The sequence below is a fragment of the Ostrinia nubilalis genome, chromosome 9 (genome assembly GCF_963855985.1).
Source record: "Ostrinia nubilalis chromosome 9, ilOstNubi1.1, whole genome shotgun sequence".
NCBI lineage: Eukaryota > Metazoa > Arthropoda > Insecta > Lepidoptera > Crambidae > Ostrinia > Ostrinia nubilalis.
The window spans coordinates 2,993,860-3,065,948 of NC_087096.1; the positions used below are offsets into that span (position 1 = coordinate 2,993,860).

A 72,089-nucleotide genomic window follows, 5' to 3' on the forward strand; every position below is an offset into this window, starting at 1 on the left:
GATTTGTTAACACATGCTCCTTGTATTAAACTGTCAGATGCGACATATAATTAAACGTTTTTGTAATGACTAAGTAATTCACGAATAAAATTTAATGTATTGTTCTACTCTAAAAGGTAAATTAATACGTGGTAGCCATTACTTGCAAAATAAAGAAACCAGCGATGAATGCAATGCCGTAAGAACAACAAGAAAATCGATTAAACGTATGGATAAGGCAATTCTTTCGCTTAAAGTTCTTACCTAAAAGCTGGTTGAATAATGTGTTTCATCAGAACAAATATTTATGTTTTTTACATTTAAAACGCATCAGTTGAATTGCCGGTGCCTGTCAAGATGTGAAATTTGAAATATTTCTTTCGTTTTTCTTGATGCCCTTATCATAAAACGACACCCAAGTACCTACATCTACTATAAAATTAAATCTCTATATGCCTACTCAAGGATATGAAGTCTATGATTGATCAATTTATCACATTAATAAACTACCCGGAGAACTGAACACGATGAAGCTCGGTGACTGCAATGGTGATTATGATAAGCTGGAAAAAATGCTACTTGAAGCCATTACCAAATGCAAGATAACAAAAACTAAGGTACTCAACCCTCTTAATAAAGACTGGATAAATAAAGATGTCATAAAAGCAATAATCACAAGAGACAAACTAGGATACAATCACATTAGAAGACCGAATGATGAAATAGCTAAAGAAGAATACTTTGCAGAGAAGAGAAGAGTGCGAAGATACATACAGAAGACAAAATCTAACTATTACCTGAAACTATTTGAACACTGTGTAAACAAACCGCTTAAAATGTGGCAACTTATTAACAACCTAAACAATAGGAAAGTTAAAACCCACGCTGCCCCTGCTAAACTTGTAACCTGTTCAGGTGAGATTACCGAAGTTGCAGATATATGTAACCATTTTAATTCGTTTTTTGCTAGCATAGGTTCTACATTGGCTAATCAGATACCTACTTTAAATAATATACCAGTGTATCATAGGCAGAATTCCCAATGTGAGTTTTCCATTTTTGACCCCGTTGCATCTGACGAAATCGGAAAAATAATTGATAATTTAAATCCAAATACCAGCAGCGGTTTAGACGGCATAACATGTAAAGTTGTTAAGAGTATTAAGCCATGTATCTTGGTTGAATTAACTAAATGTATTAACCAGTGCCTAGTGAGAGGTTGTTTCCCTGATTCACTGAAAATAGCCAAGGTTAGTCCAATTTTTAAGTCGGGTAATAGAACTGATGCAGGCAACTACAGGCCCATATCTGTATTGCCTGTTATATCTAAAGTGTTTGAGAAGGTTATTTATACACAACTGGAACGATACCTAAATTCCATTAATTTTCTCTTTAGTAAGCAATACGGTTTTCGTCCAAAATCCAATACCCTGTCCGCATGTATAGATCTTACAACTAGAATTAAAACGGAAATCGACCACAAAAAGATTGCCCTTGGTATATTCATCGATCTTAAGAAGGCGTTCGATACGATAAGTCACAAATTACTATTACAAAAATTGGAATCGATCGGCGTTAAGGGAATGGTACATAAAATGCTCCAGTCCTATCTCACAAATAGATACCAGATTGTTAGGATCGATAATATGCAGAGTTCAGCAGAATCAATCATATATGGTGTTCCGCAGGGATCTATTCTGGGGCCACTATTGTTCCTTATTTATGTAAACGGTATTGGCGATCTGGGTCTATGCGGTGATGTTTCTCTGTATGCCGATGACACTTGTTTGTTTTACTTTGGAGATGATATTGTTTCTACGGCGCAAGTAGCACAAAAAGACTTAGACGCTTTGTTTGGTTGGTTTCAGTGTAACTTATTAACTCTAAATATAGCCAAGACCAATTACATAATATTTAGCGCCAAAAATAAGCAAATCTCCCATTTTGATCCGTTAACCATCAATAACGAACCATTAAACCAAGTAAAATCTGAGAAATATCTGGGTCTTACGCTTGACAACCGCCTCACCTGGAAACCTCACATCGAAAAGACTCGTTCTAAATTAACATCCCTTATGTCTATTCTCCGTGGCAACGTTCGCTGCTTCCCCATGTCTGTTCGGTACACTATATACAACTCCTTAGTGAAACCCCACCTGGATTATTTGATCGAAGTTTACGGTAGCGCTCCCAAAACGAACTTGAAAAAACTACAAACATCGCAAAACAAAATTATAAAACTACTGTTCCAATTTCCCTACTTAACACCAACAACAGAAGTCTATAGGAAAACCGGCTTAATGTCAATAGCTCAAATGTATAAATTTAATACATGTTTACTTGTACATAAAATATTAAGAAAAACTATTCACACACAACTATCATTTATAACAAAATCACAATCACAAAAGCGTTCCTTAAGAAGACCTTACGATATTCAATTACCGTCACCTAGAACCAATTATGGCAAGAAAAATATAATGTACGAGGGGGCACAACTATTTAACGGGCTGCCAAATGATATAAAAAATACGCAATCTTTTTTCTCGTTTAAAAAGAAATTAAAGCACTACATTACAAAACACTTTTTAGAATTCTCGTGAAAAAAAAAAAAAAAATCAATCTGGTTCATTGTACGAGCACATTCATTCATTCACATTCTCGCGTTTTTATTAAAAACTAGCTGACCCAGCGAACTTCGTACCGCCTTAGCGTAGAGATTTTCTTTATATTTTTTTCCGTAAAAACCTTGTACAGAGTATTAGAAAACTACAAAAAAAAATCAGCCAAATCGGTCAGGCCGTTTTCATGTTATGTCGTGACAACGGAAAACGGGTTTCATTTTTATATATATATAGATTCTACTACTCGTAATGTAAGAAAAAAAAAAACCGGTCACATAGCAACTGTGATAGCAACTGTTGAGCGTTACGTAATGGAAGCCAAGCAGGTTGCTGGTTTTGTAGTTGCAGTGTGGGTAGGTTAAGAATAAAACTACACTTGAATTTGAAAAAATATAGCATTTGAGCGGTTTGTTATTATTTTATTTTATTTTAACTTCATTATTTTCTGTACCTAGTTTCATTTAATACATAAATGAAACGAGCTTGTCTGTTGCGTGCACTTGCTGCTTATTTATTATAAAGTGTATTCTGTATTTTTCTTATAAGTGAATATAATTGTATTCTTTTAGAAAAATAAATATCTAAAACCATAAAACCATTAACCGTAACATAAATATTAAATTCCGACTTATACCAACTTGCATCTTTTCTTGTAGGAGTATTCCATACTTTTCGCCAGTTGCAGCAAGAACGCATTAACCTACCACGTTTTTAACTAAGTCAAGATATTCATAATATGCAGCCAAATAAATTAATTTACTACTTAAGTGTTTCTTGCAAGTATCCATCACAATTGAAAGGCAGTATTTCAAAACACCATCACCGGTTAAAGCGTAACCATGACGAATGGAATGGCCATCTAGTGTTATTTTTTAACCCTCTCAACGCCAAGGAAATGAGCGGTCAAAGTGATCAAATTAAGCAGCAAACTTCAGAAACTGGACACATTAAATACGCACATTGCATTCTCGAAGAGCAGATAAATATTCTTCACACTCAAAAGGTTAAGTTGTCCACAATTTATGCGTCTTATCACAATACAAATTAGACTGGTTTTCGGACGGCAATGGTTTGAAGTACAGGTGTCATGTGACAGGTGGCTATTTGCAAATACGCGTGCACTTAACTTTTAATTATAAGGCTAAAGTATATGCTCTTTTGTTAGTTTTTGGAGAGCTGGCATTGAAATGGGCAGTTGATGTCTGTACGTACTCGTAAAATAAGAATTATCATTGAAAAGTGACACCATAGAATTCTAGATGTTACTTTACATAGACTATTTACATAGGCTATTTTGAATTGAAATGATCAACAACTCATTTAGTCGATTGAGGATGACCTCTCGTTTTTCGTTTATGACTTGGATGTTATGTAGCAATTTACGTACCTACGTTTGCTTTATTTACGTGATTTGTCATTATTTTACGTTTCTTCCTCTTTCCTTACTGGTTCTCCTTAGAGATGAACTATGTATGTATATCCCTGGATAAACTTACAGTTTTCCATTGCCCTTAATCTTAACTGACCCCAAAAGTTTCTTGTCTAGTAGTAGGTATACTAAGGCTGAGTTGCACCACCTAACTTTAACGGTAACTTTTGCGATAACCGGTGTTTTTTGTATGGAATTTGACAGATTTTTGAAGTTTGTCACAGTTACAATAAGATGGTGCAACCCAGCTTAACACGTTGAGTGCGAAACCAGGTCTATAGACCTTGTGTACGTCTGGCTTACCGTGCGGCTAAGAAAATTATAGTCTTCCTTGTCGTGCGAAAGGCATAACTTCAATTGGGTCCGTTGTAGGAAAGTGATGAATATACAGTGTGAGTCACGTTAAAGTGTACATATGAAAATAGATTAAAATAGACCTATTTTTATCGACAAAAAAGAGGTCAAAAATTTTTTGTGACTTTTTTATTTTTTATAGATTTTTTTTTCTTCCAATTACTTATTGTAAAAAAAACGTAATAACTTTTAAACTAAGCGGTATATCCTGATAAAATAAAAACAGTAATAATGCTAAATAACAGACGATACTGAAAAAATACATAAAATACCCAGAAAATGCCAACAAATAATAAAAAATGATACTTTTTGAAAAAAATCTGCTTAAAAATTCGTATTTTTTGGTTATTTGATAAATTTCTCAAAAAAATGCCCCTATAACAGGTGGTTTTTATTACTTTGTATTATTTTCTATCGTATTATCTTTGTAAAACCAAAAATCGCATGTCTCTATCCCTATCACAACATTTGCTATGATCGTTTGAACAAAGGCCTGCCACAACATTATTTTCCGCTACAGGTAGAGATAATTTTAATTTTAACTAAAATGCTTATTTTACTTCGAAATCTTTTGTTTTTATTTGAAATCTAACTTGTCTTTATCAAAATTACAAATCTAGAGCCATTTTCAGTTTCGTTGTTAACGAAGCGTTGAATGGCGCGCCCGGAGAGGCTTAGTTCAAACGATCATTGCAAACGTTGTGATAGGGATAGAGACATGCAATTTTTGGTTTTACGAAGGTAATACGATAGAGAATAATACAAAGTAATAAAAACCACCTGTTATAGGGGCATTTTTTGGAGAAATTTATCAAATAACCAAAAAAAACACGAATTTTTAAGCATATTTTTTTCAAAAAGTATAATTTTTTATTATTTGTTGGCCTTTTTTGTGTATTTTATGTATTTTTTTAGTATCGCCTGTTATTTAGTATTATTACTGTTTTTATTTTATCAGGATATACCGCTTATTTTAAAAGTTATTACGTTTTCTTTACAATAGGTAATTGGAAGAAAAAAAAATCTATAAAAAATTAAAAAAAAATCTCAAAAAAAATTTGACCTCTTTTTTGTCGATAAAAATAGGTCTAGTTTCATCTATTTTCATATGTACACTTTAACGTGACTCACACTGTATATCTATGATGTATTCTTAAAATAGAATCCAATGATGTACCTACCTTAATACCAGGTTTTTAGACCTGGTACCGCACGGAAGTAATAAAATGTCTTCACAATGCGAAACCAGGTCGAAGCACCTTGTACCCTGCGCACCTGGTACCGCACCCCACGCTAGCTTCGTGCAACCAGTGTTGCCTCGCATTCGTAAGAAACGCACATGTCGACATGGCGTCAAGAGAAACAAACAAAATCAAAACTGCAAATTGATTGTAATTTAATTTGCTACACGATTTATTGCTAATTTAAATAATGTTTTTCGTGACAAACATTTGAAGTTGTAACTAAATGTTATTAAATAATATGTTTTCTTTAAATATAGCTTATTTAACTATTTATGCACGTATGTCTTATTTGTAAAATATTTAGACTAAATTATTAAAACATCTTTGTTTGTTACTTTTTTAAATTTTTATTAAAACTTAATTTAAACTATCGATATTTGTATTTCACATCCCTAGAATACTCACCAGACTTCCCTACTTCAGTGCGGCACAGGGTGCATAAGCCTTGTATTTTGAATATAGCTATAATTTTTATACTAAACAAGTTATTCACGAACGCCTTCAGGTGTATGTCAATAAATGCATTATTATTAATATTCAAAGAAAAAAAACACAATATCTATTAACATGAAGTCAAAAATAAAATTATTATATCTTAAATATTACAAGGTCTTTAAGCCTTGTGCCGCCACAATGTAAGTTTTAATACCAGGTTTACTGACCTTGTACCGAAGGAATGGAAAGTATTAGAAAGTTACTGCCGCAGCAAAGGTGTTAAGAAGTCATTGGGTGACACGTTCGGGATGGATGTACCACGAGTCGATTACCATATAATGTTTATATGGGTGTCAACACACAGCCGGCGGGCACGCATCGTCATGTGCCGGGTCCGCAAAGAGCTGTATTTGCAAGATATTAGGTATATGAAATTTTTTGAAAATGGAACTTTTTATTATTTTTTTCACGTTAAGCCGCCGGGCTAGTCAGTGGGCTTGGTGTGTAGACTCCTTATACCGGGTGAAATTGAGTTGTAGACCTATTAACAAATGACTGCGCAAAACGTAATTAAGACTTTAATAACTAGGTGTATCAGAACTGACGTTGACGCATTAACCTATTCCAAAGCTAAGTACTTTTATTTGTTTAACCATTTATTTACTTACCGTCATAGCATATGTCGGACTGATGTTGTCACGACAATTGGTGAGGTGTGAAGTAATTGGTTAGTCTTAATCATCAATTATGATAGCATAGACGACACATCATACAATTTTGTTGCAAAATAACCCCTCTGACAACTACATAAGATGCCACAGTGTTTAAGTTGATATGCTGTCCGTACACTGAGGCAGTTATTAATTTTAAAATGTGAAGAGAGTAATTAAGTTTATAATCGATTGTGAGTGATATATAGTGATAATACAAAGTGTAAATGCCTGAACTGCTTACATTGGGTTTGGTAGATTTTAAAGTCTATCAAAATAGATAGGTAGTTTGATAATGTACAACAAATGGCACTATGTAGAGCTTGCGTTTTATTAACTGACATGATAATCAGATTGGTGGTTCGACTGCAATGCTAGTTATCATATAGGAACGTTGGCTGATGAAAAAATATAGAGCTAAGTTTGATGTTCATGAGAGTAAATAAATATTTTTCGTCTTATTTTTCACATGGAATGGAAAACATGGAATCACATTATATGGAAATTAAACAAGCTTTGAAGATAGAAAAACATAGGGGTTATTTTCAATTTACCATAAACTTACACCATCTTAGCCAGTTACAAAATTGCATGCTCAGGTTCGAAATATATCATACTTACTGTGTGTGGGTTTTCATTATTGCGTGTAGGTATATCTACTTTCTTTTTTAAGTATGTATGACATATTGTTGTAATTGAATTGGCGAATTAACACCTCGTTCCTTTAAAACCGTTGAAAGAAATTTGATACTTACTGTTACTTTACAGTCGACTAACTAATAGCTTTGGCACAACTCTATTAATTCTTTGGGGAAAGTTTGCAAAAAACAATGGCATAAAACCTTTTAGGAAAAATATATCTAGAATAAGCAGATTTTTTCGAGAACTTGATGTTATTAATTCCTTGTGAGTGTATCTATTCGTTCTCATAATTGTTAAGGTATCTTGAGATACCAATATTTCTGGACCTCTAATATTAATTTCTAGATAAATGTCACAAGTTAAAAGGACTAATCAAGCGGCTTATTTTTAATTACAACTACATTATAATCATCAAATGTATCTAAAATGTGCATCATAATAACTGCTATCCTCTTCATCTACTTTTCATTAAATTGTGACGATCGATAAATAATTATTTTTATATCTGAGCAGGAATCGAACCCGCGACCTCAAGTATGATGAGCAGTGGCAAAAAAAGTGCGCTATCTTAAATCCCCTCAATTATAAGATGACTTTTGACTTGTTTAATGAATTTATATATCAAAAGGGCATCATTTCAGAAAACAATTAAATTCGCGTAGTTTAAATTTCAATTTTAGGTGTAATTACAATCTTTAATCTTTCCTTAACGTAAGATATTTTAATAATTTCCTATTTTAATGAAAAATTAAACGAATAAATTGAAATAATGAAATTTTGACACGTTTTAAATAACATTATAGTTTATTGTTAACTATCATAATTCATTTAATACGTTCGCAACTATCAACAATGTAACAAACTTGAAATGCGAGATTTCTCGCACTGTCACACGGGTTTCTCAGATCCAGTTGACCGATAAAAATACGTCATATTTTGACAAGTTGCTTAATTAGTTAACCAGTCTATTTATTTTAATTTAAAGTTGTAAGCAAATAATTTACCCAATAAACAAAAAACGGCCTCATTTCATAATAGTCCATCCTAGTAGTAATTTAACAATAGGTACGTATTATAATAATCATTCACTGAAAAGAGGTTTTCTTAATCATCATCATCATCTCAGCCATAGGACGTCCAGACGTCCACTGCTGAACATAGGCCTCCCCCAATGCTTTCCATGTTCAGGTTTTCTTAATATTGTATGGTTTTTAATAATCATATTATGCAAACTAATCTCAAAACTAGATTGGAACTCAAGCTTTGATTCAAGACTGTTGGTTGAATTGCGATACTTTTGGTTAATTCGTACACCTTCAGTCAAGCTAATAATACAAATAAACGGTGCAATTAAAAAATTACCGATAACCCACGACACGTTTTAATTAGAAGCTTAACTTTCTGATACATTTTAATTAATAATTAGCATTTGTACGGTCCGATACGTCAGGAGATAGCACCCTAGCCACCCATCATAGAAAAAATATCGGCTAAGTAAGATGTAGTAATTGGCACCTAGATATGAGCTAAGATAGTGGGATCTTCACTTATTTAGTCAATTTATTACAGCGCCCTAGTGCTATTAATACGCTGTAGAAGCTATTAAGAAGAAGCTGTTATAAACATTAATACATTTTAGTGCAAATGGTGCCGGTGTTGTAGTAACTTCGAGAAACAATGTTTTTGATTTTTTTTTTGCGTATAACGTAGGTGACAGAGAGACGGGATATAATTTCTTTTAAGTGAAATTGACATTTTAATAACATGTCTCGATCTTCTTAAAGTCAACCCTTTTTGGGATTAAAGTCATTTTGGTCAACAATTGATATTTCAATTTGTACCCATTTGTGATTTTTGCTCTTACAACTGTGCCGAAACAAGCGGATGTTTAATAGTAACGATACTCAATAAAATAATATATTTTTTGTATATTACTGTGTTTTATGATAATGTTTCGTTGAAGTCTATCTAATATCTAAACAAGCATTATTTATTATCGCATTCATAATGAAACTACTAGTGCTCTGAGACATAAAGACTATTCTTAGTAAGAATAATGACTTTCAAGAAGAATAATTTAATAATAGAATTTGACTTCTGCAAAGGAAAGATACTTAATTAAATTAAAATTGAAAGAAAACGACTTACTCGTAAGATGCGGTATAAGCATTTCAAAGAAAATAATTATAACTGAATTCCACGAATTTTAAGGCATAAATGTATGAAGTTGATAGTCCTTTGTCTGTAATAATGATTGACTGTGTGTTTGGGTCCTTTTATATTTAACACATTAAATTGCAATAAAATTTTATTAGCTGTACACGGTATTTACTTATACAGGCTGTCTTTGTAATCAAGATGTTCGCTCATACTGTGGCCTGTGACTTTTACAAATAACGTATAGACACGACCGCACATGCTATGTGATAACATGTTATAATTAATGTACAAATCAATGATTTCATAAAAAAATACACTTAAAACCCAAAACTATGCAGCATTGATACCTACTTACTAATTTAATTCAGGGCAAACTGACCTTTCACATTGTGAAAATTTTCATGAATTTATAATAATTTAGATGTGTTAATTTTGCTAAGATCGGTCATTATTCAGAATTAAGAAAAATAATATTTTGCTTTAATATTGTGTTTATTACATCAAAGTTTAACAGGGCAAAAGCTCGTAATAATAAAATGCTACCCTGTATTGTTTTAAAAAGGTATGGGATTACTGAATTATGGACTGATGACAGAGTAACATGAAACCTTTTTAATTTAATCGATTGTCGTGCAAATATTTTGTTAAGTAATTTAACGCTTTTGTTTACTAAATATCTTGGAAACCATATACAGAAAGTAATGATACGTGAAGTATGTTTCGCTGACATGTTTTGTAACATGAGATATATAAATTAAAATATTTTTTGTGTCCGTTTGTAATTCTTAATTATTCGATGCTTAATACTGCGTTTAAATTCAAGCTTAAATTCAAAAGTATTCAATAAATATTAGATTGATTTGTTTTGATATTTAATAAGTATGTCAAATCATTATGAAATTAGTCGCCAATTAATAAAAATGTAATTACCTCAATGTTAAATAAGAATTTGTTGCGATTTTTTTTCAATTACAAATAACTACTGTTTTTCTTTCGAAGCAAAATTAAAAATTTAATTAAACAGCCAATACTGTCATTTTAAAGAATTAAAACTTACATTGTAGCCATTATTAGTTTACATTTAGACGATTATTTTCGCATTATAACGCATTTAGTAACGTTCAGTCTGCCTACTCAGTATTAATGTCAATAGTTGATATTTTATGTCCCATAATGACATGCTTCTGTAATTAATTGTGTAGTTTTATGACAACTCCATCGATTAATAGGTGGTAAGCTTTAATTTGCTTGCGGAGAACGCATTATGAGTCTTAGGATGTACTAGGGATGTTATGGATATCAGTAACCGTAACCGATACTATCGGATATCCGAAATAAAAAAATCCGTAACCGTAACCGAAACCGATTCAAAAGTTTCGGATAGTTTCGAATAAAGGCGGAGGATACAATCTGATATCCCTGCCTCTTTTACCATTATCATAGATGCCGTCATAGTACATACTAAAAGTGGCTATATGGGTCGCGCAGCGACTTGATATGTGAGTTTTACATTTTTAAAATTCTAATATCCGTAACCAAAATTATCCGAAACTTTCGGATATTCCGAAATGATTTCATATCCGTAACCGTAACCGGTATAATATTTTTCTTATATCCGTAACCGTATCCATAACCGAAACTTCATATCCATACATCCCTGGGATGTACTTAACTTAGCATAAAGGTCATCACCTGATAAGTAATAATGTAGAGTTATAATTTAAAGCCATTATACCATTAGCTCTGACTGTAATCGTGTGGCTACAAATCGCGTAGTGTTAATTAGTAAATTGAGGCCCTGGTGATTGGTTGTTCGTGACAGCAATCGAAATTTGGTTGGCTGGTGAACGTTACGTGGAAGGGTTACTAAGTACTTAACTTTTTAGTTTGTTAACGTAAGTGACGATCAGGCCGAAGGTGGAAGCGAGCTTCACCCGGAATCCTCAACCACAGAGGAACTGGCTATCTTACCTCTAACTGCCGGAACTCAATAATGCTGTTAACATTGTTGTTATGGCGACAGACTTAGGTAAGATGGTGGTAGCTAGCCAGGCGGACTTAGCACAAGCCCTACCATCAACCAAACCGAACAGAAAAATCTGCCCCCACTGGGAATCGAACCCGGGACCTCTGCGTCTGAAGCAGAAGCCAGAAGAAGCCGGTGGTCTTACCACTAGACCACAGAGGCGGTTAATTAACTTAATTGTTTGTACCCGTGTTCACGGATTAAGTCCTGCAACAAGACATCACCCTACTGGTCAATAGCTTAAAAGTCCCCTGAAATAGAGTCCTAACTTTATCTACACTAATAATAATATTATAAAGAGGAAAACTTTGTTTGTTTGTTTGGTTGTAATGAATAGGCTCAAAAACCACTGGACCGTTTTTAAAAATTCTTTCACTATTCGAAAGCTACGTTATCCATAAGTACATAACATAGGCTAAATTTTATTTTGGAAAAAAATAGGGTTCAGTTGTCTACGCGCGCGAAGCCGCGGGCGGAAAGCTAGTTATATTCTATAGTTATAACTGCTATGGTTAAAATCCAGCAAGACAGTGGTCTTTGCTCTATGTGGACAGGGACAGGACAGGGCAGTGGAAGGGCTCATTTTAAAAGGTACTAAAAGAATATTAGAAAGTGTCCTAACGCCTTTTAGAACCTTTTAAAACGAGTTACAAAGGAAATTCAGTCATACTTTTTATTTTATTAATCCTTCCTACTCGTGTATCGGGACAGATAGTCCTGAAAGAAAGCAAATAATAATTAAAATTATTTTAAACTTCAAAGTTGTCTTGTAAATGTTAAAAAATATTTTGTTTTTAGCGGCGTCTTATAAATAATGAACATCTTAACGTGTATGTAGGTACAAGTATTGTATACAGAATTCATGCATTTTTTCTCACATCGGCGACAAAGTAAACGAATAAGGCATTTTCAAAACTTCTGATAAAAACAATACTATATACGGCACCTAAAAGCAATTAATATTTTAATTATCGTCCAATTCATTTGCGTCGCATAATGTTTGCAATTAACGACTAATTATACTAATTAAATGTTACGTTTTCCATTGAAAAGTGCCGCCGTCTTAGTATGATAGCTTTTTCTTAAGCCATTGTTTCACAAAAATGTCACCTTAGCCTTTCTATAGTGACCAGACCTCTCGTTGTATATCTTTAAAATTTTAGCTAAATGAGTAGGTAAAATTAAAGATAAGATAAACTTTATTTCCAAATGATATAGGTACCTACATACAACAAACAAAGAATTTTAACTTATAGTTAAAATTGTACTAACCATCGTCCGATTTTTAATGTTATTTAACCACTTGTCATTATTATTATTTTATTTATTGTTTTACTAGCTTTTGCCCGCAGCTTCACCCGCGTGAAATTTAGTGTCACTGATCGGCATAAATTATAGCCTATATGTTAATCTGGGTCAAACAATAATACTCTAAAGTTTTAACAAAATCCGTTCAGTCGTTTTTGCGTGAAAGAGTTAACAAACATCCAGACATCCAAACTTTCGCATTTATAATATGAATTTGGATTGTGTGGCATTAAAGAATACATAAATGAATTCCGACAGATCTGGGGATAGGGATACTTTTTTAATTTAACTTTTATTTTCCTTTTTTGTAAATAATGTATTTTTTTTTTATATAGTATAGTTTTTAAGTTTGTAAATTACCTGTACAAAAGTTTGTCATTGTTTAATAAAGTTGTAAAAAAAAGGGTAAAAAAAAAATGCAAGATAATCAAAGTTTAGTAGGTAGTTACTATGGTAGTTAGCTCAATTACAATCTATACAAAATAAAATGTGAAACAGTTTATATTATTCTTTATAAAGTTTTGCAACCATGAAGAATATAAACTAATTCCGGTACCGGGAATCGAACCCGAGCCTCCTGGGTGAGAGCCAGGTATCCTAGCCACTAGACCATACCGGAGTTGGGGAAACTGGTGAAATTTTGTATGCTATTCTAAACAATATCATTTGTTCATTGCCATAGTGCCAATAAAAAAGTTTATAAAACTGTAACACTACTACGAGTTGAGACTACATTTTATTTATGAGGCCGTTTAAAATGTAGCCTAGGTAATATTAGCCGGGCCATAATATTCATTCATAAAATCGGATGTATGTTTAGTCGCTACGACGGAACATACATAAATACAACCTACGTACACACGGCCACACTGTTAACTATCCATTTCCGTTTTTGCTCTCGCTCTCATCAAATGGTGATTCTTTGCGATAGAACGAGACGACATGACAGGCAATGGATAGTTAACACTGTTGTCGATGGTACATGCATTTTCTTATTTTGTATTTTTTTTTGTATACAGGGTGACTGGTAATTAGTGGCGGAGCCGTTAAGGGGAGGTAGTCTTGGGTTATTCTGATAGATATCACTATGACACCTACCGTCCTTGTTTAACCCTTTCCAAGATAATTCCTACTTAAAGAGTGTAAGAATTTTTTTCTAATAGTAATAAGTCCTAAAAAAAGATTACTTACTTAGTTTTGTTTTGCAATAAAGGTAATTCTAAATAAGTAATATTAATTGTTAATTAATTTTCGTAACTGTCATTGTTTTATGCAAAAACTGCTAAACAAAAACATAAATAAGGAAATAAATAATGACGGTATGTCTCATAGTGATATCTATCAGAATAACCTAGACTACCCCCCCTTAAAACGGCTCCACCACTAATTACCAGTCACCCTGTATAGCATTTACTTTACCCATTTTAGCAAATCCAAATAGTTTGAGAACCACTGCTCTACATAGCATCATTGTTTGTCGTATGTAGTGTAAATATCAAACGATCATTGTTTTTTCCCATTGGCATTGATGTACAAAAATGTTTACATCGTATAATTATGTTGTTCATTACAATAACGCATGAGAGACATTGAGTAATTTATGTACTCAAGTCTCAAGTATTTGAATTTCAAAGTGTAATGTGAATTTTATACGGTTCCAACAGCTGCGAGTGTATTTCAATTGCTAAAGACACCATTGTGGGTACAGGTGCCTTGATCTCCAGTTTTTTGTATGTAATCAATCGTGTAGCAATTTGAGAGTTGGATGGTCGTACGTTTAACGGGAAAGCTGGACGGTTAATGGTTTGGTTAAGGGGAAAATATAGCTCAGTATTGAAAGCAGTAATGTTTCTAAGGAAATAAAGCTAATTTATTGAAGTTAAAAACGCCCAGGAAGAAGTTGTAGCTTAACCCTTTCCAAAATTCTACAACGTGCTCTTTTTGATTTCCTGGAACTCTAGGGTATTATAAGACCACTTCAAAGAATGGAATGGCATTACATGTTTTGTTAAATTCAACAATTTTTTTCGACTTATTTTTTCATTAGAAATTATTTAAAAACTTAATTTTTCACTGAAATAATTCATAATTTACATACACTTATCAATAAAAAGTCTGCATAAAAAGACTAAGTGACAATTTTGAAAAAAAAAAAAACTAAATCTACATAGAATCCACAATATCTTCAAAAATATGCTTTTAGAAACACATATTCTTAAGACTCTTTAACTAGTTTTTATTTATAGAATATACCTACCCCTAAAATTTCCGGAAAACAAAAGGAGCACGTTCTACATATGGATTTGTTTACAAACATGTTCCTGCTACGATATTAAGCCCTAATCAGAGCTGGCAGTCTGGCAGGATAGGCTAATGGCTTTATAGGGATTATATAAATTTATCAGAGGATTAAACAAATCCGTCCTCTAATCCACATTGACACTGGCTGGGCTAACTAAGCTTACTAGCATAGCTAGAAACTCGAGTGAATCTTGTGGTTTCTCGTCATTCATTAATGAAACACTCACGGATGATGCTTGGTCCTGTGATCCAAAGCTCTGAGCTTTTAGCTCGCGGTCTGATTGTTCCATGTCAGACTAGGTACCTACCTACTTATCTGCGGTGTCTTATAAATACCCATTAAAATATCATTATCATTATCATTTCAGCCACAGGACGTCCATTGCTGAACATAGGCCTCCCCCAATGATTTGCAGATTGACCAGTTGGAGGCAGCCTTCATCCAGCGCCTTCCTGCTACCTTTATAAAATCTGACCTCAGGTTTTACAAACTCAAGTGACTCGACAGAGAAGAAAAACATTTCTAGGCGATAAAGCAAAAGGTTATTAAGTTACGGAAAGTAGCTTTTATTATCTACTTCGTAAGCCTTTAATTGTCTCATCACAAATGACAATATTTCCCAGCACTTTCGAAGGCGATCCTAAAACAAAGCCGTCCATCCCAGTCGACATAACGACGCAGCGGCGGTCCTACCCCATCCATTAGTTGAACTATAAATATCCCCGTTCGCTCCCATAATTCTCGCGAAAGATATGTATGACTCTATCCTCACGATCCTTAGAGATTGACGTACACTCCGCCGCGATACAATGCAGTTATTTTAGTCGCCTCGTCTGGTCATCGAGGTTCACTATGATTTCGTTTTTAACCGACTTCAAAAAAGGAGGAGGCTAATATGTTCGGCTGTATGTATTTTTAAGGTTCCATATTCTCAATTGGTAACCTCAAGTATGAATCTATACTCAAGAATAGATTCATACTTGAGAGACCTTGATTGACTGTATTTCAATATTTACAAAATTAAAAGTAAGTAGGTACTGAAAATTGTTTCAGAAAAATATCAAATAAGAGCTACGAAAATGGAAGTTACTCGTATATGTTTTAATTATTCTCAAAAGAAAACTAGGTAGTAATTAATGAAAGTAGTTATAAAAGCTTGAAATGTTATTTTTTTTCCATAAAACAAAATCAGATGATTAACACGACCACTGGACTGAACGAGGACGACCTTGACCTGGAAAGGCATGAAGTTAAAATAAACAACTTGAAAAAATCGAACTGCCTAAGGCGGGACTCGAACCCACGACGAGTGTCTAAGTAGCTCAGTTGGAAGAGCAGTCGCCCGGGAAGCGGAAGGTCGTGGGTTCGAGTCACGCCTTAGGCAGTTAGATTTTTTCATGTTGTTTATTTAAAATTTAGTTGACGCATGATGAAATGAGAAGCGACTCTATTCGATAAGTTTTAATAATGAAGTTAAAAGTTGACAACCACCGAAATAATGGAAAATCTATACTTATTATAAGTAAGAGTTAGGATACACATTACCCTGACTGTACATCTCCGTGTTTTTTCAGAGCAGCATCTCCGTAACGAGATGGGATGTAAATCAAAGTTGTGATCTGCATACCGCGCGCGTTCGTTACTCGCGGCCGCTGTAAAATACCTAAATGTACTGCCGCTCTGTACTATACTGTGTTCGTTTCAAAGTATGCGGGATGGGTTGAGGCCTTTGAACTAGAATTTTGCGTAACGTTACTGTAGGATGTGATGTTCAACCACAATAAGGAAGCTAAGGTGTTAGTGCTTTCTTCCGAGCGGGTATTGTCCTCGGGGACCAAGGTCCAATTGTCACCATCTTGGTTTTCGTATATACACGTTTTTGTAGTGGCGTATCGTAGATGTCGCCACAGTTACTATTACCATGATGCAGCCTATGGGTACATATGTCAGTGAAAAAAATGGTCTAACTTAATTAGTACTTTTTCGTGGATTAGACATACTTAGTTTAGACAGGCCTCCCACTAGGTGAACCGACGATCTGGTGAAGGTCGTGGAGCATTTGGATGCGAGCACCGGTCGTTGTAGAAATCCTTTTGTCCAGCAGTGTATGTCATTTGACTGAAACGAGTGAAATGGTACTTTTTAGTACCTTTTCAGTGCGTTCGCGTGACTAAACTAGAATGTACTTTTAAGCTCATACACACTTACAGCGTTTTCTATTTCTAAGACTGAATTAATGACTCAATAGAAGGTTATACAATAAAATGGACTTAAGCGACAGTAGAGAAACTCACTTGCCCTTTTATCAAGTTCGCACCTTCATTCTTATGAGTGGGTGTTACATATAATCAAACATTATTATAAACTACTGCGATACGTCAAAACAAAGAAATTAGCTAAAGTGGGTGATATTTTTCAACCTGTAACGACCGACATACCGACAATTTGCTATGACATGTTTATTATCTATGACAAACCGATATGATTATCAAGGTGTTAAAATGACAACTGCAATAGGTGTGTATTTTTTATAGCATCACCACTTCACCTCGTAGATTGAGCCATTTGTTATGTTGTACAATAATTTGCTTGAGAAAAACGGCAAACGACTGAGTCCCATTTATGTAATCACTTATGAGTGGAAATGACAAAATCCATCGTTGAATAAACATATTAACCTTTAGACAGTCGCGTTTTCGCATCTGCACACGTTTGAGAAAAAATAAAAGGAGAGTCTCGTGATCAGTGTTCCGTAGATTTTTATATTTTGACGTGGCAAAAACGAGTAGTTTTATTTGAATACACTTAGGCTGGGTTGCACCATCTTGGGGTGCGATGGTGAGCGACCTCCTCGTGGTGCACCCTGGGCAACGTCCGCGTGGTCTGTTCACGCGGGCGGCTAACTTCTCACCTGCGCGGCAGGTCTCGTCAACTCGGCGGGTCTGTCGGGCAACCCGTAACCCACAATTGAGTGGGCCGGGGGCCGTCGAGGCATTTGCCCGGGCCACGATGCAGGGGACATCTTTAAAAACCCCCACAGGTGGGGGCTGGCGGGGCGTTTGCCCGGGCCCATTCTTTGGAGGGCCGCTCTCGGTACTTCTCTGATCAGCAGAGCTGACCGAGCAGCGGCATAGAGCAGACCGTAACCCGCTACGGCGGGCCGGGGGTCCTGTTATACCAGGGCCGCGAGGAGAAAACCTCTATAAAAAACAACTGGAGGAGGGGACTGGGGGTTCCCTCGAAGCCAGAGAGGCTTGCTCGTGAGCGAGCCTCTAGCCTGAGGCGGAGCTGCGGACGAATGTCCAACCAGGACAATAACTCGCGGCTCCGTTTCTTTGGGCTCTGGTGGAAACCGTCGCGTTTTAGTGGGTAGGCCCCGCCTTTAGTGGGTAGGTGGGGAGAGTCCCACATAACCCACTGGCCGTCCCCATAGACCAGTGGGTATGCGCAAAGCATTTCCCGACGAAAAAAAAAAAAAAAAAAAAAAAAAAAAAGGGTTGCACCATCTTACTTTAACTTTGACAAACGTCAAAAATCTGTCAAACGCACCGGTTATCGTTATAGTTACCGTTAAAGTTAGGTGGTGCAATTCAGCATTAATATCCTAAAATAAATTTGTTTAAAACATAGATGTGGCTATACTGCACATATAAGTAGTCGACAGTTACTTTTAAATTCTAATGTTTTATTTCAAATCAAGCTGAAAGACGTCTATAAAGTATCATTAAGTATTCCAATATTTGTGGTCAATAAGTAGTCACTAGCTTATGACATTCTTTCTTACACATATCAATGAAACAATTCGTGCATAAAAATGCCTAAGTAATTTACAAGTATCTCTACTTCACGGATAATGCGATTTTTACATTATTTTCTACGACAGAACCCTAACTGGTTCGAGCTCTTTTTGAGTGTCGCCTTACAGAGTCATCGTCGCCATTTCATAAAGAGGCTATTTAAGGGTTAACAATACACCTTACGATCCAAAAACTTTAAATTGTTTGAAGTAAAACTTAAATGCACTTTCAATAAAATTTTATTAATTCATTGAATAACAATTAATGAAAATGTTTGCTTATAATTTTATATTAAGTGTAATTGATATAATTATGTTTTAGTGGCAGTATGTAAAATGGTATGTTTACTAACAGTTTTATTAGTATACATAATCGAGAAGCGGTAAAACGTACGGACGACAGCATTTCAAGCTTAACACTGTGGGAACTTATTCAGTTGTAATACGGGTGATTTTGCAACAAAAATGTATATTTTGACGTGCTGTCGACGGTACTTAGGGGGAGTGTTTACATCTAAGGTTGATGTATACGATAGTTAATTTTTTTTAATGCTTAAAAGATAAAAAAGAACCATCTCTGGTTTTAAAAGTTCATGATAGTTTCAAATAGGGTATTCCCCTTAGCATTCCACCCCTAAAAGTTACACAAAAAGCAGCTAAAAATACACTGTTCTGTAAAAGCTTTTGTATTATAATTTTATGTTACTTTTTAACATCAAATTGGTACTAAAAAACCTTAGTTTTCTTATTCTCTTTCGAATCTCTATCGGTTAAAGTTCAAACTCTACCTAGAATTGACTAATTACGTTTTTAATTATAACAATTATTTGCAGCAGACGTGAGACTACTTGCGGGTCATAAATTTAGAGGGAGATGGAAGAATTTCGCCTGTTTAAAATGAAAAATGTAGGTTTAGTAAGTGCAAGTTCACAAACAAGAGGAAATAAAATATACTTAATTAATACTCAAAATTTTATTGCATCTATTACGTACAAAATTAGAACATTTTGAGCCCTGTGGGAAATAAAACGGAGCGAGAAGCCGATAGAGCGATTTTTTTACATACTCATAAATACAAAACAGGCATAAATATGCGAGGTAAAATGTGTCTTGTTTTGTTACTTTTTTTGCTCATTATGGAATATGTATCATAAAGTAGATGTACGTACAGCAACATTGTTTTATACTAATTTTTATTTATAATTCACTCATTTTCATAGCTGCACTACTCATCCGCTCCGCTTATGAACGTCGATACAAACGCCCCGCTCTTATTGTAACCGCAGCCTTAGATAAGTCTGCAGGTGGATTAACAGTTTTAGCTTACCGAGAATTGGAGTAGTTAACGCAACTCGCTGTCAAATTGAGCAACTATATGTCGATAGAAATATGTGACATTTGAATTTAGTTTTTACTTATTAATGCACTTAATTGATTGCCTGTATAAGTATTCCATACCGGTAATCCATTGGAATTATATGAAAGACAACTTTTTAGATGACCTACATACCTAATAACAATAGTTACTCGTATGCTTGTATGAGCCAGTAAGTGTAAGCATCTGCTACTGGCGATTATTACATTGTAATAAAATAACAATACCAGCATAAAAAGGTTAAGCCATTTTAAATGACATTCGACTAAATGGCGTACCTGCCTAATTGTAACGAGCGTCATACTAAGTACTTACAGCAAATACATGATTGTAATGAATTGGTTTTGCAGGAATACTAAAAACAGTAAAACTAGCAATTTTTCAAAAATGTTATATCAAAAATATTAAAATGAATTCATTGACATTTATTAGTATTTTTATGACTATTAGGAGCACTAATAAACTTTTTTTATTTTGCGGGAGTGCATCTTTCCCCTGCATAAACAGTGACCAGCTAAAAAAAACACATAAATATCATGTTTTATTACATTATGTACTCGTATTTTATCAAATTCAACTATTTAAAAAACAATTAAGCTCCACCCATTATGCCACGCTTCAGAGAGTAACGTTTTTGCGCACTTCAAACAAAAGCGCGCGCGCAGGCGCCATCATGATTTAGCCACAAAATGGTTACGCGCCCGTTACGCCCAGGGGCCATTCTCGTAATTATCTCAAACCGAGTTGCCTCTATTGAAACTAAATTAAATTGTTCATTGAATAAATTGATGGGTAATTAAAATTTTACTATGATTTTTAGTTTTTCGAAGATTGGTATCTCGATTTTGAAAATTCGAAATTAATTTGTGGATGGATTTCTTTATTAAATTACTATGTTCAAATTAAATAACGAGCTAAAATTAGTTCTAATTCATCAATCATCATCATCAACAGCCCTTTACAGTCCACTGCTGGACTATGAGCCTCCTCCACTATAGTGGAGGGTTTTGCCATAATCTCCACGCTTGGCAGGCGGGTTGGAGATCGCAGTTTAAAAGATTGATGTTTTTCAGAGAGCGCTGCTGCCCATTCTCTGTTTGATGTGTAGTCCCTAAGTCGCCTCTTACGACACCCGCGGGAAGAGTAGGGGTTGGTGACAAATGTATTCTACTCTGCCGTCACCACACGGCTTCTTCTAATTATTAAGCATAATACATATATATTAGTTTTCAGGAATACTTTTTGTGAGTTTTCCTGAAATGTTTATAATTTTGTATGTCTTTGATTGAGCTAATTTATTATGAGTACGTTTTGTACATTAAAATGTAACAAAGTCCACCTAGGCGTTGCGAATTACTTAGAACCGTAAACATTATGATAAAGTCATTTCACATAGCTCATTTACAGCAAAACCCCAAAGTCACTGTATTAGCACCCCTCCAAAATTCTAGTGAACAACTTGTTAAAATATCATCCTACATTTATAACCTTAAAAAATCGCACGGTGTAACTTTACAAACTGATAATTGCCTTATCGTTCGCTAAAAATATTTCAGAAACGCAACTGTCGGCACTTTTTACAAATTTCTTGGAGTTAAAGTGTGTAGTTAATTTACGATCGTTGTACCTTTCAAGGCTTGTCATGGCGCGCGCATTAAAGAATTTATTAAACTACCCAACTGGATGTTGACGGACAAAAACTGTTTGAACATGGTGTTGTGGCCATTGAGTGTTTCTTTTGCTTGATTACCATTAATTTAAATACGTTCTTCATAAGTATGCTCTAAAATAATTGTCCAGTTTTTGCCTGAAACTTAGTAGCGTGTTTTTTTGTCACAGAACTGTTTTGAAAACATTAATTCTTAATGACGTCAAGGTTACATTATTGTCTCCTTTTCAAATTATTAGATGTCGAATCATCTGCAAAATATTTATCTTCGGATGAAACGTCGCATCACATTATAGAGTTTTTCTTACAAACTTTGATCCTCTTTTCCGAATTTCAAGTCTTTCAACATATTTTCTTCAAGTTTGAATTTAAAAATGAAAACTGTTTCCTCAGTTAAGGCGTAAAACATAATGAAAGCTTCGCTTTTCAGAAAGTAGGTAGGTATTTATATTTATCTATTTTGCTACACTCGATATTTTTAAGAAAAATGGGCCCAAGATTTAATACAAAAACCTAAAGCTACATTCATCAAGGATGTTAACCGATCAGAAGAGTTCTTTCGAAATATGTCACCGCTTACAAACAAAACTAAACCTTCTATTACCTTTCAAACTGTAATGACATAATGCCATCGAGGAGATGTTTCAATTAAATTGCCAGTGTGCAGTTATTACCCCTGGTTCTATTATGGTAAGTATAGACTAGAGTATTTACTTGTAACAGAACAACGAGCCGCTCTATTAATGTGCTAGTGTATCATCCTTTCACAACCCAAACGTCAAGCACGCTCGCGATTTTGTTATTACCTAATTGTACAACCAATGAGTGTATGTAATGTGACATTTGGTCGAGCCTTTGCTCGAGGGCGGGCGATACAAATTTCATCAAAGAGAGAATGCAAGGTACTACAACGACGTATTATGGCTAAATGCACACTCGCTGTGAGCATTTTAAGCTGATCTGAGCGCCGATCATTCGAAGGAAATTTACATTACATGAAAATTCTTTGTCAACTGAGCTTTTACCTGTATTGTTCGATTAGTAAGTACGTACCTTTCATAGAAATGACAGAATTACTGGGAACAGGGGCCACACAGGCAGATAATGAGCTCAAAGCAAATTAATAAAGATTGTTATAATTTCGCTATTTGTAATAGGTCGCTGGTAGGTCGCACGTATGTACCTACAGGGGCGGGCTGCGGTTTGTACATCCTTGCTCTAGTCTGTACTCACCTTTAGAAATACAGCGCGGTACAGCGGTTGCAGTAGACGTAATAACAGCGTGCGCTGCGCCTGCTCAATCAGGATAAACGTTATTGAACATTAATTGAGGATGTATCAATATGGATACGGCGGTTTTTATCTCTTCATAATATTTTAGGGATCATTCAATGGGCGGCCATTTGATTAAACGGTTATAAGCTACTATGCACCAGCCAATAATAACCGTTGGTATATAGACAATTTTTGTTTAAGTATTTAAAAGTCCCAACCAACTTCACGGGTACTATTAACAGATTTTTGTAAGTCGTGTTCTTCATCCCTTTACTCGTATAACATAAGTATACCTATCGTCGAAGATATCAGATAGGTGTTGAAGAAAGTTCGACGTAACCGCCGTATTCTTGGCATCTTTAGATATTTTTCAAATTACATATTTTATTAGGTACTACTGTTCACGTAAGACAGAGTGCACTGTTTTAAATAGTACATATTTGGTATGCGTAAATATTTTTCTGGTAAAGATTCTCAACTGGACCATCTTATAATACCTACTTTGAGAATTTGTCAGTAGTTTCTTCAAGTCAATAAATGGATTATCTACGGAACCTCACAGCCTTTTGCAACACCCACTTGTATTGTCTCTAAACATTGTTGCGAGGGAAGTGTCTGGTTGCGGAGACCCTCCTTTTTTGTGATCAGCTTGAAAATAAATCTAGTACATACCTACATTGTATTAATTCATGAACACTAAGACTCGAAATACAATATCGTGTTACTGGGAATATTATTTCAGGATTCTTTTTACATAACTTAACTTTTAAATCAAAATGTATATCACGCCCGTATTATTTTCTTTATTATTATTTAATTCAGGATGTGTTTTTCTTAAATGTCAACTAAATGCGTCCAATGTCCATCATATTCAACTATCTCTGTATCTTTGGACATGTGTATACACTTTGATTGTATCAGATACAATATTGTGACCATGATATATTACTACTTACTTTCTGATGGCAGGTCTAGATATAGTAGTTATAATTAATTAAATAATTGCATTGAACTAAGCACAGCTATTTGTAAAATAATATTTTTTTGTTTATAACTCAGAAGGCGATCACGATGAATCATCTCGATTGACTTTAAGTTAATATTTTAGCATGTGATGAAGATAAATTATACCAATATTTTATTATTTCGAGACGTTATTTTGCTTAAGTAATTTCATTACCTAGTGTATTTGATAATTATAAAAGTTTGTTTTGAAATGTATGGTTTAACGTAATAGTAAACGACATTTTTAAAACACAAGACCGTTTGTAATCACTTAAAACAATAATAATTATTTCTTGTGTACTTTCGTGGTGTAAAGGCTTTAACAAAATAGATTCCCATCTTATGGCGCCTTCAAATTAGACCCTTACGCTTCATTTTCTTGTTTGTTTTGGAAGTTTGTTGTGCATGCGACGAGTGCACAACATATTTGTACTGTAGCCCAAGGTGTCCGATGTAATTCGATTGATACACAATAATGAAGCGCGTAGTGCGGCGCCATTAAGTCTTATGATGTCTATTTTCTTAGCATGTTTTTAAAGTTTATTGTGCTTTGGTAGTTTGAAATGGGACCACAACATCTTTGTACTGTAGCCCAAGGTGTCCGATGTAATTCGACGATACGCAATTATGAAGCGCGTGCGGCGCTGTGATTTACGCGCGCGCGCACAATGGCGATCGCAATCTGGCGACTGATGCTGCCGGACTGCTTTTGTCTAACGTATCAATAGAACTTTGAACTTTGCTGTGATTTCTGGAAAAGATAGGCTTTATGTCTGTACCTTGTGGCGTGGGTAGCTTAGACGTTGAAGATACTTAAAGTTCGCGGTCTCTGTAAAAATCGCATCAAATTAAAAAAGTTGACCAGCGCCTTCTACCTTTGTGAGGTCGTCTGTCCTATGGGGTGGACGTCCTACGCTGCGATTTTCGGTACGTGGCCTCCACTTCAGAATCCCAAGCCCCATCGGCCGTCAGTTCTGCGTACTATATGCCCTGCCCATTGCCACTACAGCCTGCTAATCCGTCGGGCTATGTCAGCGGTTTTAGTTCGTTTACGAATCTCCTCATTTCTGATTCGATCTACAGAAACACCGAGCATGACTCAAAAGCGAAACAAGTCTTATTTCACTTATAATTTACTGAATGCATTACAAAAGGTTTGCTAAATGATTATCTGTTTATTATAGAACAGCGAGTAACAAAGTGTAGTAACTAGTAGGTATGCCGCGGTCGATACGATCGCCATTGTTCGATGCGGGCATAACTCATCTGCTGTGTTTACGGCATTATCGTGCTGAGATAAATTAGTAGCCACTTGGTATACAGGGCTACTAACCAATGTAGTGTTCGGTAATTTAATCGATGAGTAGAAAAAATTAACACCCTTCAATATTTCTTAGTAATCATAGTAGAGAGCCTCTACCTCCTTTTAAATTAATTTTAATAATAATCTGAGACCTTTTTATCACCCCGTATGTTTATGCGCTGAAACTGACTGCTGCTGTACCTACCTATTGTTTGAAAAAACTAAACCAAAACAACTTAAGCGACTTAATAGGAGATGAGGGTGGAGCCTCTTTCTTTTTCGGAGTTTGATGAAGAATACCAAATCAACTGTTGGTTACTTTTCTAAGAATTCAGGAAACATAGTGTGTGAGATTTCTGGCGCCTATTTCTAGTGAAAATATTTGTTGATAGCGTCACTAGCGGTATTCTGCTACCATACATTAATTATTCCAATAGTGATTAAAAAGTATTTCATGATTATTGATTAGTCCGCCTTTGTATGTAATGGTTTTGTTTCTACCGATCAATGAAATTGATATACATAGATATCAATTTCAAAAGTAGGTAGACCTACAAGTAATAGTTTTATTTTTGCAGTTTACGAATGCATTCATGCCAATTGCTCTGCATTTATACGACTGCAATGAACAATCGTACTCGCCAATTATGACGAGCAATCGATTTTATTCGATTTTAATTTGCACACAGAGATAGTCATAAAATGGCAAGTGGAATTATATTGTACGATTGTGAGAAACAGTCAAAACAATTAGTTTGACGTTTTAGTACATCTAAGATGATACAACCAGAACACTCTATGCTACACAATTTCATGAGACCCAAACTACCTATTTAACTAATCGGTTTACTTTTTAAATGGAACTCAGTTATCAATTATGTCAATTAACGTAAGTAAAAACATTGTTCAATAAGTAATAATGACATTAAATGTATAACAAATTGTACAGCGCTCCAATCGGCTAGTTCCAAAAACTAAAATCTTTATTGACTTTGTTTAGCGAGCACAACTAACCTAAACTCATGGTAAGCACACAGGTAAAATGCATGTTGCGATGTCTTCAGGCTTGTCTTAATCACTGTCTGTTTTATTTTAGGCTGTGACTACCTGTGTATCTGGACATTTAATGGTTTTATAATGGCGGAAAATTGATCATAATATCATGGAAGAGACTATGTAAGTGTTAACCTTTATCCTAATTAATATTCATGTATTTAATTGATTTATGATTGACGCTCGCGTAGGACGGGCTAGAAACATTTATCACATCGTAAATTGTGAACCTTTTTGTAGACTTAACATCGTATTCCGCTCAGCCAATCGCGGCTTATTAAAGCTTATTAAAAAGCCATTTCATCGCTATATAAAATGTCTATAAATTAGACCGGCAACTCTAGAATAGACACAAATTGCGGACTATCATGCGATCGAGACCAATTCCTTTATTGGAGTACCTATAGGTATAATTTCACCATAGCATAGTGTACTATATCATTCACTTTCAATATGTGCCTTAAAACTATTCAAATTAAGGTGCAGTTTGTACGGCTTCTAAAAAAAAGATTTTGAGAATATGGTGAGTTTGGGGTTGGTTCATATTACTACTCACTTACAAACATGTATGTCAAGTGAAAAAGGACCCAGATCAAGAACATATCGTTTGAGTAAATAAAACGAGTTATTTCATAGCCATTTCTTTCTGTTGTCTGTGTTCTGTTGCTGCCTTAAAATAAGCGAAGGATCGTTAAATGTACAGTTAAAATATTGTTCCAAAAGACAGAGAAAAACTGCAGATCTTGTAATCCTGTTATTCTAACTGCATCGATTTCCTACCAATACTTCAGGCGGTTTATAAAGACTTACCGATTTGCAAAGATACATTTTCACCTTTCATCGGCCACTGTTGCCCCACTATTTCGACCGAATTCGTGATCCGTGGTCTTCGCAACTGCCATGGAGCGATAGTAATCGCCATTGTACCGAGAGGCATAAAGTAATAAGGGACAGTAAGTTAATACGTATTTGTAGACGTATTATGTACCTATAAGAATCTCCTCAGATCGTATGCATCTCACCTGACCTCACATCTCATTTCTACCATGCATCGATAAGGTAAAGGCGAGTTCCACGGGGAATCCACAGAGGAACTTGTGCCTCTAACATAATAGCATTATAAGCTCGTATATCGAGTCTTCATAAGCTTTGAAACACTAATTAATTTAATTCCAAGAAATAGGCAAATATTTGCAGAAAGTTGCTAACTTTTTGTAAGTCCTCCTCAACCCATCTTGGCAGCATGGGAGTAATCCTTCATTTTTTGCCTGTGTTAGAATTGGAGAGAGTGATTCCTCGTGCTCCTGCAGTGGAGACTAAATGACCTGATTGATGTGGATAAAATACATGATGTAAAAATCAGAACCAAAAGAAATTCTCAACTTCACATAATTCTTAAAGCATGAGTAAGGACCAGACTTACTGCTTCACCTTGTACAATGGCGATAGTAAGCGCTATTGTACAGAAAGCCGTTATAACTCATCTCGCAGCTTATTTATAGCTACATTATCACGTCCAGTTGCTATAAATTTACGGCCAAATGTTTACTTCGATGTATGAGGTTATAGTGGAATCAATTTATTTGTATCTGATAAGAGAGGGACGGTATTAACGTTGTCTTACTTTAAAGCAAATGTTTTGAGGTAAAATGAGGCAGTTATAACACAATATGGGCACTTGTGCCAAGGGTAGAAAGACACTAATATAAGATATTGCCCATTATGCTTTTCTTTGCCTGAAATAGTGTCTGTTTTGCCTAATAGTATCTACCTCTTCCTATCTTTAACATATGTATGTACTATGTACGATATGTAACATACAAATTTCAATATGTTTTTGGTCAAAATATCTGCGGTTTTTTATTTTATTTTTACATTTTCATATTGTTTAAAGGACTATTTAAACAATATTTAAGTGTAAACGCATCGTAAATTATTGTAGATGTCTAAACCTAAATTAAATTTGACAGTTGAAATCCGGATTTGTACAAGGATTGAATATGGGAAATGGGCGTTAGTCAATAATTTATAATATTACTCAGCATGCATGAGTATTATTAATGAATGACCAATTTAAATACCAATATATCTGTTTTCTGACATCGACAAGATTCATCCAAGCTTAAACAAGTTCTATAATTTATTAATTACAAAACTAGTTATATGTTATTAACACTCTATATTAACACTTTAGCGGTATTTACAAGTTACAAGCATAACCAATGTGTTATAAATATTATTAACCTGTTGCAAAGCTACGCTGGACATGGTGATTAATAGATTGGTTGACTTAAATCGACATAAAATAAAATTATCCAATAATTTAAACCGAACAATGGAAATAGCAACGTTTGTAACTTGCCATGTGGTTACAAAAGTATTTATAAAAACGAATGAATTGTCGCCTTTATTAGAACCAAATATCTCCGATTCTCTTGCATACCGTTAAGAAGCATTAAAATCAACTTAGTAATTAATACATAATGATTCAAAATTCAAGTAGAATCGACACCACCATTTTCAGGGTATGGTAGTAGAATGGAAGGTTTTTGTTGAAACTAGTTATTTCAGAATGGCACTCAGATAACTTACCCAAATAAATAAAGTTAAATCAAGATTTTTCCTAAAAAAGTTTAGTGTTGCGTACTTATCACAGCTATCGAATATCGTAAACTATCGACTATTGTGCGGCGTCATCATAACTCATCGCGGGATATTATCGACTATTACAGTTCAGAAACTGAGACGAAACGGTAGCTCCGGGCTCTCGAACGGGTTTCCGAACGATTGACGCGAAAATTGCAAGGAAAAATGCGTGGAAACTTACAATTTATGTCACCTTTGCAGCGCGGCTTTGAAGCTAAATTAGAGTGATTTTAGCTTTAACTTTTTACGACAGATAGTTACGGGCAATTTCTTTTATTTCTTGTTAATATAAAGAGGAAAAATTGTGAACGTTTTATAAAATAGGACCTGTAAAAAAAGACTCTCATGTGTCTTTCAGTGTCTTTGAGAGATGAGAGAGTGTTAAACGAAATATTAATTTGACGTCATAGATATTAATTAATACATACGAGTATAATATGATTTCTTGATGTTTAAAAATAAACCACGCACAGAACTATACATTCTAAGATCATTTTGAATCTGCCTAATCATTCGCTAAACTCTCAACGTTAGAAACTATCTACTTACTGCATCATTAACTTCCTCCAAACAATTAATAAACGATACAACTTAGGGCCCTCTGTCATCAGTAAATTAATAAAGTATCGGCGACTATCAAAGTGGTCATAAACACACAAAGACACGTCAATATTATTCCATTAAAGTCATCGGCGTACATTAATGACTGTACTAGAGTTGTAACTGTCGTCCGACTCAACATTGATGAGTTATAGCCTCGTAAACGCTGGCACGCGTCATCGATACGTTAGTGATGGGCGCATCACTAGTATCGATAGATGTATATCGGAGTTATTGCTTGTTACAGATCTACGAGCAAGTGATGGCTTGTTACAGACGTCATAGTTTTATTGAACGTTCTATGGTGGTCTGGAGTTTGATGGTTTTATGTTCTCTTCGTACATCTAAGAGCCATATTACCAGCACGTGTCATTGAGACTTTAGAAATATAAATAACTAGCTGACCCGGCGAACTTTGTTCCGCCTTAATGGCAATAAATAAGCAGACTTTTTTTTAAATTTCGAACGGGATAAAAAGTATCCTATGTCCTTCTTCTGGCTCTAAACTACCTTCCTGACAATTTTCAGCTAAATCGGTTCAGCCGTTCTTGAGTTATAAGTGGAGTAACTAACACGACTTTCTTTTATATATATAGATAATAAAATATGGGCTCTATAAGTTGACATGTTTGTAAAATACTTGGAACACATGTTCTTTTTTACTAATGCGAACATTATGTTTTTTTTAACTAATGCTCATTTATGTAAATGCTGTTGAAACATTGTTAAACAAATAAAACAAAATAAAATAATACGAACATAATGCATAGCTCCGTTTTCACTTTGTTATATTAAAGCATACACTACTTCTACATTTACATCTCTACACCATGAAAATATGTATAATATGGGAAAATTCCTGGGTATTTACTAAGTTATTTAACTAACCTACCTAAACCTAATCAATTTCAAAATATGTAAATGTGTATTTGTCATAAAGTTGGATCGACAATTAGTAATTGCAGGTAGTAGCAGCGCTACATGATAAATCACGGTATTTAAATAAACAAATTGCAGTAATTTTCGTGTAACGTGAATAAATTTAAATGTTTACCAGCGAAATTTTCATAACCTTACTTGAACAACTCGGTAATTGAGATTTATTTATTGTATTCCACGATGATACTTAAATATTCAAACACGATATGTATTCGTTATCTTCCTTGACTGGCTACATGTTCCGGAATTGCATAATTCATTTACTTAATCCCTTCTAAATATAAACACACAGCCTTTACATAAATGGAAAATTTTAAGCCTACGGCCTAAGTTAAGGTACCTACTTTTCTTGCTTTAAAACGTAATGGCACATCTTTATAAAAATTAAAAACATTCCTATAGTTCTATCATCAGAGACCGTACAAAGTCAATCGAATGTTATTTGTGTATAGCTAACTTCAGTTTTATTTAAATTTTTACCTGCACTTAAATAACATTAGATAGTCTTTGTTCATTTGTCTTATTTTATGGAATTTTCCAGTAAAAGTTTTACAGTGGTGGTAGCGCTGTCGCCATATTTAAGCACTTGATTACTCGAAGCGACGAATCTTTAGTGCCTGATATATCGATCTCGATAAATCTAGATAGCATCGTCCCACCACTATCGGATCTCTCAAATGGCAGCATTGTCCCCGCATATTATCACTTCATTTGGCATACAACTGTAATTTATTTAGGACAATAAATAGATTTAAAGGCGTCTAACAATGGAATGGCATTTCGCCATAGATTTATAGGGAATCCGAGAGATAGTGAGCCAGTTCTATTTGTACAGTCGAGTCAAACATATTTACTTACATTTCAAGAATTTATGATACCTAGTACTTCTTCCAACAAGTTGATTTGACATGTCTGTTTGGTTATTATACTTCTCTAAAGGTATTATTATTTTATCAAAGCTCAAATTTCTGAATTTCTTTTAATTAACAATTGTACATAAATTAACCTTTAGTACAATTTTTTTGAATTAGTATTAGACGATTTACATCACTATTCAAACCTTATCGACACTGTGAAATTCAATAAACTATTGAGTATTTCTCTTATGTAAAAAAATCCTTGTCAACTCATATCAAAATTGCTTCCCAGAAAATTTTTGTATTTTATTATGTTAGAAAATCAGTAAATGTATGATTAATTCACATGAATTTATTTCAATTATTACTATTTCTTAATATTTTTTCTAATTTGTTTTTAAATTATAAGTAATTATACTGACTAACGCACGTGCTTCCGACTATGCGATTGGTGGGGAACACCCACTCCACTCGCCCCACTCTAACGGACATGATAAAAGGGCCGGGTAGCACGAGCGTTCGTCAGTGTGCGACGAGAAGTCAAAGTGTAAAGAACTTTGTAAAAGTGTAATAAAGTGTGTGAAACTACAAGGAGTCTCATTCCAGCAAGATCCCTTTCAGTTCAGAAAGCGGGATAACATTGAGATCGTGTTATTATCACACTCAATGTAAGAACATAACGCCCAAAAAGGTACGTAAGTGCAGACTTTTATTGTTTTAATTATTTTATTACGGTCTTTATTTTCTCTTTTTTTTTATTTTACTTATAATATACATTATTACGATTAAACATAATTTATAACTTATTGTAATGAAAAATAATGCATGTTTAATGACATTCTAACGACTAAATTGTCCTAATTTTATGAAATATAAATATTTAACACATTATTTTATACCTACATAATAACTTTTTTTTACTGACCAATAAAATTAAAACTGTTATTTTTTTATATAAATCTTGAAAATAATGATTCCGTACTGTGTTGTATGTACTATTATAATAATTCGTACTTTTTTAAACTCTTCCTTCAATATTTAATTAATATTTATGCATGCATTCTTCATTCATTACACAATATTTATGAAAAGTCGACAGCACATCTTTACTATTTTTATTGCAAAATAGTTCATATTACAATGAGTTGAGACGCCACTGTGTTTTGTTCGATGTGTTGTCATCCGCATCTACTACAAATAAATTTATTTCTTTTAATTTAACAAAGTTGCTTAAATACCTACATGACGTTAATTAAATACATAGCTTGTCGTATATTCGTTAAATATGTGCAATTAAGATACCTAGATCAAGAACACATACTTGTTTTTATTTTTATGTCTTCCAGGGAATCATGGACAAACGAAGACGCAAAAGAAAATCGGGCAGCCCTTTGACGAATGAACCTGAATCTTCTGTACGGGATTCACGGTCACAGCAGCGTCACCGCAGCCCAGTAAGCAGCAATGACTCGCCTGATAGCGAGTTCGAGTCTCCTGTGCGCAAATCACGTCGCGTTCATCGGCGTGATGACTCCAGAGGGCGTCATCATAGAAAACGACACCGACGCAGACATCGCTCGAAAGGTTCTTCACGGAGAAGTCGCCGCGACAGCACCAGCGAGGTGGACCAGCCGGGCGCCCCGGAGCCGAAGGACAATCGCGAACAAGAACCAGGCGCAGCTGCTCCACAGCCTACCACAGTGAGTGCACCTTGTCCTAGTACTTCTGATTCTAACGTTTTAGTTAATGCATTCAAAGACCTGATACAAACTATGAAAACAGATAGCGGTAGTGAAAGATATCCATCACTAAATGTAATTCCAGAATTCGATCCTTCAAAACGAAACCAAACAGTTGATATGTGGATCAGTAAGGTTAACGAATGTGCCCAAATGTATAATTGGACAGAAAGACAAACCATTCATTACGCGTTACCTAAATTAACTGGTTTAGCGCAGAAATGGTATCAAGGCTTGCCTAGTTTATTGTTTTCCTGGTCTGAATGGCAAAATAAATTAAAATTGGCCTTTCCAAGTGACGAGAATTATGCTCAATTGTTGACAGAGATGCTTGCTTGTAAAGCCAGGTTTGGCGAATCATTAGAAGAATATTTTTATGAAAAGATGGTTCTATTAAATCGCTGTAAAATCTCTGGAAAGAATGCAACTGATTGTATACTGTTCGGTATAGATGACAGATCCGTGAGAACTAGCGCTGAAGCAGCTCAATTCACGGAACCAGATAAATTACTTGTTTATCTTAGAAATGTTAGAGTACCTAAAAGAACAGATAAGTCAATCACACCTTTACAACCAAGCAACTCTGAACCAAAACGTCAGAAATTTGTTAAAAATGTTAGTAACTCTAAGCCTACCAAATGCTATAATTGTGGTGTAGATGGACACCCTTACTATAGATGTGAGCAGCCAATCAAGCGGTGTGACACATGTCACAGAGTTGGTCATTTAACTAACGACTGCCCAAATAAAAGTGGAACACAAAAAAGTAACACGGTTTTACGCATATCTAAAGAGCAAGATAATGATTCTAAATATTTTAAATTAGCCTCGGTAAATGGTCAGAATCTAAACTCTTTTATAGATTTTGGAAGTCAATATACCATGATACAGGAGTCCATTGCTAAAACCTTAGTTGATTCTTGGTCAGTATCTGATTTGCCCATTTTAAGAGGGTTTGGTGATAGTGTTGTAAATTGTTTGGGGAGATGTGAGGTTGAGATTGAAGTCGATTCAGCTAAAGCCACAGTGGAAGCACTTATCGTACCCGATAAGTTGCTGCGCGTACCAATTCTTCTCGGACAAACGTTTACAGAGCAAGATCATGTAGTAGTTTACAAAACTAAAAACAAACTTAAAATTACGTCAGATTCATTAAAAACGATTGAACTGTACGTATCAAATCCTGTTTATATTAATAAATATACAGAAGTTGATGTTTACTCTAAACCTGAATACACTGGAGATTTATTTATTGAACCTGGCTTATGTCAACATCATCAAAGGCAATATCAATCAATTCAAAGTGTAATAAGACTGAACAAAGGACAAGGCAAAATCATAATTAAAGGCCTTGCACCTTCAGAGTTTGAATTAGTTAAAGATACTTTGATAGTTCGAGCATTGCCTTTAAATGAGCTAGAGATATTAGATGTAAACAGAGTCGAACATAATATTCAAAATAAACCTGAGATTTCGCGTATTGATTCTACTATGATGCATATTGATGATAGTATTGAGCCAGAGTACAAGGAACAACTTATAAATATGCTTAATGAATACAGAGACTGTTTTGCATTTTCGGTTAGGGAATTAGGATGCGTCAGTGGTGCTGAAATGGAAATCAATCTCAACGACACCTCTCCCGTTGTCTATAGGCCCTATCGTTTATCTAATACCGAACGCGAAGTGGTGCGAAATATGGTCCAAGAGATGGAAGATTCCGGTATTATACAACAATCTTCATCGAACTATGCGTCACCAATTATTCTTATTCGTAAGAAAACTGGTGACTATCGGCTTTGCGTGGATTTTAGAGCATTGAATAAAAAAACTATTAAGGAACATTACCCCCTTCCACGAATAGACGATCAACTAGACAATCTATCTGGTCATAGATACTACACATCCTTGGATCTTGCGTCTGGTTATTATCAGATCCCCATGGAAAATGCATCTAAGCATTTAACAGCTTTCATAACTCCGGACGGTCATTACGAGTTCAATCGGATGCCGTTTGGACTCGTTAATGCGCCGTCTGTTTTTCAAAAAACCATCAATAATATACTGGGAAACGCAAGATTCAAGGATGCGTTTGCGTATATGGATGACGTCATCATACCGTCAAAAACCGTGGAAGAGGGTCTCCAAATTCTTAAAAACATCTTGGACCTATTTCGAACCTCTGGTTTAACTTTAAATTTATCCAAATGCAATTTCCTTAAACAATCCATTGATTATCTAGGGTTTGAGGTTAATGAAAATGGGATAAAGCCCGGGAAAAAGAAGATAGAAGCGGTAGATAATTTTCCTAGACCTACAGACCAACATAAGGTCCGTCAATTTATTGGCTTAGCTAGTTTCTTCCGTCGTTTTATAAAAGACTTTTCCATCATTGCAAGGCCCTTAACACAGCTTCTAAAGAAGGACACAAAATGGAAATGGGACAAAGTGGAGGAAAATGCTTTTAATACTCTAAAGAGTAAGCTTGTTGAACGCCCTATATTATCGTTTTACAATCCAGATTATGAGACGCAATTACATACTGATGCTTCAAAAGTAGGTATAGCTGGAATTTTAATGCAGAGACGTGATAAAGATTCACCTTTTAATGCGGTAGCATACTATAGTCGTCAAACATCTCCCGAGGAGGCTAAATTTACATCTTACGATTTAGAGACCTTAGCTGTTGTAGACTCCCTGAAAAGATTTAGGGTATACTTATTAGGTATTCCCTTCACCGTGGTTACTGACTGTAACTCATTACGGTCCACCTTTGCAAAAAGAGATACATTGCCTAGGGTCGCGAGGTGGTGGAACATAATACAGGAGTTTGATATAAATATCGTTTATAAGCCGGGGACATCTATGACCCACGTAGATGCACTCAGCCGGAATCCAATTTCAAACACGATTGATGAATTCCAAGTTCGACAAATTGATACAGATTGGGTAGCTACAGTACAACAAAGCGATCCCGAACTGCAAAGAATAGTTCATATTTTAAATGATAAAGAAAGCGACAACATAACTGAAATTAAAAATGGGTTTATCGTTAAAAGGGGCTTATTATACCGAAAAACTGAAAATGGAGATCGCTGGGTTGTACCAAAAGGAGTAAGGTGGCAAGTAATGAAATCTAATCATGATGAAATAGGGCATTTTGGGTTTGACAAGACATATGAAAAGATAAAGAGTAATTATTGGTTTCCTAAAATGAGACGTTTTATAAAAAAATATGTTCAATCGTGTTTGGAATGCGCACATGCTAAGATTCCGGCTGGTAAAAAGGCAGGATTATTACACCCAATTGAAAAGGTCGACCAACCATTTCACACCTTACATATAGACCACTTAGGGCCATTTGTCCGCAGCAAAAAGAATAATTCGTATCTTTTATTAATTATCGATGCATTCACCAAATTCATTGTTCTTGTCCCAGTTAAGAGTACCAAGTCCAGTCATTCCATTAAAGCCATAAAACACTCTTTTCATACATTTAGTGTACCCAAGCGCCTGATTTCCGATAGAGGAACCTCTTTCACGTCTAAAACTTTTCAAAATTATGTTAGCTCCCTTGGCATCAAACACATTATGAATGCGGTGGCTACTCCACGTGCCAATGGCCAAGTGGAGCGCTATAATAGAACCGTTTTATCCGCATTAACGGCAATGAACCACAGTAAGCCCGATAACACTTGGGATGAGTGTGTCTCTGAAATCCAATGGGGTCTTAATAATACATTAAACAAAGGGACAGGGAAGAGTCCAGCTCAGGCTCTTTTTGGCATAAATTTGGTTGGCACTCCAGATTCACTGCTTCAACTTAATGTCGTAGATGAATCTGTCAATTTTACACCACCCTTAGAAGAAACTAGAAAAGAAATAACAGATACAATAATAGTTAATCAAGAAAAACAAAAGGAACGATTCGATAAGTCCAGGAAAAACGTTACTTTCAAATTAGGAGAACTCGTTAGGGTAGAGAGAGAAGTCCCATCGGTAGGAAAAAGTAGGAAGCTACTTCCAAAATCAGAGGGCCGTATCGTATCACTAAAATTTTAGACAACGACAGGTATGTCGTAGAAGACACACCATTGTCCCGTAAAGGAAATAGAAAATTTAGTGGCATATTCTCTGTTGACAAAATTCATCCATGGATGGTATTTAATAGGGCAGATTCACAATCTGAATCGTCTAATAATGATGACAGTGAATAAGTCTCACCGTTTGATCTGCTGCAAAACATGTAACAAATATTTTAGCATATTATTAATAGTGATCTATTATTTACGACTTTATGAAAATGATTAAAGCTTAGATACATTATTTTGTTTTATATATTATCATATTGAATATCTACATACAATACACGAATGATGATATCCTTATATAAGTATTCTAATAAGTGATCTTTATCTTTATCATAAAAGTGATGAGGGTTTGACTGAAAACATGAAGGGGTTTCAGTAAACCTATGATTATGTGTTGTTTGACTGAGAACATGAAGGGGTCTCAGTTAAATAGTATTGAAGACATGAAGGGGCTTCAATAAAGAATAGTTAATAGCAAATTGTAATTATCTTATTGTTGTGGATATGTAGAGGCCTCAACAATAAAAGCTATAATATTACTATGATGCAGATGATTTAATATTGTTTATATTTTGTTGTGGATATGTAGAGACCTCAACAAAATTAATCTATAATATTATTATGACGCAGATGATTTAAAATTGTATATATTTTGTTGTGGATATGTAGAGGCCTCAACAATAAAATCAATAATATTAAAATAATATTATTATGTACCTAGATGATTTCATACTGTTTATATTGTGTAGAGGTTTCAACAAATTTATTTATAAGTGTAGTTATACGATGAAGATTATTTAATACTGTACAATGTATGTACGTATAATTTCCCGAGACGGGAAATATGTCAGGAAAGGCCGACTGTTAGAAAATCAGTAAATGTATGATTAATTCACATGAATTTATTTCAATTATTACTATTTCTTAATATTTTTTCTAATTTGTTTTTAAATTATAAGTAATTATACTGACTAACGCACGTGCTTCCGACTATGCGATTGGTGGGGAACACCCACTCCACTCGCCCCACTCTAACGGACATGATAAAAGGGCCGGGTAGCACGAGCGTTCGTCAGTGTGCGACGAGAAGTCAAAGTGTAAAGAACTTTGTAAAAGTGTAATAAAGTGTGTGAAACTACAAGGAGTCTCATTCCAGCAAGATCCCTTTCAATTATCTACAGTTCAGCTCAAAATAAAAAGCAGGTGAATAGGTTGTTATCATAGGCGACATGAATAGGCTAGTTTCCTAAAAAAAATTTTTTATATTATATGTGTCAAAAATATTGGACACATATATTTTTATTTGTCAATCTAACAAATAATTACATAGTTATGGTGTGTTGAAGTTCCGCACGACGTCACAACGTGCGGCACTTTTATGCACGCATTGACGTCACGGGCCTCTTCTTATGAACTTTGGCGCGCTTTATCTCTTTAAATTTTCATTAGTTTGAAAAAGTGAAAAATACGTGTAGAGTATTTTTTGATAAGTTAACTGACGGACTAATTAAAACTCTTGCTTTTTGACCCAGGAAACATCCCTATTATCTACATCGTTTCCCAGTCGACTGTACCTGTTGATAAATTGTCTAAAAGCCGTCCTTTATCCAGAGGTGTTACATTGACACTCGCTCTAGATCTTGTCTCATGTGGGACAGATTAGAATACGCTCTCAATCATTCCTTTCGAAATAACTGAAATATTATAATACTCTACATTGTTGCGTTCAGTAAATGCACTTTCCTGTACTAAGCCTGGAATTTATTCCAGTGTATTTTACAAATGTGGCAGCAATGTGTCAAGATTATAAATTGTTGGTTTATGTCAATATTTTGTATATTACACGCAGTTGAATAATGACACTCGTTTTGTTGTTGATAAGTGTCTGAAACGTAATGAGCACTGAGAATCATCTCGGTTAAGCAATGGTTATCTGGCAGTACGAGTATAATAGTTCTTGAGTGGCGACCAAGAGCCGGAAGACGTAGCGTGGGCAGGCCTCCCACTAGGTGGACCGACGATATGGTGAAGGTCGCGAGAGGTGCCTGGATGCGAGCGCCGTAGGACCAGTCTTCGTGGAAATCCTTGGGGGAGGCCTTTGTCCAGCAGTGGACGTCTTTCGGCTGAAACAAACAAACGAACGAACGAGTACAAGAGTTTTTGGAAGTATCATACAACTGTCAATTAAATAAAAATGATCATGATGATGATGTAAATAAATAGCCCGAAAAGAAAGCCTTGCTCTCGGAGTAACCCATCAGCTCCAATATTAAGTGCAAACCGATGGAATTAAAAAAAATGCCACTGTGTCTGTCATGTCTGAATATACCTTAAAGCTCGCTTCGTTTACCCCAGCTTTAGTCTCATTTCGTGGACCTCTACCTTCGCTTTCCTAAGCAGATTATCAGACACTAGACAAATGGCACTTGCCTCAGTATCGCAGATCTAATTTCATTTGTTCCTGCAACTGGCATCGCATCGGAAATTGCATCTTGGGCATAAATGCCGACTTACCAGTACTCATGTTCTCATTACTGTGGCGAGGGCCGCGGGATGAGAGGCAGCGAAATGAGAAATTGTAGGTATGCTTTGTTGATAGCATTGTGCAATTTTTAGGGCCGGTTTCCACCAAACCGTAAAGGAGAGTAGAATGTGTTTAAATAACCAATCCAATTTCTGAACTGAAAGTGATCGGAGATGTTTTGTTGAAATCACTAAATCTGTTATGTTTTTCAAATACATCTCCTCTCCTCTCCGCTTTGGAAGAAATCGGACCTTAGGGTCCATTTGACAATTCATATTTTTTTTTATTATTTTGTTTACTAAAGTGACCCGTATGAGTTTACGAGTACATTTGAGTCAAACACAAGTAACTTCAATAATTATGAAACAATATTCAAAAGCCCATTCCAAACTCAAGCTTAAATTAAGCGTACAACATATTATCCAAATATATGCAAGACCACCCTAAAGACTCTGTGTCATTACTTAAATGGATTCAAACATTCGTATTCCATCAGCTAATAGAAATTCTAACAAAAGTCCAAACGCTCGTTACTCGCGCTCGCATGAAAATCGACGCGCACGCACTCCCCACCATTATAGCTATTTGCGACACCTCCCACTTATTAACTAGATGGTATATCCCCGGCCCCCCTATTCGGTAAAAGTAGGGAGGCGTAACTAAGTGCATAATGTAATCGGCGCATAGACATGTCGCGGTGAGATTAGACTATCAGTGGTTTTTAACAGTGGCTAGATTTTATTTTAGTTTTATCGTTCAAATAATAAAGGGTATTGAGGCCTAACTTTCTGAGTACCTATCAACTCATGGCTCTTAAATATCTAATCTAAATTATTATACATATATAAATACATGTATTTCAAGCCCAATGGCCGTATAAACAATGGTCATTTTGCAATAAACGCAATTAGTTCATACATCCGTTTGGTCTGAAACTAAGAAACCTACATAATATAAATTTATGTTATAGTTAGCTTGCAAACTAATCTATTTTAAAGTCCAGTAGATATCTTGTAACTGCTTTTATTACCCATTGGGTCAATTCAATAAATGTAACTAACAACAGCCTTTTGTAATTAACGTGTACTATGGTATCTGGATTGTCATACTGCGCTTTTAGTATGGGCTTTTATTTAATATAAACTGTAACTTTTAAATAGTAATTGATGAACATTGTTGTAATAGAGTAGGCGGTCTTTTTGCCTAATCGAATCTGTGCCTTCATATAAATGTCGCAGTTAGAATGCGAAAGCGGTCTTTATCGTTTAGTCGATAGGGGCAATAAAATGGCTTGCAAAATTAAATTATTTTCTTTAGTTGATCAGGGGCAAACGGGCCTGAGGGTCAAAAGACCAAAGGTCACCGTTATATTATTAAAAATACTTGTTTTTGCTGGTTAATTGCAAATTTTTAATTAATTTTAAAAACGTGAACCAGTTTTGGGGCCTTATAATCTATTTCTTCTCTTTCTGAATGCTGTTTTTTTTTTCATTTTGTCGGTTTATTTCCTACTAATGAATTGTTTTCTGGCTATTACAATTTACAACATATTTATAAGAACAACATAAATTCTTGCTGTTGCAACTAACCAGTAGTAACAAGTTACTCAATGAAAATTAAATCATTACTGACCGCAAATGGATTCATCGTAGTTCCAATTATTTCCGCCGTACCTTCTAATTGGGCGCCACTGGACGGCGGACGATTTGCTATGAATTATGGACTAGTAAACTGCCTATCTGCTAGTTTGGTACCACCATGCTATTTCTTAAGTTCATGCCAGATAGCAGAGAGCTTCCATTGGTGATTTATTGATTAAATAATAGAGCGTAGTGCCGTGATAGATATAGTGAGTCGAAGCGCGCCTTTCGTTGTAAACTGCGGATGAGGATCTTAGTGTAATTTTACGTTTTAGCCGTAACGTGCGATATCCTCGAGTGCATTTGCATATCCTACTAATATCATAAATGCAAAAGTTTATATGGATGTCTGGATGTTTGTTACTCTTTCACATAAAAACTACTGAACGCATTTTGAGGAAACTTTACAGTATTATTGTTTATAACCCAGAATAACATATAGGCTATAATTTATGACGATATGTGACAAACTAAATTTCACGCGGGTGAAGCCGCGGGCAAAAGCTAGTACCTATTACATAATAGTTGGCAGCTGAGCCGGACAAAGTGAGTGTTAAGGGTTTTTACTCAAACTAATAATTTAAGCACCAAATCATAATGTCACTACTGAATGGGTCTCACATCTTTAGAATAATATTGTAACAGAACAAACTATTGCTAGCTGCAAGAAAAAGTAGCCGACTATGGGCCAGTAACGTAGGAAGTGATGAATGGAGTCAGATAACGATAAGTATTGAATCTAAATATATATAACTGACTGATATAGTGATCTATCAACGTACAGCCCAAACCACTGGACGGATCGGGCTGAAAGGATGATGGGCACAAATGTATGGAAAGTGGTACCCGCTCCAATAGCCATAACCAATATATATTTTAAAAGGCCTTTAGATGTAGGAAAATGTCTGCTATGGGGCCAGTTCTAATTCACGTTTTGAAAGCAGTAATTCCACTAAGTATTATAATGAAAGTATAACACAATCATCCATGTATACGAGTATGTATTATGACTACAATCTATTAATATAACTAAAAGAATCATTGAAAAGGAAAGGATTATACCTACGATGAACTACCCAAGCTATTAGCCCTTTATTCGCTTTCATCATCATCATCATGATCATTTTAGCCGTAGGACGTCCAGCTGAACATAGGCCTCCCCCAATGATTTCCACAATGGCCGGTTGGTGGCGGCCTGCATCCAGCGCCTTCCCGCTACCTTTATGAGGTCGTCGGTCCATCTTGTGGGACTTATTGGGTCTTGTGGGTTTATTCGCTTTAGCAACCCATCATAAAACCCTTAAGAAGTAATAAAACTTTAACCCCTTTATTAATAAAAGTTACACCCTAGTTGAACTCTGGCTTAAATTGTCATTTGGTATGGAAATGTCATTTTAATCCAAGGTCCTTTTTAGGTGTAACTCTTTATTAATGGGGGTAGTACTTCTTTAAATAAAAATATTTATTTCACAATTATCTCCATCAATAATTATAGAGTTAAGGAAGGATGCTGGAGCAGTAAACCCTTCCTGCCTCGCATAACCTAAGTACCATACGATGGACACGTATGATACTTCTTCTTGTTCTTTCTCGGTCCCTCACTGATGAGGATCGCGACCACAGATAGTGTTCCTCCACAGACTGCGGTCATAAGCTGTGTGGACCGCACGATGCAAACTCCCGCCCACCGTCTTCCTCACCGCGTCCGACCATCTCGTCGGTGGCCTGCCCCGAGCGCGTCCCCCTTCATACTGTATGATACTTAGGTTACACAAAAAGTATCTTTATCTTCGAACGCAACCAGATCTGAGGCTGGTGGCCATAGTAAATGTTGTTCGTCTTGGTAAGACCTTTCAAATGACACTACAAACATAACTATTGGAGCCGGGTACCATTCTGCAAAAAAGTATGAATATCTTCGTACACAACCAGATCTGAGGCTGGTGGTCATAGTAAAAGTTGTTAATCTTGGTAAGACCTTTCAAACGATACTAGACTCATATCTATTGGAGCCGGGTACCATTTTGCCCATTGTCCTTTGGCATGCAAGTAGATAGTTATTTTTTAGCGTCGTTATTTTAGAGTCGCATCTCAAACTAATATTAAAATTATAAATAACTTGTAAAAATCTAACTGCCTATTAGGCAGTTAGGCAGTTCGATTTTTTCAAGTTATTTATAATTTTCAAAATGCAGGTAGATGTTATGACGTAGGCATCCGCTAAGAAAGGATTATACGAAACTCCACCCCTAAGGGGGTAAAACGGGATCCACGCGTACGAAGTCGCGGGCGGCCGCTAGTCCTTACATAAACGTAAGAAAGAACACGTGTCCTTCACGCCTTCGAGAATGTTCTTATGTTAGGATATACAGTGCAATCTATATATATAAAAATGAAACCCGTTTTCCGTTGTCACGACATAACATGAAAACGGCTTGACCGATTTGGCTGATTTTTTTTTTTGTAGTTTTCTAATACTCTGTACAAGGTTTTTACGGAAAAAAATATAAAGAAAATCTCTACGCTAAGGCGGTACGAAGTTCGCCGGGTCAGCTAGTAATTAATAAAAGTAATCGAGAAAATATTTAAAACCAATCAGCTTTGAATGCCTAATGAGAATCTAATTCCAGAACAAATAGGCAAATTATACGCTGTTCTGGAATATTTGAATAGTTTACTATTCAAATTTGAACTGACCGGAAGCAGGTGAGACTTGAAAGAACCCCGCAAACGCCCAGGAGGTCATGAGAAGACACTGACATCCAAGCAGCTCCACATGTACCTATTAAGCCAATATAATTTGTGGAGAAGAGAGCTGCAATTAAGATACCGTGGTACATCAGGTTGATAATTAATGCATAGTTTAAAAAAATAGTTTTTACGACTTAGTAAAACCAAAGTAAGTTAAAACTTTCGACCTATGACGTCACTCCACGAGAGAGGCATGTTACGTATTTTTGGTTGCTGTAGAATGTCCAAATTTAATGTTCTTATCAAACAAAATTAGTGTTTGGAGTTTTACAACCCACCCTGAAACTGGACATGTTTTGGCTGAGATTGCAAGAGTTTAGAACATTGATTCATAAAATTTATATTTATTACCGACGTAACATTTGCTTGCTCGGAGTATAGCACTTTGAATTTAACATAGTATAACCTAGATTGTCTGAATAGGCCCGCCAACAGCAAAATAATCTGTAAATCATCAGCCTAGCAATTTGAATGTGATCTGTGATTTATTCGCCCATTTTCACACAAAGCTTTCCTCTTCTAAATGATATTAGCAAATAGAAATTTGTATTCATTACTCGCAGCAGGCAGCGTTTACTCGGATGGTTAAAATCACAATTAAAATTTATGAAGGCAGAGATAATTATTGGAGGAGCCTCAGTGACCACATAGTATCACTTGGGAATTTGCTCATGAATAACCAGTGGCGACCGGTTGAGGAAGACGTTTATGTGCCACGATATGGGAACGATGCGAAAACACTTCCTTTAACACAATCACCAAGAATAGGAAGACGAAAAATAATTTTGTAGGTTGTAATTTTGATGTTTTGATTGATATTTGAAAGACCTTTAACTAGGTAAATTCTGTTAACAGTCAAAGGCAGATTTCTTCGTCCATGTTTTTTAAGGCTCTGAGCCTCTAACATTAATTATTTTAAATGTAAGGTATTTACTGAAATGAGATATCGATACACTTACCATCAGGTGATCCGTCTGCTCGTTTGCCTCCTGTCACATAAAAAAAAACCCAAATATTTAAGTGCACTGGACAACTAGTATCTTATAAACAACACTTACCTACTTATGTAAAAACGTCGACATCATTGTGTTAGTTTACTCAATAATCCCTTATCTTATCCCTATTTAATGAGATCTAATATCGTATCCTGTAAAACTCATTATAAAATTAAGACGTCCCTTTACTTAGTATTGGCTGCTCTGCTTCTATACGAGTATAGCTCCAAGAATACAGACAGATTACTGGTGCTAAAGTTTTATAAAAAAAATACATCCTTGGGTAAGAACCATCCAGCGCAAGGGGTAACAAAAATTGGAATGGAAAAACACTAAGTACCTATGTACTAAGCTAAATTATAATGCTTCTGTCACGAGTGGGCTCACTACAATAGTCGAGCGTCAGCCGGGTTCGAAACCGCGTTCCTCGGATGACAATTCGGCCAGTCTGACCCCTTAACCGTTCGACTATCGTAGCTTCTTCTGTCTATCTTTAACACCACGTAGTAACAGAAGACAGCGCCATCTAGTTTTTAAAAGAGCAAAACTTTCGATAAACAAATAAGCAGACTCGAACAGGCGTTCCTATTTTCTTTACGCCAGCCTCAGCTGCTTAGCGGTAATGGCTTCGTTAATTAATATCTATTCAGTCTAAATGAATGCAGAGTAGCTTATCTTGTTCTAGGACGCGGCTTTCGGAAACCCTCGTATCCTGATATTGGATAAAACCTGTACAGTGTACACAGACTATAAAGCTGTTATATTGTAATTAACTTTAAGCGCAATTTAATTAAAGATTCAATGGCGTGGTCCGCGCGGTCCCTTGATAAAGTTCAAACATCATAATAACAACACCATAGTTTTTTCTAAGGTGTAAAGGAAAGGAATGCACCAATAAAGTGTAGTACCTAAATGAAACCTAAAAGTACATATTTTGCATTTGTGTGGGTTTTGTGTAGGTTCACAAAGTTTCTTACAAACTTATAAAATGTTTTGTAAGGTAGGTAGTAGTTTGATTTGTTACCTGAAAGTTAAGGCCCTGGTTTCTCAGAATAAATAACTATAAAATCAATAGGAACATAGACAAATCCTGAGTCATAATGGCAGCCATATTTTGTTTGCAAGTTTGTTGTATTCTATTCGCATCGACTTTTAAGACCTCTGGTAGTGTTATGACGATAGTCGACAAGTTACAATTAGAGTAGGCGCACACTGTTGATTTTTCGTCGGTCGATAGTTTAGTCGGGCAGTTGATCAGTATGGGCATGTATGGGAGTGCGCACACTACGCCGATTCGATTTGGCCGATTCTTCATACAATTTACAATCGGGCACAACTATCGGCCAACTAAAAATCAACGGTGTGCGCCTACTCTTAAGCTGCTGTTCCATCAAATCTCAAAGGGTGGGTTGCACCATCTTACTTTAACTTTGACAAACGTCAAAAATCTGTTATAAAGCACCGGTTATCGTCATAGTTACCGTTAAAGTTAGATGGTGCAACTCAGCCTAACTGTAGTGTAGACTATTGGACTATTGAAACAGGTAATTAAACAGATTTCAGCTTTGAAGATGCTGCTTTTTATTACCCGACTGCGCCAGGGTTATGTTTTTTATGTGTTGACACAAAAATTAGTTTAATTATAATACTTATTTTTATCATAGCTTAAAAATATTCAGCAATCTTGTTGATTGACCAATCAAAGTTTGAAAAAACATTTTACTGTTACATAGTGTACTTATTATAATAAGATGATAAAAATATGACAATCATCATCGTAAATAAAAAATCACATAAATGTTGCTGCCGCTTCACGTATAATATTTATACCCATCTAATTTTTCGCTTTTTGTCGGCGCTAGTAAAAAGTGTATAAAGAGTTTTTGTACATTTCTCGTGAAAGGCAAAAAGTCTATTATAAGTTACTGCGCTATCGGAATTCGGTCTAAACGGTTTTCTAGGAACTAGGGGTCACTGGCACTTGGTCTAGATTCTGGGGCGTCATCGCAAAAACGATTCGGTGTTTGATGTACACGACTTTAATAATATCAATGGAATAAACTAATAAGACCAGACCGTTTTAACGCTTTGTTTAACGAATTTTATCGTACGTTATGAACTGTCAAATGATTACGATTGCTTTACACAATTCCACCTCTGAAATGAATTTCATCTTCATTCATAGTAACTATAAGTAGTTCTTGCAACTCACGAAGGCGAGTAAGTTTTACTTGTGTGTGTACGTGTACATACACTTAACGAAAAACGAACAGTAATGAGCCACCACACGTCATGTAAAACTCACTCGCCTTCGTGAATTACAACAACTATCTATACCAATTTATGTTTTAATCGCAAAACCTATTTTGATGTGTTAAAGATGGACATTGGACATAATGGACATGGACATTCTTTTTGGCGCTTCTGATAAAAATTAGTAGAACCTAATGATAGCATGTTTCAGAATGCAGTGACAGGCCACCCACGCTTGCAAACTGCGGACAGGTGTTGAGATATTACAAATCATTACAATGTAGTGCTCTATATTGATTTTCTCTATATTTAATGTCTTGGTTACCTAAGGTGCAGTTCGACAGCACATCAAGCTAAACACTGGCATTTTATGTGTCGTACTACGATCGCAACAATGTATACCAACTCTGATGCTTTCGATGCATAATCATTGGATTAGCAAAACTCGAGCACCTCCAACTAAGGTTGCCACTGGCAACTTGCCAGGTGTCCGGATGTAGCCGGACGTATCCTGTCAAATATTTTCCTGTCTACCCTGTCCATCTTTTGCTAGGCTTTATATGTGGCTGCAGCGCCGGTCAAAAGCGCAAAGACATTTAATATTATGACGTCTTTAAAAAAGCCATGATTGGCTATTAAAAAGGCATATTATCTGGATTAAACGGTAAATTTTCCGGCCAAATTAAGCACAGAAGGCTTTTGTGTTTTTGAACCCAAAAAAAAAACTATGACTAGCTATTAAAAAAGGTATTTAGGGTAATTCCAGGATACATGCCCCAGTGGGATAGGTGCCGCGATTTTAAGTACACTATGTTACAAGCAACTTAGCCTAAAGTTATAGTACGTATAATAGAAAGGGACCTCCCCGTACCACTTTTCGCCTCGCAAACCATCAAAGAGTGCATTCGTTTAGCCATTGAGAGCAAAAATCTTCCGCGGCCAGACCTTATCGAGCGTCGAAATGATATTGGTAAGTATTTTTTAATGGATAATTTTTTTGGCAGCTGTAAAATGAAGCAGATTTTTATATAATTTGATAGACTATCTTATAAATTATACGGGATAGATATGTTTAATTCGATTTTTAGTGTTATTATATTTTTTATTAAAAACGGCACCTATCCTGTGCTAAAAGGATAGTTGCCTAATTTTTTTTGGGTATAGATGCCCTTAGGGCCATGTCTCATGCACCTAGGGGCATCTATCCTAACCTGCTCTTTTTGTCACAGGTAGCAAGTAAGAAGAAAAAAAGAATGTAGTACCTACGGCTAACCTTAGGAAAGTAATTAATAGGGTGCCCTACTGATCGAATTACCTTTTTACCTGACTGCGCTAGAAGGAGTATTATTATTTTTAATAAAAAATATGAAATTTCATTTTTAATTCATTTAATAACAAACAATCTTAAATAATAATACTTGGCTTGTTTGATTTCAAAATGCATTTGATCCTTAGAATTCAAAAACTTCTTAACGAGTCATCTATCCCTGCATCAGGCATCTATCCTTTGAAGCAATCATACAGTGAGTCTTCCTTCTATCCCCCACATTAGGCGTCTATCCCACTTTTTAGAGGTCACTTAAAATGGTATTTACTCAGAATCGGTATACCTTAAACTAAAATAATTATAGTAATATCATAAACGAAAGACCAAAGTTTACAGATACTAAGGTCAAATCGTTGATAAAAACTTACTGACTGAGTTACAGAGCTGTTTCAAAAAGTGGGGCATCTATCCTGGACTTACCCTAAGGGTAAAATGTCCGGCCAAATTAAGCTAAAATGGTTTTTGGACCTGACAACCCTACCTCCAACACCTATGTGTTGGCACGTTACAATTATATGCAATCACGTCACACCACACGCGTGACGGCTGGCGATTATGATAATGTGCGCTAATAGCATCATTGTATCTAATTATTCTATAAAACGAACTTCAGACGCACCGACCAAAACACTGACACTGTAGCTGTACCTAAATTAATGCGTAAAATATGTTTTACTAGCGGCCGCCCGCGACTTTGTACGCGTGGACCTCGTTTTACCCCCGTTAGATATCATGTTGATAGATGGCGTTTCACGGCTTCCCCCGCATGAATATTTACGACCGTCAAAAACAGTAGTTTGTCCAGCGCTGTAGATTTTAACCAATGATGATAAATGGCGCTTTTTAGACACGTCTTATTTATTTGTCACATATCATAATAAATTATAGCCTATATGTTAATCTGGGTTATAAACAATAATACTGTAAAGTTTCAACAAAATCCGTTCAGTAGTTTTTGTGTGAAAGAGTAACAAACATCCAGACATCATGACATCCAGACATCCAAACTTTCGCCTTAGTATGAAATAGAAATGGCAGGAATAAATCCTACTATAATAATATTATAGTAGGATTTATAATAATATTATAGTAGGATTTATTCCTGCCATTTCTATTTCATCTTTTTTATTATTGGTGCTGAATAAAATGGAATAGATACCTACAGTTTTATTAGTGCCACACCACTAATTTATTATTACATGCTCTATGTCTATATCCACTGTTATGATATGTACCGCATATCTAGATCTAATTTTGAAATAACCTAGGTTTCTTAATTTTACTTCATAATGAGGATCAGTACTGTTGTAGAAAATTCAATAAAACTAGTATCTACGTTAATCTTTAAGACATAAGAAAGATATATCTTTTTGAATTATCCAAATCGGACCATTACTTACGAAGATATTAAGTAATAAACATAGACCGTTTTTGCCGCTAAAAGTCAACGTACGCAGGGCCGCGTGACGTCATTATATCCGAATCGAGCGCAGCCGGCGTACTATTGGGATGGAAAATATTTTTTTCCAGCTAAACTATCAGTTTTAGAAAAAAACTTTTAATAACATTTATTCATCAAAATAAAGTAACCTATCGACCAGTAATTTTTAAAAATAAAAATTGTGAAAAATAATTATCGCTATGTCCAAAAACCACATTTTCATAGGATTCGATGCAATGCGGAGACGCGGTTGGGGTGAGTGTAACTTAATGATTGTTTGTATTGAACATAATAATACATAATATGATGCTAATAATACCAAGTTTCTGACCTGGGGGGGAGGGGATAAGTCATACCCAGCTTATAGCCTGGGGGGAGGGGCAAGCCTTACCCAGCTTCTGGCCTTGGTGGGAGGGGGGAGAGGCAAGTCATACTCAGTTTCTGGCCTGGGGGGGGGGGGGGGGTAAGTACCCAGCTTCTGGCCGAGGGGAAGTCATACCTAGCTTATGCTTATGGACTGGGGGAAGGGGCTAGCCTTACCCAGCTTCTGGCCTGGGGGAGGGGGGGGGGGTCAAGTCATAACCAGTTTCTATGGGCTGGGGGGAGGGGCTAGCCTTACCCAGCTTCTGGCCTGGGGGGAGGGGGGGGTACAAGTCATACCCAGTTTCTGGCCGGGGGGGGGGGGGTATGTAATACCCAGCTTCTGGCCGAGGGGGAGTCATACCCAGCTTATGCTTATGGGCTGGGGGGAGGGGCTAGCCTTACCCAGCTTCTGGCCTGGGGGGAGGTTGGGGGGGGGGGGGGTCAAGTCATACCCAGTTTCTGGCATTTCTGGCATGGGGGGTGTCATACCCAGCTTCTGGCCGAAGGGGAGTCATATCCAGCTTATGCTTATGGCCTGGGGGAGGGGCAAGCCTTACCCAGCTTCTGGCCTGGGGGGAGGGGGAGGGGTCAAGTCATACCCAGTTTCGGGCCGGGGGGGGGGGGGGGGGGGGGGGTAAATCATACCCAACTTCTGGCCGAGGGGGAAGTCATGCCCAGCTTATGACCTGGGGAGAGGAGGGGGGCGGGGGAGTCATACCCAGCTTCTAGGCTAAGATTAAATAGATTTCCAGGAGGGAGCAGCTGTCCTTTCCTGCAGCAGCTGGCCCGCCCATGGGAACGGCGAATAGATAGGTAGGTACGTAGGTTTAACTCAGAAAAACTAAATAACAGGTAGGTATTGCGTGTACATCGAAATGATCTTCATAGCAATGTCTTGTGGCCTAGGCAGAGTGTATCTGCCTCAGCTATACCTTATTGTTAGAAGTACATAAATTAATACTTATACATTTTTATATTTTACTTGGAAGAAGACAACACTTATGAACACTTTATTTGAATAAATCGCCAAATATACTACCGCGGAGACCCCAATCGCGTCTCTGCGTTCCATTGAATTGTATGAGCGTATGGATTTTTTGCGTTATTTTTCACAATTTCTATTTTTAAAAATTACCTATCGATAGCCTACTTTATTCTGATGAATAAATGTCATTACAAGTTTTTCTCTAAAACTGATAGTTTGTCTAGAAAAAAATATTTTCTATCCACGCAGTACGCCGGCAGCGTTCGATCGGATATAGTGACGTCATCGTCCCCGCGCCGGGCGGTCAGTGAACTTTTTTAGTAATTTGGCCATAACTTCGTCAATTTTTGTCGTAGAACAAAAATTTTTGGACTGTGTATTAAGGATTTCTTAGCCCTATAAATCTGCATTCACAGCTAAAAATCGAAATGATCCTCATTGACCTTTTGGCCTATGTTCAGCAGTGGACGTCCTATGGCTGAAATGATGATGATGAATTGACCTTTGAGGTATGCACTCATCATTAGCAGGAATTTACCTAATTAAGCACACAGCAAGAAGTAACACCATACAGAAATGTTTATAATTGCGAGCGCGTAAATTGTACCATCATAACTTTCCGACAGCTAAATGGTTCCAGTATTCACTAAAGCATCGTAACCAATCGCCATATTAACTAACGGCTTTGAAATTACGCGGTCAACGTGTGGAACGTGCTATGCAACATTAAAACTTCATGTTGATCCGATAATCGAGGCGTTCCGGCTCCTTGGTACTAGCTCCCATACTAGCTCCTAGAAATGCCATAGTAAAGGAGATTAGTAAGACATCTTCATACAAGAACTTTTAAACGTATGATGTGACTACAAGAATTGGATAATCCAAACTGGCGTCGAAAAAAAACCGTACATACAATTCACACATTTTGTATCCACATACACGCATACACGCACTATTTTAATGAATAATTTGAGACACTCCTATATCAATGAACTTTTTTTTTCAAGTTCAAAAGAATATTTTTCTCTGTTTACATAATTTTATAGACATTATTTGAATTAACAGCAGTTTAAATATCGTATGAAGAACCGATTGCAACCATTCAATCATTCATTCGCTTGTTTACATTATTACGATCGTAGCACCGGACAGTCAGTCTTTGTTCAACCTTTGCCGTGAAAGGACGTCTAAACTGTATTTGTTAGTGAAGTGATTGTTGTTATAAATTGGACGTTTTGCTGCTGGATCGAGTACAGGTCAGTACTTAAGTACTTTATCACAATCAATATAATAAATCGTTGATTTTAGATAAATCTACTGTATTTTTTATGCAAGACAAGGCAGGTATTTGACCGTAATCGCACCTGATGTTAAGTGAGATGCAGTCTAGGATAGCACATATCTGCCCTAATATTAAATATATATTGTTTATCATAGGTACATAATGTTAGTAAACTGTTGGTAGGTGGGAGAACTATTATTTTCATGATTCTTTTTTTACCATAGAGGCTAATTATTGAGGCATTTAAAGATGTATTACTTATCTCTTTACTGTGGTAGACTCAAGAGCGTGAGCCCTCACGCCCATCCAGCGTCCGCGAGGTTACACTACTCAGATGCTTTAATAAAACGTGGACGATCTTTTTTTATAATGGAAATTAAATTGAAAGTGATAAAAAATAATGGTAGGTAACTTACCGGTATCTTGCATGACTTCAAGCACCTAACTATAGGGTTATGTATGTATCTACGGACGACAGCACGTCAAGACGATATTTTGCAGCAAAAATGTATAGCCTACCTAACCTCCTATATTTATATAACATAGTAGACTCAATTTGTACATTTATTAACCCCAGTACTATCAAACCGCAGAACCGATTGGCCATACAAATCGCTAGTATAAACATAATTTTTCTTGCGTACGTGCTACTGAGAGCTGCGCCCGCGCCTACGTGTAAAGGTTGCGATTTGTATGCTCAGGGTTGCCAAAATCCTACGTGAATTCTAAAGTATTAGACTTCTGCTATTCAAGATGGTTTTGAAAGCACATTAACATCTTATGCAATTGTTTTATGTAAAAAAACATAACCCTCCTTCTGGCGCAGTCGGGTAAAAACGGGAAAGCTTGTGTGGACAGGTAGGACATCTAGTCTGCTTGTTACTTTTTGACACAAAAAGCTACTTTGTTAGCAATATTAACAAGTATTGGAAATAAATTAATTTTCATTTATTTTACTTTTTTTGCAAGAGCAAGAGCTATTTTTGATATATTTTCATTATTTTGTCCGGAGTTCCTATCAGCCCTGCTTTCGACAACTGTAGCTCCCTGTACGGTATCAAGTGGAGATCATTTGCAACATTAATCTGTCGATGTGTTCGCGATCAGCATCGCACATTGTGCCCCGCTGTTCACATCTGTTCCTGGCTTCTGTAAGAGGAAGATATCATAATCTAGATTTCTTCATGTAGCGAAGCTCAAACTTGATCAATCTCAAGAAAAGATGCTTGTGATTGGTAGATTTAATATACATGGATCTGAACTTATTATGAAACGATAGGTACTTAAGGTTTGATCTTTATATTTTCACGAACTAGAGCGAAGTAAAAATATGACCATCTTTTCTTCTTCATAATAATCAGTCTCAACAATTTTACAGTGGGGTCATTCAGTCCTGAAAGTGACCAAAAAGGTGTTAACTTTGATAGAAAACTATTTACCGTATGACCGGTTTACCTCAAAAAGTGCTTAAGCATCAAGTTGCAGATGCCAAGTTATGTAACAAACTTCTTAACAATTTCTTAGAGTTGCTTATCAGCCCTACTAGTGCTGTACCGTATCAAATGCAGATCATTTGCAACATTAATCTGTGGGTGCACTCGTGAGATCAGCATCGGCGCATTGTGCCCCGCTGTTCACAGCTGTTGCTGGCTCCTGAATGCTGCACGTACAGGAGTAAGATGTCATAATCGAAGCTCGTATCTTAAATTCAATCGAGAGTTAAGAATAGGATCAAATATGTGATCCAACAAGGTCTAAAAATTAAAATTGAACCAAAAAATTTGCTTCACAGTCAAGGAGTTATCTATGTATTCTAATATTTAGGTGTACAACAAACCCTGTCTGTTTCGTCTTACAAACGTCCAAAAGCTACGTCCTAACATTATTCAAGCCCTATCAATTTCAGCCCAACACTTCACCATCCCTAATTGGCCCCATAACGTATCCCAACACTAACAAAGGCCAAAATGCTTTCTATTTAGTGCCTTCACTCATGAGCAATCGCTGCCTGATCTCAGACCACGGCACCCAGAACACCTGGCCATAAATTCCGTAGGCCATCTTCGTGACAAACGCCCATTTTCTCTTTAACGAGGCTGTGCGTACTCAGATCTAGAATAGGTCTGTCGGTTTATCTCTAATGGGATTGCAGATTGAAAAGGTTTGGAAGTCCGCCTCGAAAGTTGTAGTCACGCTTTCAGATATTTGAAAGTTGCATTACAGGAGTTTTACTAATTTAAGGTTAGTTTGTGCTATGTAGGTAGGAGGTACCAGGTATACCAATAGCTTTCTTATCTAAGTAATAAGAGTTAAAGCTTTAAATTGGACTAGAATTCAACCTTTTGTTTAACCTTACTTGTTATTTTAGCTACAGATTTTAAAGAGAGCTTAATAAAAGCTTTTAAAAACCAAACATACAGTTTGTGTCACTGGTGGTAATTACAGAAAAAGTCGAAGTTTCGTAAAAGTAAACATAAAGGACAATGGGCAAAATGGTACCCGGCTCCAATAGATATGCTTCTAGTGTCGTTTGAAAGGTCTTACCAAGACGAACAACTTTTACTATGGCCACCAGCCTCAGATCTGGTTGTGTTCGAAGATAAACATACTTTTTTTAAAATAGTACCCAGCTCCAATAGTTATGTTTGTAGTGTCATTTAAAAGGTCTTACCAAGACGAACTACATTTACTATGGCCACCAGCCTCAGATCTGGTTGCGTTCGAAGATAAACATACTTTTTGTGTAACCGAAGTAACATCATACGTGTCCATCGTATGGTACCTACTTAAGTTATGCGAGGCATGAAGGGTTTATTATTGCTCCAGGATTCTTCCTTAACTCTATAATTATTGATAGGGATAATTGTCAAATAAATGTTTTTATTTGAAGACCTACTACCCCCTTATTAATAAAAAGTTATACCTAGGATGAACCTTTAAGCCAGAGTTCAACTAGGGTGTAACTTTTATTAATAAAGGGGTTGGAGTTTTATTACTTCTTAAGGGTTTTATTATGGGTTGCTAAAGCGAATAAACCCACAAGACCCAATAAGTCCAACCACAAGATGGACCGACGACCTCATAAAAATAGCGGGAAGGCGCTGGATGCAGGCCGCCACCAACCGGCCATTGTGGAAATCATTGGGGGAGGCCTATGTTCAACTGGACGTCCTATGGCTAAAATGATCATGATGATGAGGATGAAACCGAATAAAGGGCTAATAGCTTGGGTAGTTCATCGTAGGTATAATCCTTCCTTTTCAATGTTTCTTTTAGTTTGTATTAATATATTGTAGTCATAATACATACTCGTATACATGGATGATTGTGTTATACTTTCATTATAATACTAAGTGGAATTACTGCTTTCAAAACGTGAATTAGAACTGGCCCCATAGCAGACATTTTCCTACATCTAAAGGCCTTTTGAAATATATATTGGTTATGGCTATTGGAGCGGGTACCACTTTCCATACATTGTTGCCCATCATCCAAATAATTACTCTATACAAAAGCGCATCTTTTTTTATTTTTATTTATTTAACAACTTAAAGACAGTTACATTGAGACAATTACATTTAGATAGCTTTAAAAACCACTAGGGTTTGATGTAAAGCTAACGAGTTTGCAGTGGGTATATTCACAATTTCACATACAATTACATAATACAGCATAAAATTATTTTGATATTGTTACATTAGCTATCTCTAGATCTGTTTAACTGTATAACGCGTAAGTTATAATTTCGTAAGGATTATTAAAAACAATGGTGTTCATAAATTTTGCACTGTTTTAAAAACATCTTCCTCTAAACCTACGCTCCGACACATAAAAATTGCTGAACCCACAACTCGCACCAGCTAATCCTATCTACAAAATAGCACTGGTATCGTTAGTTCGAAAACAATTTTTCACCGCCGCACTGGTTACCTCGGGTTCCAATAATGCTTTTTAATGGCGATATATCAGCTGCCGCATCGCGCCGTGGCCTGTACAGTTACTTCAATTTAACCACTCCCCAGATATTGAGATCTCAAATCGTTGAACAAATTGTTACCGCGCGGTTTACCTCACGTTTGTTATAATGAAATGAACGTCGTTTGTGTGAAATAGATAGGTAGGTACCGATTCTATTGTCGAAATAGTAATAGTATGGTCAATCGCTAATTAAATCGGAAATATTCTACCGAAAGGTAAAGGAATTAAGACAAAAAAGAAATCATAATTTATTTCGGATAAAATTCACATTATTTCAAGAACCTTTTTGCTTTGGTATAAATAGGTACTTGTTCGGTCTCAAAAGGAAACTTACACTTTTGATTCCTGGGAAAACTCAGTAGGTACCTACTTTTGCTAAACTGTATCGATCATTAAGCTCGGTCAAAATAAATACTCTACCTATCTTTTCCATAAAATCCTGTAAATTGAGTTCCTTAATTACTTATGAATTCTGAAGACGTTTGCAGTTTCCTTTGCTTTGCTATTTTTTAATCAAATTTAGGGTGAGTTGCACCATCTTACTTTAACTTTGACAAACGTCAAAAATCTGTCAAACTCCATACAAAAAGCACCGGTTATTGTTGTTGTTACGGTTAAAATAAGGTGGTGCAACTTAGCCTAAGTCCATAAAATCTCCTATTTAAAACTTGTAACATCGGAAACATTATTTGTCTGACATTATCAAGGGATCTCGTTATTAATACCGCTCCAAAACTGCACAATTATATCAAACAGAACGTTACAAGGCGCCCGTTCGTTTCCAGATGTTCCGCCGCTGATCAGGCGATACTGAGCTGTGCCATACTTCATGCAAATCGAACGATCTACGGTCTAGTACTACCTGAAAATAGACCTTAGTAAAATGAAATAAGGTATGGGTCAGCAGACTGTCGACATGCCAGGAATCCGCTCGGTAAGTTTATTTATTAATATTTCATGACGCAACAAATATTAGAGTAATTTTTGTTTGAGATCGAATCACTATTTGATTTACTTATAGAAAAAATACAAAATCAGAAAGAATTACTTATCAGAAAGAAGAGCTTACCAAAGTACAGCGATAGACTGACGAAATTTAACGTCGTGACCCTCGAGACTCGACGTAAGTGTCACGACATGGTGCAGCTTTTTAAAATTATAAATTCACGCACAGACTCCCCTAGTCTTCTCTCCTCTATCAATTTGAATATTAAGCCCAGATCTCGTTGTCCATTCTCAAACACCTTCACTCTTCAGATTTACAAAAGCAACACTTCTTATTTCAATCCTATTGTAAGAATGTGTCGCCTGTACAACGAAATCACAGTTTCTAATCACAATAAAATAGATATATTTAATGATAATTTACCTCGATTCAAAAAGTCAACAATTGGCATCCTTTTAGAAAATGTTAACTGACTGTAACATTAATTTAACTATATTTTTAATAAAATTATAATAGTTTTAGGCTTAGATTCATTTGCATGATTTTTACAACAACTGCTTGGCAATATTCCATGTTGTGTATACATGCTTTGGGATAATGTCTGGTTTTGATTTTTTATTCATATTGTCATTGTATTGCTTAGGACATTGTCCTGTTTTGTATACGTAATAAAATAAATAAATAAATAAATCAAGACGATTTTTAATGTGTGTATGTGTTACACAACTAGGAACACTGTAATAAGAGTCATAAAAAGTAGGACTCAAAACACGATAATTTGAAGTTAGCACATCAGTCCGGTAGCTCCTCAGTACTGCAATTACTTTCCAAAGCAATCGTCGAGCTAAAGGTCGAGATATATCTGCACTATTGTTGCCTGGCATTTGAAGCTTGCGTAACCTGGCAACACCTGATCTATTATTGCCATTTAAAGTGGAAGGGAAATTAACATCGCTGCGCTGGAGATAAGGGTCCCTACCCTATCTAGATTCAAATAATTATGATACTGTATATGGACCGATTCATGGGCTGCCCTTATAAAATTAAGCCTGAAGCTGTTTTAGTAACAATAAAACAGATCTAAGCAGCCATTAAGGTCTTAATATCGGGTAAAAGCATTCATCATTAGAGTCACAGCTCTATAATTTACCATGTATGGCTCTTAGATTGAGATGTGATTGGAGTGGCTTGTATACCTAATTAAGCCTCTGGCATACAGATGGCGTGTAGCGCGACTTGATCGCGGTGTGACGTTTTCAAACAAACAGAAAGCAAACAGCCGTGAGCTTTAAGATCGACTGTAATGTGACATTATATGTAGAGCCAACAAAACATCGGTTGCAAAAAGGACTTTTTTTTTGTTACTAAATAAGATGGCACTGTATTCAGAAAACAGTTGGTTACCTGCACCAAATTATTTTATTTAAAATCAAAATACTTACTCGTAGTACGAATTATCCAACGATTACAATCTTAATGGAGTCAAATATTTAGCCTCAGATTGTAACAATTTAGTTTACTATTAAAGTAATTAATTTAAGCATTATCGCTCTACAAACTTAGGATCTAGAGCATTGATTGATTAGTCTTTCAGCCCCAGATTACGATCCTTCGTCTCTAATTCCAGCCATAACAGTAATTACTAGAGCTAATCAAAACAACTGACAGCTATTAATTCCCTTTATCGAGTTCTCGGACAAAATACTCGCATTTACATTTAGTAGTACTCGATAAATCTGTAAGGATGTGAGCACATTCGATAGATAGCTTTGCAATCGGCAGTTAGAGTACATGATTACTACTGAAAAATAAGATTTAGGGTTCGTGTTTTATTCTAAAACGACGCTTTAAACCAAATAAACTTAAACCAGACATTGATTTGTCAACTTTATGCAATAATGTAGTTGTCATGAAAAGGCTTTCTTGTTACTCGCATCGTACTCGTATATTTGCTGAACTAAGGAATCACATTAATTATTTCCAGTCCATCCACCATTTCATAGAGGGATAGATATTAAGTGTGCTCAAACCCTAACAAACACCCTTAAAATTTAGCATCACTTAAATCGATATCGCGCAGCAAATAACTCTTAAAATCAGATAAAGCACGTTGAGGAAGTAATATTTTGAATCGCTTAATTAGTAGGCTTTAAATCTGTCTTTTGAGCCTTCTGCGGGGCATTATAAAGCTTTCCGCTTAAACTGAGCGTTTACGCCTTATCTTAGAGCCATTATATCACTAATAGCGCTGGTTTATGTCTAGGACAGTGGTTCCCAAAGTTGTCTGGGCTACAACTCATCTAATACAAGTTCCCAAACTCGGGACTCACCTACAGGAAATTTCGCCCACTGCCCAGCGGCTGGATCGGTAGGGTGGTGTGTCGTTCTACAGGCAGGGCCCACTCAATGTTCGTTCGCGACCCACCACTGGGTCGCGGCCCATAGTTTGGGAAACCCTGGTCTAGGAGATTATGGCGGTCAAGTTTGACTATTGGTAGCCTGTCGGGGGACATAAAGAATTAATCTTTACGAGAGGTCTGTGATTTCCAGGAAGCTATTTAGGCTGAGTTGCACCACCTAACTTTAACAGAACTATAACGATAACCGGTGTTTTTTGTGGCTACCTAAGTAAACTCCGACAAACGTTACTTCGACATTACGTTACTCCGACACTACTGAATATCGACATGACTTTACTTCGACACTATACTTTTTTTTATGCAGAACAAGGAAGGTATTTGAAGACAATGGCACCTGATGTTAAGTGGGATGCAGTCTAGGATGGTACATATCTGCCCTGTAAGTGTCTATTCACTCTCGCCTTGAAAAGGCCCGGATTATAGTATTCGGGAAAGACAGCAGCAGGCAACACTACTCAGACAAAGGATATTCGCCTTTGTCTGAGTAGTGTAGTGTCAAAGTAAAGTATGTATGGAGTTTGACAGACTTTTGACGTTTGTCAAAGTTAAAGTAAGATGGTGCAACCCAGCTTTAGTCGTGCTTTACCTATAGCAGTTTTCGCTAAACGGCTGCGATGTTCATTTCTCTTCGGTCCAGCAAGATGAGAGACCGATACTGACTGAAATATTTTTGCAATGTAATTGATCTACCATATTACGACGACTGTGTACATGCAACCGCGATACTCCGTTTCTAAGATCAGAAGGTTTCAGTGAATTATTGTCTCAAAAAAGTGCTGAAATCTTGCAAATAAAATAGTTCACGTTATTAGCGAAAACGACAGTATAAATTTTCTTTTTAAAGTAAGAAAATATAAATAAATTTTAAGTATGTAAGTATCTAAGTAATTTTTAGGTTCAGAAGTTTGTTGCTAAATAAGTACATACTTTGTTGTTATAATAAACCAAATAAGCAACAACCAATACCCAGCTGAAATTTTTCTGTAATTAATGTCTGTATTTTATAATAGTTAGTACTCGTAGTAAAGTAATTTTCAAGTCACCGCGTTGAAAGGAACACAAATGATCAATTAATTGGCCATAGATAACAGATGATTGACAGTTAAAAAAAAGTTGCCATATAGGTACAGAATTGAATTTCTTTATGGCCTGAAAAGTAATTAGTCGTTCGATATTTAAAACATGTTCGGAATATTATGCTGTTCGAAGTTTAAATTACTTTTTAGGCGCTTATTAAAGAGGTTGCTAATAGGTTTCAACATTTTTTGTAAACGCTAGTCTGGCCTCTTATATTTTATGTTATGTTTTTTTAGGACTTAGCATACTCATCACACTAGTCTGTGGACCAATTATTACACTTTTCAACAAAAATAGCGCGTTATTTGGGTTAGAATTCTATTCTGCTTAAGTAATGATTACTAACAGATATTTTCTCCTAACTACTTGAAATAATATAAGTTAGATTGCAATAGAATCAGGATATTCTTATCACGGTGACCACACATCTGCCGAGCCCCGAGACTGGAAGCTTCGACAATCAATCCGTTTATTGGACAAGTTTATTGAGGTCTGGACCGACGATGCGACAGTGGCTTGGATGTAGGAAGAATTATATGGACAGGACGCTGTCGGGATTTTTTGGAATAATGGCCGCAGATTTCATTAGACACAATTATTATTAGGATACTAATTAATGATTAAACGAACTTAAAAAGTGAAGTTCTATCATAATTATGCGAGGGCTTTGTCCGAAGAGATTAGAAATAAGAACTATGTAGTATCACGTACGGTGATGCCAGTTTACGCACTGTTAGTTGAGGATATATTTTTTTTTTTTTTTTTTTGTGGGTATCTCACTTTACATCTTATTTGACATTGGTATCCGTCGTCAGTTAGTTTGGAGTAGTAATTTGTATTTTTTATCATTTCACTAATATGGGGGTTTGTGTTTTTAATAATATACATATATGATTGTTAAAGACGGGTGGGAGGGTTTCTAATCTCTTCGGACAAAGCCCTCGCATAATTATGATAGAACTTCACTTTTTAAGTTCGTTTAATCATTAATTATGCTCGTGCTTTGTCCTCGAGATTAGAAATAAGAACTATGTAGATTTTGAGAGAACTGATGTGAAATGATAATAAAAACAAAGCTGTTTATTACTTTGCAAAAATAATAAATCATTAGTAAGAATACAATGCTTGTTTTATAATTACTATTAAGTGTGACATAACTGTCGTAGTTACCCGAGTGAATACTTTCGTATAATTGATAATTATTATTAAGGGTAAGTAATTAAAGGCAAGTATAATTAGCTGTTATATTAGCCATAATGTAAGTGGGAAAGTTAATTATTGTTTCCCAAATCAATTGTCAGTATTAGGTTCTTCTGGCAATTAAATGTTGATTGTTATTTCTATACGCAATAGGCATTCTATTAAAGAATTTGCCCAAAGTAGCTATTTGAAATAACGCTCCAACCGGGGGTAATTCTGATAATCAAGATTAATTCCTAATGTATGTGCTCTAGACGAGGCAGCATGCCTCGTGCTGTGAGTGGTGAATATCAAGGTGTCAATATCACAAGCCTGCAATGTTAATTGAACTAAACTTGTGACTAAACTAAGTGCTCGGTGTTAGAGCGGTAAACAATTTCGTAAGCAACACTTTGCACAAAATGCTTGTACATGACATAAATTGTCAAAACAATACCAAGATTGATTGTTGTGAACTTGGGCGCGATGTCGTGATTAAATTGAATATTTGTATGCATAATATTTGAATGCTTATATTATAAGGAAGGTTTGAACAATGTGTGTAATAATTACACTAACAAATGACAGTAAAATGGCTAATTTCTCAATATTTTAAATTTTTTGGAAACCATAATATCTGATTATGTTTCCAATATGACAGCCAAATTAAAAGACAAGCTTATTACAGCTATCGAAATTCACAATTTTTTATTAAAATAGTGGAATCTAATACCTCAATGAATGATAGTTATGGTAAAAGTAAAACAATTTCCTTGAACAATTATTGTACTGCTTGATCATCAGACAATGATGAAGATATAATATCCATAGATAGATGAAGATGTAATCTTCGTTTTATATGAGACATTTAGACACATGTAGCGTTTTTATTTTTATCCAATTAAAGAAACAAAGCTAGACTACATTATAAGGGTACTGCTAGTATACCCGTCGCTTGATCACATGTGATTTTTGCAATGTATGTGTAATACAAAAAAGGAAGGAAACCGCAGAAATAAGCTTGACCTTGTTGTCTTAAAATTTTAATTGCGTATGCATCAGGGTACCTATCTAATTTAGGGTATATAACGATAACGAATTTAGCAAAATTAACGATGCCACGTTCTCCTAATGCAAAAATAATAAAATGGTGAATTTGGTAATGTCGAGTCCATACTAATATTGAATGGACTCTTCAAGATTCGGTATCTACCATGCTATTATCTAGATAAGATAGGTCATTAGATAGGACACATCATTGTGTATTGATGATTATAATGATTTTTCTAGTTTCGCATCATTGCCACAATTATTTTTATTTGTGTTAAGTGGGGGGAAACTGCACGCCACCTATGCGGTGTACAAAACTGAATTTCATTCTGAGAAACTGAAAATTTTGAAGATCCTTAGTAAATACTTTTAGGCCAAGAAAGGTCAATGTTTGGAATCTTTGCAGATTAATTCTTATAATTATTATGTTTTTAATATTAGATAATATTAATAAAATAAAATAGATGTTGGACCATGGGTCCCCAGAAGTTTCCCCGTAACACGCCGCCCCCCATCCCGTAGTTGAGACATCGGAGTACTATATTTCATGACACTTAATATAAGTTTATGAATAGCCTGATATAATTGCAATTTTTCTATGTCCGAATATAATCATGTATTATGTGATTTATACTGACATTTATTATTGGTTGTGAGATTGAAATCACATAACTCTATCCTAGTACAACAGAGTCACTTATTACTAGTGACCACTGATGGTAAAAATTTAAAAGCCAACCGACATATTTTACGAGATTCAACTGTTGCGGTTCTGAGCTGGATGCGGCTGGTGCGCTCACGAGCATGACACGTGATGACTGTTTTGAAAGTCAGGAGGTCAAGTCCTCTGTTTTCATCGGTTGTCTGCCTTTCGGGGAAGTCCCTTCAAGGTTAAATTCGTATAAGAAAGGACTTTTTGGTGGCTGCTGATTTGATTTTGGGATTCAATTCCAGATCAGCCCCAAACTTTGAAGTTCGCTAGGCAGTTTTTCGTGTTTTGGAAAGTTTTTATCAAAAGACATGGCGTCAATCTTCGGTGTTTGTAATAAATAAATAAATAGATGAGTCTTTTAACAATTTCACACAGCGCCAGCTGGCCCCAAAGTAGGTAATAATTGATCTTATCTTTAATGAGTCTAAGTAGAATTACGTTTTTTCTGATAAGGAATTCTTAGTAGACAGTCGAGAAAATGCGATTGGCATCGATAAGAAATTCATATTAAGGTAATTGTGTTGAGGCTTGTCCTACACAGGATCATCACCAATATTACAATCTCATCATGAAGGGGCGCAGCTGTTTCAGACCAACAGCGTTGCAGGTGTCGAATCTAATTGATTTCTAGTTTCAGCAGCAGCGGAAGCGGCGCAGATGTCAACGAGAGCAGCAGCGTCGGCGGCGGCAGGGTTCGAGGCTAAGGGTTCTGAGTCCAATGTTTCGATAGCCACTAATGGTTTTTCACCTGCTAACGATTTGGCGTGTATCATATCACCACCCGGTAGTGTGGATATAAACCCATCAAATTATGTCTTATTAAGACAACTCCCAATTTTTAAACAAGTAGGTATGCATTATTGCATTTTTTTTAATGTGATATGTACTTTTACCAGTATGGAACAGCCCTTTTGACTGCCTGCTAAAATATGTAGCGGGTAGGTAACAACTTAAAACGAATTATCTGCATGCCTAGTAATATTAACGTTCATATCAATTTAAAATTAAATATCGCCAAATTGTTATCACCGAAAAACTTAGACTTGAACTTACTTGACTTGAAGAATTAAGTAGGTAAGACAGTAAAATTACAACCCGTTGTAGTTGCCCGCAATACCGTAAGTATCGTAATATTTTTAGGATTCTGCGTCTGATTTAGAGGGTAGGTATTGTTGATAATACCGCAAACCATCATATTATAAAAATCACACAGCTCCGCAGTATGGTAGTATGGGTAATTATTATTTAAAAAAATAATTAACTTCGAACATCTGATTTAGAAGTAGGTTATTAATGCAAAGTTTTTAGTGCCGCAAACCCTTAGATATAGATAAATCATTACATTACGAACGTCTGATTTGGAGGCAAGTATATATTAATATCGCAAACTGTCAGACAAAAATAACCACACAAATTATATAACGTGACAACCCGTGTACGGTTGCCCGCAATATGGTAGTATGTGTAATGATAATATTGTATTAAGTAAATATAATTTACTGTATTCGTCTGAATTAGAGGTAGGTAATAACTCAAACGTTAAAACGCAAATCGTCAGACAAAAACCACAACTAGCATAACGTGACAACCTGATATGGTTGCCCGCAATATGGTAGTATGTGTAATGATAATATTGTATTAAGTAAATAGAATTTACTGTATTCGTCTGAATTAGAGGTAGGTAATAACTCAAACGTTAAAACGCAAATCGTCAGACAAAAAACCACAACTAGCATAACGTGACAACCTGGTATGGTTGCCCGCAATATGGTAGTATGTGTAATGATAATATTATAATAAAAATAATTTACCGTATTCGTCTGAATTAGAGGTAGGAGTAGAACTCGAACGTTAAACCGCAAACCCTCAGACAAAAAACACAACTAGCATAAGAAGACAACCCGGTATGGTTGCCCGCACCATGGTAGTATGTGTAATAATGGATAGAACTTACTGCATCTGTCTTCTTCTTCGTTTGGTTGAAGGCGATGAACTTGCGTTTTTTCTAATTGTCTGAATTAGAGGTAGGAGTAGAACTCAAACGTTAAACCGCAACCCCTCAGACAAAAAACACAACTGGCATAAGGAGACAACCCGGGATGGTTGCCCGCACTATGGTAGTATGTGTAATGATGATGTTCTTCTTCTTCTTCTTTTGGTTGAAGGCGATGAACTTGCGATTTTTCCAATTGTCTGAATTAGGGGTAGGAGTAGAACTCAAACGTTAAACCGCAAACCCTCAGACAAAAAACACAACTGGCATAAAGAGACAACCCGGGATGGTTGTTCGCATTATGGTAATGTGTAATGATGATGTTCTTCTTCTTCTTCTTTTGGTTGAAGGCGATGAACTTGCGATTTTTCCCAATTGTCTGAATTAGGGGTAGGAGTAGAACTCAAACGTAAAACCGCAAACCCTCAGACAAAAAACACAACTGGCATAAAGAGACAACCCGGGATGGTTGTTCGCATTATGGTAATGTGTAATGATGATGTTCTTCTTCTTCTTCTTTTGGTTGAAGGCGATGAACTTGCGATTTTTCCAATTGTCTGAATTAGGGGTAGGAGTAGAACTCAAACGTTAAACCGCAAACCCTCAGACAAAAAACACAACTGGCATAAAGAGACAACCCGGGATGGTTGTTCGCATTATGGTAATGTGTAACGATGATCTTCTGTTGAACCGCTTGAACGACGTTCAGCACCCCATATCTTCTGCTCCAATTTATTTATTTTCTTCAGCAAATGTTCCTTATCCTCATTTGACATTTTTCGTTCGGCATTTTGACGACACAAAAACACTATTTTTAACACTGGGTACGTATATAAGTAGAAGAAGTGCGAACTGGCAGAGCACTGAATCGTGACTGACGACGGATACCAATGTCAAATAAGATGTAAAGTGAGATACCCACAAAAAAAAAAAAAAAAATATATCCTCAACTAACAGTGCGTAAACTGGCATCACCGTACGTGATACTACATAGTTCTTATTTCTAATCTCGAGGACAAAGCACGAGCATAATGACATAAGGTTTCGGCTTTTGATGATACGATTTTATGGACTTTCCTCAATATTTTATCTATTTTATCTGTCGCAACAGGTGACTAAAGGAGAAACATGCGAACATGGAACCCCCGCTAACCATCTGGCTAACGTAGGGTGTACGAAAAACCATATTAATAATGGTAAATTAGAGAGGCTGATCTTCTTGTAGTGTCGACAATAAAACCTACACAGTGTCAGCCCAAAACTCTTCTACAAGACTGGAGTTGTCAGTAGCAAAGTCAAAGTCAAAAGTCATTTTTTTTTATTTGTTATAGACTATTATAGTATAGTGCTTACAAATCGTCAAATATTTTGCTCTTAAGGAGCCTCTACATGTTAAGAGACAGAGAGTTCTTTTTACCCTACCAGCGCTTCGACTTCAGCATTCATTAAATCTTCCTACGTGCAGTTGTTTGACTAAATGACTGAGTCATATTTCGTTTACAAGTTAATTTAAGCCAACAATAATTAATACTCGTAGGTATCTGACTAAAGTGTTAACACGGAACCTCTAAAGAATTAATTAGAGTCCACCTCTTTTCTCACTGGACAACAGAGACACAGTTGGCTAATTATATAGCACATTGCCAATAAGATCTAAGATCTTGCTTCCTACATCCATGTCGCATCTCCGATTGCAATCCCATCCATCCACCCCCGATTCTAATCCCCGTATCAATCCTTCAGACGAAGCGCTTGGGCAAACGGCATGCGTCGTTCGCGCAAGGCAATAGCTCTACTTTTTTTTTTTTTTTAGTCTTGTAGTTTATTACCAGATAATTAGAGAAAAATGTAGATGTTGACTTTCTTAAATAGGTTTTTTTTTTTTTGAGAGAGAGTGGAATAGTTACTCGCTATTTTGTACGAGCAAACTGTAAAAGTACGTGAGTCAATAATATTTACAAAAATGATGATGATGATGATAGTTATATACAATTTTTTTTTTTATACATTTTTGTTTTTATATTTTTTTTTGTTTTTAATGTTATATATGTATTTTTTTTTGTTTTTTGTTTTTAATTATTTTTATATATATATATTTTTTTTTATATTTTTTTTTCGTTTTAATTTTTTTTTTTTTTTTCTTTTTCCCTTCAATATTAACTTATTATTAACTAAGTACCATTATATTCCTTCAGACTATTTACAATGTATTTACAATATTCCACGAAAGACTTAATAGCTAATTCCCTGGTTGTCATTTCAGGTATGTCAAATGGAGACACATCTAAATGGTTACACAAGGCTATGTGTGTCTCCCTTTGCCGGGCATATCTTGGGCATACTTTAAGGAGGTGGTCAATGTCCTGGACAGTATTGGGGTCACAATTGCACTTATCGGTCGCGACTATCTTGAACCGGTGTAAGTATTGCCGGTGATAGCCGTGACCGGTAAGGACTTGAGTTAAGTGGAGCGATTGTTTCACTATTGCATATAGTTTTGTTACACTGTCCAGGCTTGGAAGCCAAGTTCTAGTGCGCACTCCTGTAGTAGAAGAAGTGTAACGTTCTTCGCTACAAAGCCTATTAGCTTCGCGTGAGAGTCGTTTGACATGGCTGATTGGGAATTTCGCGAAGTCGAGTGATTGGTGAGAAGTTGCAGCACTTTTCGCAGCTTCGTCTGCTGCTTCATTCCCTTCGAGACCCACATGGGCCTTAACCCACACAAATTTCACGTTTCCAGAGTGGCTTCGCAAGTGATCATGAGTTTTTGTTGCAAGACTGTTGGTAGTGTTTTTATTCTCTAACTCCTGTAGGGCAGACAGACTATCAGAGAAAATGGCTACGTTTTCAATACTAGAATCTTGGACCCATCTAACAGCGCGTTCTATAGCTAGTAGCTCAGCTTGGAAGACGGTACAGCTATTGTGTAGTTTAAGTTTCTGAATTATGGGCGCATCATTCGGCTTATAGATAACGAATGCTGCGCCAACGTCACCATTTTCCAGTTTACTGCCGTCAGTAAATATTTTGGTGCTGTCAGGTGGGCAAAGTCTATCGATGTCATTTTGGACATATGCTGAAGAAAATTGTATACCTTGTCTAGTGGCAGGGTGAGCAAGTTTAGTTGGTGGTGTGCGCTTATGCAATTTTATATCTGAAGAGAGGTATGGAGAGCAGCCCGTGAGCTTAGCACGTTCTACCGTGCATACCTCTTGAACTTTCAAGTCTAGTGGAGTAAATTGTGCGAGTGTGATGGAAGCGATAGTGGAGACAGTACGGAAGCCCCGTATCGTTTTGACAGCGAAACCACGTTGCTCTACTTAGATTATGTATAATGTATACCTTTGTATTACATCAGTGCTCTAAGTAAGAGAGATTCTTTCAATGATAAAGATATACTTATAATAAAGCCTGTGCTAGGTACAACCTACGGACGACAGCATATTAAGGCTGGGTTGCACCATCTTATTTTGACTGTAACAAACGTCAAACATCTGTCAAAATCCATACAAAAACCACCGGTTATCGTTATACGAGTAGTTACGGTCAAAGTTTGGTGGTGCAACTCAGCCTAAGTAAACATTGTCCCTGTATCTACTGAACTTTTTTACCTGCTGGATACTTGGTAAATATTTAGTAATTTAATTAAAATGATCCCACTTAATTATACTTGTGTTATCTTTAATTACCAGTCTTAAAGTACCGGTAGTATTTTCCACTTTAAAACACGCTATGTGAAGTATTCTTTAAAAGAGAATCTGGCTTGATTTTCTAGAAATCTTACTTTATTTCTATAGAAATTTAATGTAAAACAAATTATGTAAGAACAAGACTGACACTAATAAATATTACCCATATACTTACCTATTCAATTTAGTTTATGAGGAACACTAAACATTTTCCCAGCGACTAACTAACGATTTAATCATTATCGACTCGTTTCCGATTCCGACGGACGATTCTCTATGCTAAAAGTATCGAGTGTAACCGATTGCCGGACGTCAGCGGATGAGCCCGATGATAAAGAAATCCTAGACCAGGGGTGGAGAACCATTATTTCAACCTGCCATTTTTCCTAAAAAAAAGACGTGCCGTCATATAATCCTTTTAATAATACTAAATTGAAAATACTTTATTTGCTACATAAAAAAACTGTTTTCGTAATATTTTATTCCCTGTGCTGCCCGCTTCCAAGCTACTTACTGCTACCTCGACCTTCACCAGATCCTTGGACCATCAAGTTAGTGGCCTGCTTATCACACTACGCCTTCCAGCTCGGTCGGACCGGTGTGGTCGTTGTGGGATCCCTAGGTAGACCAGCAGTAGTTTGTCCAGCAGTTAACGTCATTTGGCTGAAACAAAAAAAAAACATAGTACCTTGTGATAGGTGGCGTGCCCAAAATATTGTTTCACGTGCCATTAGTGGCACACGTGCCATTGGTTCGCCATCCCTGTCCTAGACCAAACTAGGCGATTAGACGCGCCGCGCGCTGAAGTACAGTGAAAGGTTTATTGCTCCTTGATTTAATATCAAATTGCTTGTTGAGACTTTGATGCTGGATTAACGTTTTTATCGTAACTTTCTTCAAGACCGCTATTTTCATTAGTTAATTCAATAGCTTTTACTAAGTGACGCCAATCGCGTAAGAATTTACAGATCTTTTTTCGCAGCGTCCTCAGATAAAGTTCTGAGTTAGAACATCATCATCATCAGCCTTTAGAAGTAGAGAGCAGGTCTGCAGACTAATGGACAGAGGCCTTCCGTCAACATACGATACGATTTTAAAACAACTCAACTAATGCCCGTTTTCACCATCAATTCCTAATTATTAAGTGACTTCTATGAAAACTAAATTCATATTATGTGTTACCATAGGGGTCACTTAAAAATTAGGATGGTGAAAGCAGGCGTTAAACTCAAAAAACTCAACTAAGGCTGGGTTGCACCAACTTACTTTAACTTTGACTTAGGTGGTGCAACTCAGTCTTAGCCTGGACTTGTCTAACACTGTCTTATTACATAAAAGTCAGCTTAGTCATATCTACGTAATAATTTGCTTAAATATGTTTGTTATTCGTAGAATTCATGCAAATTGAAGCTAGTTTAATAACAAACAAGTTAATTTATTATGACTAAAGCAGCGCGATACACGGCATCTGTTCGCATATGCCCAGTAAATTATTTTCATTATCGTTATAAAATAACAATTAAACTCCAGGGTTCCATTTAGGTACTGATATGTTACGGCATAAAATAAAAACGTCAGCCGTTTTAAAGCAAGCATTTATGTACGGTCAACAGCACGTCAACGTAAACACTGTGGTATCTTACGTAGTTGCGATACGGGCGACTTTGCAACGAAAATGTATAGCTTGATGTGCTGTCGACTGTACATGCGCCGGACAGATATGGAGACATCTCGAAGAACATTAAAAAGGAGAAGCAGCTGTATGTGGAGGCTTTGCACGATTTAGTGTTCCGTATGAAGTATCTTTTAATCATGATGATATAAAAAATTGAAAAGATTTTATATCTGGGTCTTAACAATCGGTGAAGTCAAAAATAATATTTTTGAAATGCGAGTTTAGGTGTATGTTTATTGTATAGTATA

The 72,089-nt window shown here is 36.0% G+C and overlaps 1 protein-coding gene and 2 non-coding genes across 3 annotated transcripts; 1 reads left to right on the forward strand and 2 right to left on the reverse strand.

Annotated features, from left to right (window-relative positions):
* Nucleotides 1-13,458: 13,458 nt before the first annotated feature.
* On the reverse strand, nt 13,459-13,530 carry Trnae-cuc (transfer RNA glutamic acid (anticodon CUC)). Its single transcript has one exon. It is a non-coding gene; the product is annotated as a tRNA-Glu (tRNA).
* Nucleotides 13,531-16,524: 2,994 nt separating this feature from the next.
* On the forward strand, nt 16,525-16,597 carry Trnap-ggg (transfer RNA proline (anticodon GGG)). The gene has a single exon. It is a non-coding gene; the product is annotated as a tRNA-Pro (tRNA).
* Nucleotides 16,598-68,648: 52,051 nt separating this feature from the next.
* LOC135074803 (uncharacterized) lies at nt 68,649-70,714 on the reverse strand. The gene is made up of 2 exons (XM_063969183.1): nt 70,681-70,714; nt 68,649-69,793 (listed from the first exon to the last, which is right to left on the reverse strand). The coding sequence occupies exons 1-2, from the start codon at nt 70,712-70,714 to the stop codon at nt 68,649-68,651; spliced, it is 1,179 nt and encodes a 392-aa protein (XP_063825253.1).
* Between the last annotated feature and the right edge of the window lie 1,375 nt (nt 70,715-72,089).

What these genes read in the sequence shown, in the direction of transcription:
- LOC135074803 (XM_063969183.1), bottom strand. Translation starts at nt 70,714, where the DNA reads ATGGTCCAAGGATCTGGTGAAGGTCGAGGTAGCA. An exon ending in TGGTGAAGGTCGAGGTAGCA is followed by an intron (nt 69,794 to 70,680) that starts GTAAGTAGCTTG and finishes TAATCTAAGTAG; the next exon opens with AGCAACGTGGTTTCGCTGTC.